The 71,247-nt window shown below is 47.8% G+C and overlaps 1 protein-coding gene across 1 annotated transcript; it reads left to right on the top strand.

The window, feature by feature from the left end:
- The first annotated feature begins 40,904 nt into the window (after positions 1 to 40,904).
- Positions 40,905 to 70,838, top strand: NAT8L (N-acetyltransferase 8 like). The gene is made up of 3 exons (XM_049834981.1): positions 40,905 to 41,257; positions 42,824 to 42,988; positions 68,927 to 70,838. Exons 1-3 carry the CDS (start codon positions 40,924 to 40,926, stop codon positions 69,292 to 69,294), a joined length of 867 nt encoding a protein of 288 aa, XP_049690938.1. The 5' UTR covers positions 40,905 to 40,923; the 3' UTR covers positions 69,295 to 70,838.
- The last annotated feature ends 409 nt before the right edge of the window (positions 70,839 to 71,247 follow it).

Below are 71,247 nucleotides of genomic sequence, written 5' to 3'. Positions count from 1 at the left end.
TGGGTGGCCTTGTGCTGGGAACGCCATATTAGCTCAATACATTGAGACAATATCAGAAGAGCGGAGGAAGAAAAATGAGGTAAAGAGGGGATTCTTCATTATCAAGTGCTTCTGATAAGAATTTTTAAATGGACATGTGGGGAGCGTTCTCAGCACCACATCAGCATCAGCTCTGACACCTGCCAGAAAAGGAGCTTAATATTTGTAAGATACTGTTATTTTCCCTGAAAATCTTCAGGCAGGTCTCCTAACCACCCCTCACCAGCTGACTTCTCACAAATGTATAAATTAAGTAGGTTCAAGAAGAGATTTTATTTTATTTTGTGCAAACACACACATGCGCACACACACACACACACGAGCATATCTACAAGTCTTAGGCATATACATTTTTAAATTGAGTAAAGCCAGGTCAATTGCTGTAGTAGTCCTTCCCCATTCATTCTCCACTTTTGTATACACTTTACAAAGTACCTTCATTCTTCTTTAATGCTGAATCATTGGCAAAATCCATGAGAACAAAGTCAAGAGAACTATTGTTTTCAGCATCCATAGGCTTAGGATGTCACTCCTATGTTTCTAAGCCTCATGCAAAAAGCTAGACAGTTTTGGGCAATGGAAATAATACCAAGTATAGAGAATTAGAAGAGCACATCTCCTTTAATCTGGATTTGACAAAATTTAGCATGACAGAACCCTACATGGTTTGCTTTTTAGTCCTCTTTTGCAATAGCAGTATTGCACAAGAGCATTGTGCTCTGTTCCTGTAACAGGGGTGGAGGTGAATGGTAGGACTATAATTTTTAAATGTGTTTATCTCATTACAAAGGGTCACCTATAGTGCAGAAGTGCAACAGTTTGCACATCAAACATCACTCCCGAGTTAACTGAAAGCTCATATTCTTGCTTATGCTGTCAAACACAAATCATCATGAGGGGGCACTAAAGAGCTGTCAATAGCAAAGTTATTTTGACGCAAGATTTGTGGGGAGAGGCAATGATCTTTTTTTAGATCATTAAATATTTTGACTGAGGTCTGAGATAGTCCGATTTCAAAATGTCGTCAAACTATGAGGAAGCCAAAGTTTTCCACGACCCTTTCAAGACCCTCTTCTAAAAACTGTAATATATTTGGTTTGTAAAGCTGTGAAGGGGTTTGTGAGAGATAGACAATCCCTTTTAATGATGAATTTAAAATACTTGCTGTTTTAAAAAATATTCTGTGTGGGAGTCTAGAGATATCACCAGGCCTTACAACACCTGGCAGCACAAATGGAAAATGAATGAATGAAATGCAAATTGAACATCTTGACTAGTAAAGATGGACTATTTCCTTCTGAAGACTGGGTTATGGATGGAGCGCCAAAGCTGGTGCAGTTGGATTCAGCAGAGTCAACCCTGACAAATCACAAAGAAAATCCCCTATCTCGTAGACAAAACAGGGGATTTTCAAAATTAAAATGGGCTGTTTCACAAGCGACTTGTGAGCATTCCTGTGGGGCTGTGCTGCTAACAGATGTCCTCAAAATTGTTCTCGCAGGCCCCCTTGAAATGGAATGCACATATGGCACAAACTGCAACCAGACACTCTCAGCGCAGTGCAGGCTGATCACTAATTTTGCACTCCCAGTTTAAATCTGAGCAACTGACTCAATGGAGCAAGGTCACTTGCCATGTCTCAAACTCTAGTGAAGTCAGTGAGAATGGAACTGGGTTTCAGATTAATCACAACAAAAATAATTAATACCTGCTTACTTGCAATTAATTTTCCTTCTTAGACATGTCTTTGCATAGAACATTTGAGGGAATAATAACAAGGTGTTTCCAGACCAGAGGCATACAAAGATGTGTCAGATTACAATCTAGACTCCGAATTTGTTGCTGATACAGCCAGAACTTTATGAACCTAGTCTTCTAGTCCAACACCTTCCCAGGAGTGGGATGTAAGCCTTCCCAGAGTCCTGTTCCAACAAAACTGTCTTCTTGAAAAAAATCTTAGTCTTGATTTAAAGACTTTAAAGATAAGAAGCGAAGAAAAATCCAATGTCATCTTTGGTAAACTGTCCCAGTTGCCAGTTTCCATCACTGATAGAAAATTCACACCCAACTCCTAGTACGCTGTTGTCTGACCTCATCTCTCTGTGGTTGGACTCTTGTACCTTTGTCCATCACACTGAGCTCTTTCAGTGTCAGACTTCTGGACAGTGATCAAACAACTCAGTCACCTTCCTTCTTTTCATATGCCACATAGATATTTTTACTTGTGGCTGTTTTACTAAGGCATGTTTACCAATCCTTCAGGCACGTGCTAGAGTCAACTATTCATGCCGTAGTTTATCAACACTTTCTTGAATTCTGGACCCTAAACAGGAAGATCCCAAGGCAATTGACACCCAACGCAGACATTCAGTCCCATTTAGCCTATCTAACCACTGCATCATCATGATAGGCCATGGCCAGCTAAATATCCACTACTGCTTGCTAGTGCTTTTCCAAGGTAGTTTTCCAGAGAATTGTGCCTTGGCCTGTGGGAGTGTCTTACAAACTTTGACTCTAAATATAGCATTTGTATTCAGTCATGATAAAAGTCATCTTGTCCCTCCAGGTTCATTTAACAATACAATCATGTTTGCTCAGTATCAGTGCTCTGCCTTCCTTCTGCTAACCTGCCTTTCAGTCTTTGTATCACATAACTTTGTGAGGACTTGGGTTGGTTTTTTCCATTGACAGGATCATAGAGTGATTTGGGTTGGAAGGGACCTTAAAGATCATCTACTTCCAATCCCACTGCTGTGGGCAGGGACATCTTTCAATAGATCAGGTTGGTCAAAGCCCCATCCAACCTGGCCTTGAACACTTCCAGGGATGGGGCATCCACAGCTTCTTTGGGCAACTTGTTCCAGTGCCTCACCACCTAATGCATAGCAGAAATGCATAATAGCATGGGGACAGTCCCTGTGCAGCCTTGGTAGAAGCTGACTTTGTTAATTATGATTCTTATAATTCTGAGCTTGGCTAGTTTAGCCAGTTTTCCTCCCTATTAATGTATGCCGAGTTGATTTTTTTATCTTTTGCTCAAAACTTCTAAAGTGTTCTTTCATTTCTATTGTCAATAGAAACTGTGTGTATATATTCGAACATGAATGCATGGATTATCAATTTTTTTTGCCTATTTTAATACAAATGCTCCAAAAATCTGAGCTAACAATCATATTTTCACATGCTTCTTTACAAGTTATTTGGGTCATAGTTGTTTCCGTTTGTAAAACACCTCTCTAAGATATTGAGTGTATGTATCAGTTCATTATAATAATCATCTGGACTTCATTTTGCCTGTACACAAGAAATCCAATTAAGTAAGACCATTTGTTTCAAAGCCATCACTAAAATTAATTCTGTGGTCAATTCTTCTTTGACTTTCAAGATGAGGTTTAATACTAAATTTCCTGCATTAGAATGAACATTTTTTAGTAAGGAAATAAACTTCTATAATTTTTAGAAATTCTAAGGGCATTTAGTTTTGGCAGTGTAACACCTCCAGCATATATTAGAGTGAGGATACCCTCTCGCTTCCACCCACCTAGCTTTTCTTCTTGTGAATTCTGTCTATCTACAAACAGATAACTGTAGTATGAATGGGTAGTGTGTAGAAGATACCAACTGGTATCTGCTTTACTGGTTAGGATGCTAATCACTGACTGTCAAATTATTTGCTTCTGAGCTGTCAAACAGATCCCAGCAGTTCTGATAATGTGATTGCCTCTCCTTCTTTGGCAACTTGATCCTTTTTCAATATAATTCTTCCCTTTGTATCTTTGATAATTTGATTAATTCCATTCTCCATATTTTGATTTTGTACTAAATGACTGCTGACTGTTTCCTCACTTCACCCTCTGGTTTTGAATTTGAGTTTAACTGTTAGTGAAGTCAGATCAGTTCTTGGAAAACAGCTTGTCTTCCTCCTCCTGTGGGGCACAGTCTGCTCCTTGGATGAGGGACTCACTGCTACAGCTCGGCCCTTGGCTTTCTACTGTCAACCTGGCCACTGACTCACTGCCAATGCTTTTCCATCTTGCATTGTTTGCAGGAGCGAGATGTTTTATGATATCTTCAGGTGTTCCTCTCCGTTAAGACCCTTTCAAGTTCCCTAAAATCTTGGGAAATTTTCTCTGTATTCCATTTTGAGGACCTGGGATTTTGGGGGAGTTTTCAAATCCCACTGCTGCCACCTTTCTGCAGGCAGCTCTCTGGCTCCAGTTGTGTAGCACAACATCTGGTTCCTTTGCTTATGCTCACTGGAAACTGCTACACAGCCTTTTGCTCTGATCCCTCTGTTTCTTGATCCATTCTTTGTGGAGTCTGAGGTAGTGAAGCTTCTTGAATAGGGTTATCCAGGAGCTCCAACCTGTGATGTTCCCATCCCTGTCCCTCCAGCCCCAGAGCTGTTTCTTCTGTGTGCACCATATGTACTTGATGTCCTTTTCCTGAAGTCCCTCAGAGCACAAACCATGACCTGTTCCTTGCAGGTCACAGTGCTTGTTCTTTGTAGTGCTCAGACTAAAGCTGTACTTACAAACCATGTACTCAGAATTCTTCAACCAGGCCCTGAAACTCCATGAATACTGGTTCTGTTTGCCCACTGTTTAAATGAAAAGGTAGCTGAACCTGTTTTCTTCCAGCTGTCCATAAATAGCCTCCGTCGTCCTAAGAGCCCAAACCTACAGACAATGTGAAATTAAGGTTTAAAAATACAAGCTTGTTGCAACTGTAGCTATGCAGTAGTTGTTGTCCTCATTTCCATTTTCCTTCTGGTGGGGTGAAGAGCTGGGGGTCTACAGAGGGTGGCAATGTTAGAACCACCATGCTGGGGTCCACCAGGCTCATCATCCAGTACTCTGGGTCTTTATGGAGGGAGTCCAAAACACAGGTGGGAAATGAGTGATCTACCACAAGGTTAGAAGCCTGTCCCTATAACCACAGCATAGAGGAGCAAAGTTCAGTTCTCCATTTTTCTGTCATCAGGAGGGCCCTCACTCAACATCCATGGACATTTCCTCTGCAGCATGCACATCTGTTGGTATTAGCTGAGCACCAAACCACCAAGGGCTTTGTTCTTTGGCTCTTTAGTCTTCTCATTCACAGAGCTTAAATTACACTTTTACTACTATGGAAAAGTCCCATGAGGCAGATTTCTCATGATTTATGGACAGCAAATGAGTGAATTCAAATGCCTTCACCAAAGCAGCCAAATCAGGTGTAGCCCTGAAGATACAATTCTGATTTCTCCAAATTTTCCAGCCTGCTTCCACGCACCCATGGTCCATGCTTACTTCACCCATCTAAGACTTGTCTGCTGCCATGTCCTACCTTAATAACTATCATGACCTCACTTTTCCTTATTCAGCCTTCCTGTTATTTCATAGGGATATAACCTAGAGCAGTTGCTCCCAAGGACATTCTGGTTTTTCTCTAACTCATTAGAAAATTATATTCGTCCTATTTTTTCTTCTTCTTCATACTTAATATAGAAACTAGTAGAAGAACCTTACAATTAGCAAGGTGAGATGGCTTGGTTGGTTAAGGCTACAATAACCTATTATTTTGGTGATGGTTGAGTGAAGCATTATTGTAGGTGAGGGATATAATATTTGTTCAAGCCAGGTGGAAGTAGTGGTTAAGCTCTTTTTGTAATGAACAAAGCAATACAGCCTTTGGGGAGTCACGCCCTAGAACTAAAGTCATCTGTCATTAAATTACAATGTGTTATATGTTTACAGGACTTTGACTCCAGATAGAAGGTAAATACAGAGAGCTTGGCCTTTTTTTTTGGTATGTGAGTGAATGAGGAAGACAACTAGTTATAAGCCACAAAAACTGATAGAAAAAGCAGCAAAAGGAAATTTTTATAATTTTTATGTTTTTTTTAAAAAGAACAGTCAGAGAGGCTTTAGGAGGAAATCTAAGAGATGTTAGTGGCAGACTCAAAATCACAGCTTGGTATAGTGGCAGCTGGTATCCTATGTCCAGGGTATTTTCTGTGTTCATGTGCATTAGCAAGAGTATATCAAACAAGGTCTAGGTTACCCTATGGAAAACACCACTCCCAATTATAAGGTAACTGCTCACATCAGTGGTGACATACTCAAGGAATAATATACTTTAAAATATTACCTGAAATTTTGCCTGGATAACTATTTTTTCCACTTGTCCTACATTGTTTCAGTTGTTAGTTGCTGTTTTCCAACCCAAATTACTCCAGTGTCATGGTGAATAATTCCCATGAGTAATATCTAAAGTGTGTTGGAAGCTTTCCAGACAGTGCTGCCCAACTCTTCCCAGGCATACATGGCTCCCAAGTTTCAGAGCAATATGCAGAAATGACTGAATGCATGCATACTGCTCCCATAGAGAAGTAACCCATATACAAAGTGTGCATTTGTCCAAATGTTTAGGTGACTCACATGTCAACTTATGTTTTCAGCATGCACTTCAAACTGCTTCATGAACCCCATGCAGGTCATGGACCCAGGGTAGTTCTCACCTGCTCCAGATTAAAAAAAACAACCACACTATAAACCAGAAGATTACTATTATTAGCAACAAGACTAATTAGTAACATATGTCATTTCCTTAGTGAGCCTTTCCAGGCAGGTTATAAATGTCCATAGAAGATGGCATACTATCAACCTACGTGGTTTCACATATTTTGTCTATACATATATGATTATCACCATGCCTTCAGCATGATGATGTTTCTAAAAATATCCAAGCATTAAGGGGTATAAGGCATGGTAAGATGCAATCAGAGGGAGCAGAGCAGGGGTAGTGGGAGAAGGGGCAGGCAAGGAGAGCAGAGAGCATACTTCACATATCAGCATTCGCTTGATCCAATTTAGGAACGAGCATCACCCTGCTGTGGTCATGGTCATGCAGTATTTATAGAATGCCATCTCCTGTCTCACAGACATCTAATGGCAACTAAGCATTTACTCCAAGAGTAAATCGGAACCAGCTGGCCTTTGGGACCAATGCAATATTTTATAGAAAATCAAACCAATTTGTTTACTTACGTGATTCCCCCCAAAACCAAGCGTTTAATCTTTCAGTGTGATTAATGGAAAACTCATCAAAATCAATATTCTTCCCTGGCCCTGGTCCAAAAAGGTACTTAAATGAATGCCAAACTTCACGCATGGATATAATCCCACTGATGAGTGTTCCTGATGAATTGGGACTTTCATTTTAAAATACTTACCACTTTTTCACTCTATGATGCTTGTCATAACATTATTTAAGTCTTAATTTAAACTCATGTATACATTAAAAATATTGCACTCTCTATTGCATCTACTCTCTATGATCTTTACAAAAAAGGAAATTATGATTGACACAGGTATTGCTGAAAAAAGGACTTGGTGTGCGTGTTAAAAATGAATCTTCACCAGCATTTGGAAACATAAGCCTGTGAGATCCACTAGGCAGCCTCAGGGGCCAAGGAGTACATTTTATTCTCAAGCATTGCATCACATTGTTTCTGAAGTGCCATTTTCTTAGACTTTTCAGTTTGTGAGAAGCTTCAGACAGTTATGGATTCAGTACACTTCAAACAACAATCAAATTTCAAACAAGAACAGCGAGGACATTTCTCATATTCTAGCAATTCTGCTTTCTCATGTGGGCTATTATTCCAGGAGCAGCCCAAGGTCTCTGTTAGAGGCAGAGACACCCAACACGGGACTAGGCATTTTTTGCACCTTCTACAGCTAGGTTTAGGTTTTGGGATCATATTCAGGCAACACCTTAGGTGGAATTAAGTGGGCAGTCTCAACAGCATTGCTGTGCTTCCGTAGGAGGTGAATACCCAGCCCTGTGCCATTCAATGGGGCGACCCAAGGCGCCTTGGCAGGACAGTGCCATTTGCCCATCAGCCGATCACTTCTAAGCTCTGTAGAGGAAGAGTAAGAAAAATCCCTCATTCTTCTGTCTTTGAAAGTCATCAGACGTTAATATAAATATTACATTAAATAACAACTTTTGTTCACAAACTGCTGTGCCCAAAGGCACTATGAAGATGCTGAGGATGCAGCTCTCGTGTTTGTGTATTCCTGTTTTACAGGTACACATCTTGTCTAGCCCAGCCATTCCCCTCCTGTCTTTCACCTCCCTCACTGCTGGTCTCCATTCCTCTCCCGTGAGGCACGAAGGCCGGCTGAAACGCAGCCCCCAGCCCGGTCCTCCCTTGCATTGGAGCTTTGTCTGTCCCTGAGCATGCCCCAGGAGCTGCTGTATGAATCAACACCAGCACAGACCTGAAAAATGGCTTCGTTCTGCCAAAGACCTGCATTTTCCAGCAGTGGCACTTCCCTGGGAAAGCTTTGGGACTTGCAGCATGGTTCCACACAGGCAACAAAGAACGCTTTTAGACAAATGCCTTTGGAAGGACTGGTTTTGGTCTGCAAAGGAAAACAGGAACTGAGGTCATATGGTCCTTGCACTTCAAAGAAGTTATCTCTGCCTTCTATTAATATCTGTTTTGTAGTTGTTGGATAAAAATATGTTGCACTGTAAATATGGTGTGATGCCTTCAACCAAAGCCACAAATTTACAGAATAATCATTATGGATATAAATATGATACTAGATTTGGACTCCACAGAGAGAAAAACAACAAAGCTACAAAACATAAAATAATAGAAATGCCTGTGAACCAGTGCAGAACATGCAGGGCAAATCAGGATGCCCAGTAATGCCTTTGAGTGAAAGAGGGAATCAATATGATGGGGTTTTTTTAAATCAGGTGGAATTACATTGTCTATGCAGTTTCTGTGTGTACTATTTAGGACGCTGGCTGGGAGGAGTATAAATATAAACACAGACTAAAGATTTCATACTGTCACATAAAATGTACAATATCTGCATAGCGTGACCCAAGCACTGAAATGTTCATGGTTACAGATTTCAAGATACAGCAGTGCCGATTTCAAATATTCTGAAATCATGAATCAGGCTCCTCTAAAGCTTGTCTCAGTGTGACACTGAACAATTTCTATGGAGGACATCACCCATAATTGCCATTTTACAAGATTTACAAGAGTCTACCATTTTAAGACTGACTTGAAAATAATGAGATACAGAAAGAAACACTCTTTCAATTTATCTTCTGGTCTGCAAGCCACTGGGATATTTCAGATCTGTGTTTTAAATTTGCTTTGTAACCCGGAGGACTAGAAACTTACTCTTTTAAATAAAATGTGACATTCTTATGTAATCAGTTGCCCTGAGAGCAAGATCTTTAAGATAAGCACCAAATTCTATGAACCTTCTGATAAGTTCCTAAGAATTGGAATCACTAAATCAAAGAACAAAAATGTAATGACAGAGTCATACTATAGGGCCTGTGAAAAAGAACTGAATGGTGTTAGGAAATCAAAGAAGCAACTTCATCTTGCAAAATTACAATTATGGGTGCTTTCATCCATATACATTGTTCAAATGTCATGCTGAGACAAGCTTTAGACATATTAAATGAGTACCTTGAAATGTCTTTCTCTAAAAATATTCTAGAGGAGCAATTCCCCCTTAGAAAGAGCGGGTTCAAGTGACTAGCTACAGAAAGCCATGAGGATTTTCAAGCCATTTGGGTGATTAAATTATGGATAATCATCATCCATACATTCATACTAAGGCTGTCCTTCAGTACAAGCACAGGAGTCCTTCTGCCATGCCATGGTCTACACCTTTATTGAGAATTGCACCACTGTTGGCTGATGTTTTGTGTAGCAAGTCTGGTGACTGTGTCATTCTCTGTTGTTCTGCCAAGAATGAGAAATCAAGATGGTGCAATAATTGGAGAGGTTTTCGGAAATCATTTCTGAAGTCTGAGGGTCTGGTGGCGTGAACAATGACTGGGTGAGCTACTATGTGTTTCGGTACCACTCACAAAGGAGTGTTGACTATTTCAATTTGCACCAGACAGACTTATTCTTCCTCCTAATGTATTTTCCAGGCTTCTTGAGGTTTGGCATGACTGGAGAGGCTAAATTCAGGCAGGCATTATTGAGAGGAAAATATATTCTGGTCAGGTACCACTTTCTTTCCCAGTTAGTTCCATACATACTTAGCTGGTTTCATCATTGCAGTGTGCTGACAGCTCCTCACAAGAGTGAAATCATTTGTCTGATATGGTGCCTGGACTGATTAATTCATTCACTATGCAAAAAGGCCCTACCAAGATCTAACTTTATTGTGTTGATTGCGAAAGAATAAGAGGCTCATTTTGTCCCTGTTTCTGCAGTGGCAGATTTCTGTAAACGCTATTTGGGGTGTTGGTAGAGAGATTCAGAATGGTTTTTGCATTATTCTTATTGGAACTATTTCCCTGGATGTTTCACGCACCAAAGTGAATCTGTGCAGCATATTGCTAGGGTCATCAACTCTGTATTTGTGTACTTCACTGTCTCTCGCATTATCCGCTCCCCTAGAATGGCAGTAATTGATCACTGCCTAATGTAGGCACTGCCTCAATGAGGTTTTAGACACTTGGCCTGGGAGGGCAAATCCAATCCATCTAATACTGAATTTCCCTTTGCAATCAGTTGAGTTTGGCAGTTCAGAAGACCTCTGAGGGGAGGCCAGTTCTCCCTAAAATAGTCTTTTCCTTTTTTATGTTTATTCAATAGGAAATCAGGCACCTCCAGAACATAATGTAGTCCATACGTATTAGACATACTCTTCTGTTTAGAGCAGGAGTGTCATAAAGATCAGTAGCTCTGAGAGTGCTCTCCTGAGGAGTTCCAAGGTGGATTGGAGCTGCAGATTCCCAGCAATATGCTGTGGAGACTTTCTGGTGCCAGTGCCACGGTCTTCTGGCTATCATTTACTGAGGAGGTTCTGGAGAGTTTGGAGAGACCAAAGCCCTGCTGATCTCCACAAGGTGAGCCCATCACACAGAGCTGGTGGAGGAGGGATTGTCTCTGTGAGATGAATTGAATGCCCTCAGGATCAAGGATAATTCAGTCTGAAAGGGACCTCAGGAGGTGTGTAGTCCAACCTCCTGCTCAAAGCAGGGCCAGCTTTGAGGTCAACCTGTTCCTGTGCTGTCCTCATGATGACAGAGTTTTCCCTTTTATATGGTCTGAACCTCTCTTATTTCAACTTGTACCTGATGCCTCTCGTCCTCCTTACATGCATGGCAAAAACCATGGATGTAGTTGTTTAGCTGAAGGCTGGCTTTTAAATGTACACAGAACATAAGGAGAACGAGTAAATGTAATGCCTAAGGAAGATATTCAGATATTCAATATTTCTACCACTGTTTGCACGTTACTAGTAATTGTTTTGTTGGCTAAGGAACGATAAGGTGCTCTCTGCCAGAGACTCATACTAGGCAGAGATGCAAACACAGAGCAAAAGAGGCATTTTCAAGAAAACTGAAACTATTTGCCAAATACAGAAATATGCAAAAGTCAAACTTGACATTTTAGAAACTATTATGAGTGTTGTTTGGAAGCAAAATGTGACTTTTAGAATTGTAAATAAGTGCTTTTCATAGAATCATATAATAGGTTGGGTTGGAAGGGACTTTAAAGGTCATCTAGTTCATCGTCCCCTGCCATAGGCAGGGACACCTTCCACTAGACCAGGTTGCTCAAAGCCCCATCCAGCCTGGCATTGAACACTTCCAGGGAGGGGGCATCCACAACTTCTCTGGGCAACCTGTTCCAGTATCTCACCACCCTCACGGTAAAGAACTTCTTCCTTATATCTAATCTAAATCTACCCTCTTTCAGTTTAAAAGAGTAACAGTGTCCTATTACTACACTCCCTGTTAAAGAGTCGCTCTCCGTCTTTCCTGTAGGCCCGCTTTAGGTACTGGAAGGCTGCTAGAAGGTCTCTCCAGAGCCTTCTCTTCTCCAGGCTCAAGAACCTATCTCAGCCTGTCTTCACAGGAGAGGTGGTCCAGGCCCCTGATCATCTTCATGGCCCTCCTCGAGCAGGTCCACATCTTTCTTATGTTGAGGACCCCAGAGCTGGATGCAGTACTCCAGGTGGGGTCTCATGAGAGCAGAGTAGAGGGGCAGAATCACCTCCCTCGACCTTCTGGTCACGCTTCTTTTGATGCAGCCCAGGATGTGATTGGCTTTCTGGGCTGTGAGTGCACATTGCTGGTTCATATTCACTTTTTCATCCACTAATACCCACAAGTCCTTCTCCACAGGGCTGCTGTCAATCCACTCATCGCCCAGACTGTATCTGTGCTTAGGATTGCCCTGACCCATGTGCAGGACCTTGCACTTGACCTTGCTGAACTTCATGAGGTTGGCACAGGCCCACCTCTCAAGCCTGTCAAGGTCTTTCTGGATGGCATCCCTTCCCTCCAGCATGTCAACTGCACCACACAGCTTCGTGTCATCAGCAAACTTGCTAAGGGTGCACTCAATCCCACCATCTGTGTCGCCAACAAAGATGTTAACCAGTGGTGGTCCCAATACCGACCCCTCAGGAATGCCACTTGTCACTGGTCTGCACTCAGACATCAAGCCATTGACCGCAACTCTGAGTGTGACCGTCCTTGTCCACTGAGTGGTCTATTCGTCAAATCCATGTCTCTCTAAATTAGAGATGAGGATGTTGCGTGGGACAGTGTCAAGTGCTTTGTACAAGTCCAGGTAGATAGCACCTGTTGCTCTTCCCTTATCCACCAATGCTGTAACCCCATCGTAGAAGGCCACCAAATTTGTCAGGCATGATTTGCCCTTAGTGAACTATGTTGGCTGTCACCAATCAGGCATACAGTTTCTAAGCACACAATTTTTTTTCCTACTTGAATGAAGTGTAATAACTATATGGAAGGATCTCAGACTGAGCTCATTACCTTGCCATGTCCAATGGTCACTGAGCTGTCAATGGGCCTACTCTCTCTTGCCAAATTTGTTCTGGTGAGTGATGTCCCTGCCTGGGTTGTGGTTGCTCTCTGCCCCTCATGTGGCAGCTCTGCTTTTGCTGCTCCCTAAAAGAATCTGAAATGGCAAAGTTTGGTTTTTATGTGCAAATATATATATTTTTTTAAAAAATCACCCGTTTGCATCTAGTGAACCCAACCTGACTGGTCCCATCCTGACCAAATGACATGGCGATCTTGGACAGAGTCCAGGCAGGTAGCCCTGTGCTGGGAATCCTTGGGATGGCCAAAGGTGTTTCCTTCAGCAGCTCCTGCCCTAGCCCAGGCACCAGCCAGAGCAGGGTGCCCTGTCCCCAGCTACAAGGAAGGCCAGGTAAATCATGCCAGCCCAGGCACTGCAGTCATGGAGGCACGCACCCTCCACAGACCTGGAGTACTTGTTTTTGGGAGAGGCACGGGGGAGACACCAAGTGCTCCAACAAGATGCAGTCATGCTTATATACCATGGCTCTGAAAGCCCAGGTGCATGGTGGTAGCACTGGGTGCATGGTGGTACCACAGATGCTGCTTCATCTCCCTGGCTTGAAGAATCTGTCCCCCAACTGCTGGGCAGGAAATCTTGGGTTAGACTTGGGGAGACTTAGACTGGATGTTTGAAAACAACTGTTTTCTCTAAAAATGGGAGCAGACCATCTGAAGATGAAATCTCCATCACTGGAGGGTTTAGGAGTGGGTTTGACAGTCAGCTGTCATGAACGAATTAGGTGGTTTTCGTCCTGGCTTTGGACAAAGGATGCTTCTGGCATGTTTCCTTTTGATTACTCAGTTACCATGAGGCAGTGCCTACTTCTCCTTTGACTACCAAGGGAGCCAAGGAGTGAGACTCCTAACTTGGGACCACAGTTCAGTGCCTGGAGTTAGACAGGATGAGGTCAGGCTTTAACTGCTCACCCTGAGCTCATTAGTTAGTGCGTTACTAAATCTGCCACTTGAATTATTCCTGATAGGAATGAGACAGCTGGTGTCTGGTGATGACCATTCATATTCAGCTCATGTTTGAACTTTTCTGGCTGCACCTTTGGATGATCCAGTTCACCAGCCTGTTTTATGTGTGCTGATCTTGCTCATCAGGATGCCCACATGGACCCCAGGCTGTAATTATTCAGCTTTATTATGTGAACATGTTGGAGAGTGGGTGAAGGCGGGGGAGGAAGAGGACATGATCAGCAGTCTTAGGTTCTGGTTTAACTTCATTCTCCTTTAATTCAATAGTTTTCCAATTGACCTCAAAGAGAGCAGAGAGAGACCGTGTTTAAGAAAAACTCCTTTTGCTGATGTTGATGGTAAAGTGGAACCTCTGGTGGTTAGTTTTACCCAAACTATGTAATTCATCTCTTCACTTCAGGGCAAGTCTCAGCCATTTGCAGAGGACATGTTCACCATTCCCTTGTGATACAGAAATGACAGGAAGGCTCCTGATTTATGCATCAGAAAGCAAGCCCAGCTCCTCTGACAATAACTGATTAATCTTCAGAACACCATATTGATGCTACTTGATTAATTATCATTGCTATTTATCAAATTTCTGCAGCTTGCATAATACAAACTGCTAGAAGACTTTAATACATGAGGAAATCCATCTGATCCAATAGGCAAGCAATTTGTCTGAGATTTCTTACAACAGGGAAGCTCTTAATTTTTGCCTCTTTGCATTCACCTAATTACCTGACTTTGTGCACTTAATTAACTTGCAATGCTGTCATCAAGGGAATCCATGATCTTTCCAAACAATTTTGTTGCAGCCGGAGATGAGCCCTCTGTAGGAAAGACACAATCTGTTTCTTATTGCTGTGTCCATTTTGCTCTATTCCCTTTCTGTATACCCTTTCAAAAGAATCACAAGTGAGAAGGAACAAAATTGAAGGAAGGGCAGAAGAAATACCATGTACTCCTGAGACAGCATTGTGTAACACTGAATCCTAAAGAGATCATCTGTAGATGAAATGTAGGTTGAAATTCCCTTCGCCTTTCAAGGCAACAAACAACTCCTGACTATTTAGTTTCCCTTTACATCTGATGGGTTTAACCAGGGTATATTCATTTCCACATCCTTTTTCCATCCTGCCAAGGGTGATTCTGTACTTGAGATTACATTTTCTTACCTGGCCAAGACATTTCAAGAATTTGTCCAAAGAACAAGCTCCACTTGGCATCTTCAAGTACACTTACGGGCTCTTGCACTTGAATATAACAGTGGGAGTTGGGAGTTTTGGGGACTGTTTCTGTCTCTGGCACTAATCACTAGAGGACAAACTCAACAAAAAGGCTCTGACCTTTTAAAAGATAGACTCAAGTATTCACCAAGATCTCCTCTGCTAAGAGATGGAAGAGAGAGCCACTTGTGGATGTGTCATTCCACACCAATAAATATAAGCAAAGTAACTCACCTCCAAGGTTAACACTGACTGAAGTAATGCCTCTGTACTGCAGTGATGCTCCATGTTAAATGGACACAATAAGGTTTATTAGGTATGATATGAGGGCAGCCATGAAATTTTAGCTGCTAATATATGTCAAGTGTTCTTAAATCTCTGTGCAGAAAGTAAAATTGAATTTGATGTCATTTTTATCCAATATCAGAAAAAGTAATGATCTCTACAAAACTTTTCTCCAATGAGAGAGATTTCCAGAAGGAAACTGTAACTGCATTAGTACCTCTTCTGAGTCCAGGCAGTGATTTTTCTTGTAGCAGGGAACAGGAAGATGGAGAGCTCTTGTAATTTATGTACAAATGTGTAGGCTGTTCATATTCACTTAAAGATCTCAGTCTTGCCTTGCTCCTATCCAGTCGTATGCATCAGGTTATGTTCGTGGTGATATGTAGTGTAGTTAATCAAAGTGCAGTGCCATGTGGTGCCCTCAGGACTTTCCTCTACCCATTTTCACTTTTTTAGCTTTTTAATTCTGGTGCATTAGTTATGCTGCCCATGACAAGGGGCTAATAAGTGTTTGTTCTGTCTTCTCAGCATTAGCCTGTATTTGCCTGTCTCAAGTATTTGCCTCTCAAGCCAACTTGCCTTTTTACTCTCTTCATATCTCTTAAGACATGCTGAGTGATACTAATTCCTGGCCTTACTGGACTCTTAAGTTAGATCTTCCTTGGGTTTGTATTAAATCTTCCTAGTCTTGGATATCCTGAATGTTTTGAGCCAACAGTACATTTTACCTCCTGGCTGGCCAGCGGTAAGTAAACACAGCACCAGTCTGCAATCCTGGCCTTGCAGCTACCCACAATTAATCTCTTTCCACACTAAGAATTGGCCATTTGTTCCTACTCTTTGCTCCTTATCTCTTCTCCAGTTTTTAATCCATGACAGGACTTTACCTTTCACCCCTGGATTGCCAAGTTTCTCAATAGCCTCTTGTGCCTGACTTTATCAAAAGCCTTTTGAGGGCCTGGAGTCCTCCCTGCTCTGCAGTTTCATTAACCCTTTCAAGGGATTCAAGCTGAAAATCAAGAGCACAAGAGGAGGAAGATTATCTCTCATGGCAAGCTTGCTGGTTGGCACATCTGTCATCATTTTTGTGTTTTCTTGGCCAAATGGCTTCCAGTTGCAGGAGTGATGTGTGGTTTATATTAACCCGCTTTTCTTGGGGGTGGTCTGGCTGTTTGCTGCTTCACCACAATTTGGGAGGGAGTGGGGAAGGCCACTCAAGTTCATATTTTAGGTCATGGACTTATTTTGGTCTCTAGGTCTTTATGTCAAACTCTGAAATGACTGCTCCAGACCCCCAACCTTGGAGACAAACTTACATGTATCCTGTCATGCCAATTGTCTGTCCAGTCTGACAGGCACAATTCAGTTGCTTGAAAGCAGGACCAGTGCCATTTAAGATGGCCATGACTATGTGGTTATGTGCAGTACGGCGTGGCTACGTAGGTAGGTACCACGTGGGCACTATGGGAAATCTGGGCTGTGCTGGATAGACAGCTGGAAGTGGGCATGTGGGTTGTGTCCAAAATCTAGAGTCGGCAGTAGACAGCTTGCAGCATGAGGTTGGGCAAGAGGCCTCCAGAGGTCCCTTCCAACTCCGGTTTCCTTGCATATGCTCTAATACAGCCTCAGCAACACTTGGCACTTACTGGCATTTTGCCTTCCCTCCAAATCCCACTGCAAGGAGTTAGGGTAGCAAGCTCTCGGGCGCTGCAGGGCACTTCTCATTGTGCAGCCTCAGCGGGTGACTGAGCAGGGCTGGCAAAAACCAGGCCCTTCACTCTGCTCGGAAACTTCTGTTTGCAATGACTAGCCTTTGCAATTTTGCATAATCATACCGAGCCCCCTCCTGAACTCTATTTCACCACTTTAGCATGTCTCCTTTATTGTCACCATGTCAGTTCTCCACTGATAATGTTCCATTTACTGTTGTCATTCCTTTGCTTCCCCTGAAGCAGCTCCCTGGTTGAAAGGTCCCAAACCCCACATGAGCTAAGCCTGAGCGCATCAGTGTCCTGTCCTCAGCAAGCCCTGAACAGGCTTCCCTTTCTGCATGGTTGTCCTGCCGACTTTGTCCGGGCCTTTTGAAGCCTCACCTTGCAAGATGTCTCTTAAACAGTGCTGAAGACCCTCAAATCTACAATGCTTTTACTTCAAAGTAAGCTGGGTGAATTCAGTATCTCTCAGGGCATACCTGACTGGTTTGTCTGGCTTTTGCTCTCCTTTTTACCTGCATTTTGCTTGTATTAACCTCATCATGGCTGGACTTCTGTTTTCACTTGCTATTGTTATCACTGTAAAACTGGCAGACAGAGGAGAGTACAGGCAGTAAGTGAACTCTGGTACATCTGCCTTTGCTCATGAGAACCATGACTATTTCCTTTTCCCCTGCAGCCCGGACTTTTTGCTGCACTTGCATCCCTCATCCATGTTCCTGGGGTCTTGGTCATACCTGCTTCACAACTACTTATTATGTAAAGAAAATACAACAATTGTAAGTGCATCTGGACAGGAGCTCTCTGGGTCCTTTGGGCAGGCAATGGGGATTTCATCGTTGGCTTCTTATTTTTGTATTTACCTATCCCTGGCTGAAATATATATATATAAATTATATACAAGTACTTCAGGCATAAATAAATATACAGTTTTGTTTTATGTAGCACAGTCACCATATAATGAATAGAGCAGGAATTGCAGAGTGTGGACTGAAATCTCTGGCTCTCACAAGGAATCCCAGAATTCCCAGAAGCAGTAAAAAATTTAAGAAGAAAGATAATAGTATATTTCAGTCACTACCTGTAATCCTCAGGGGCATCAAAAGACTCTGGAGGGATCTGTTATACATAGTAAAGAGTCTGAAGAAGTACCGTCGCCAAGAAATCAATTCCCCACTCATAAACAAGCTGTTAGCAGTTTACAAAAAAACACCTTCAAACAGGATATATGACAGTTGTACAAGTACAGCTAACTCTCCTGAGGCAGCTGCATTAAGAAGGCTTTAACCCTTCAGACAGTAATCAGAAAACCAGCCAGTTCTTGGAAATGTCTTGTTTAAACATTTTGCCTCCTTAGGAAGCAAACACCATAAATGTGTTTCCTGGGTGAGAGCCAAGGGCTTACTGAGGACAATGGTTTTATCCCAAAGCTCTTGTTCAAGAGTCAAAGCAATAGTGATGTTGTGTAAATACCATTAAAAGTTGCCAAAACAACAAACCTGACAACAATGGATAATATAATATAACCATTTGGAAAGGAGGAGAGACATTCAAATCAACAACATCACTGTTCATGCCAGGTAGAGACCCTCAAGAAGAGCAAATCTGTTATTGCCAGAGCACAAGAAAGTGCTCTCTACAAAGTGACCTCCTCATTTCTTCACCTTTTGCTGAGGTTTGACAGCTTTTCATTAAATTCTGCCATTTAGTTATATTAGTGTTCCAGCTGCCTTGTCTTTCTGAAATACTGCTCCTCACCAGGGGATACATCAGTTTATTTATTTCACAAAATACCTGTACTTTTTGTAGGACTTTTTCCAGGAAGTTTTCTGATAGCTGTAAAAACAAGTTGTTCTGCTTATGTTCCATTTGATCTTTTCTAACAGGATCAAAAGTGTTAATCTAAAGAAGAAAATTTGAAAGATTGGAAATTTAATTGCATATCCCACCTTCTTGCAGCCAAAAAGTATTGACCCACAAGGTATGAAACTTGGTGTAACTCATTACTACCCTGGCTGGTGGAGGATTAAGGAAAAAGTAGGTAACAGTTGCTGGAAAGGGAAAGGTTTTATACACAATGGGGAAACTGAACATCATTTCCTTAAATGTCAGCAGAATGAATAATCACATAAAATAAAAATTTAAAAAATCTTTTGTGCACCTGAAAAAATAGAATACTGCTGTGGGATTCCTGCAGGAAGCATATGACTTAGACTTAAATCTGAGTAAATCAGATTTTGCTCAGCTCAGCTTGAGAGCATCCAAAAAAAAAAAAACCCATGAGCTGCTCTTCTGTTCCATAAAAACACAGCTTTTCCTCTATTTAATTTTGGGACTAACAAAAGGGAAAGATTGTTATGAGTCAGATGTAAATTGCTTTAGTATGAAATAATTTTTATTAAACTCACTCACCTCAACTGTTTTAATTTAGCTTTCTTAAGTGCATTACAGAGAAACTTTATCCAACCTTGATGCTCTGGTGTCTCAGGGATTATATATCAAGCTCATTTTAAATCACAGATTTAACACATCATGTGTTAGCTTTCAGCACTTGATAAATGTTATGGGTTTCCTAATGCTCTTGCAGAATTGGAACCACCAGTCATTCGGCTCTCCAACTGTTGTTTGACTATGTGGCATTAAAGGCTGAATATTTTATTAACAAAAGGAAAACAACCCTTAAATTAAAATAAAATACTCCACCCAAAAGCCCAACTGCGTAATACTCAATCTCAGATCCAACTTGTGCTCTTAGCTCTCTCCAGAATACAGAAACTGGATAGTTTTGACAATTAAAAATGTTTTCTAGTAACATGCTGAAGGTGGATCAGATTCAATAATGTGCCAGAAGTCCCACCCGCTACAATCTAAGGATGTCTTTTTAAAAGGAAAATAATCGTAGCGAGAGAGTTTTGGGAGCTGAAATAATAAAATGCTGCAGTTTGCTAAGAGCAAGCAGCATCATTCTGGGCACTTTGCACAGCAAGACTGAATCAAACAAACTTTCAAGCATAAATGCTGAAACTGAGTGAAAATAGCCCCAGAATTGTAGACACGGTGGTCAGAAAGGACCTCTGGAGACCTCTTGCCCAGCCTTCTGCTCAAAGCCAGACTGCTGCCAACTCTAGATTAGGGTAGATGTGGCTTTGCTAGCCAAATTTTGAAAACCTCCAAAGGCAGAGGCTGAGCAGCCTCTGTACAACCTGTTCCAGTGCTGTGCTATGTTCCTCATGAAATTGTTTTCCCTGCTGTCCTTCCCAAGGTGCAGACTGGCCATTGCCCTCTCTTACACTGCCCTGCACTCCTGAAAAGAGTTTGGCTCCATCATGTTTATCATTGTTCGTCAATCAGTTGTAGTCATCTGTTCGACTTCTTCTTTAACTCTCTTTTGCCAGACTAAACAAGCCCAGCTACGCCAGCCTCCCTTTCTAGAAGTGTAGGAGGTCCTTGACGATGTTAGTAGAAATGTATTGCGAAGTTGAGGATCCAAAGAAGCCCAGGTGTGGTGTTCCCATACTGAATGCAGCAGGGAAATGCCATTTTGCATGGTCAGAAGAAGGTCCCACAGTCCTTTGGAGACCTGCCCAGTGATGGAAACCTCCAACTGGCTGAAATAAAGAGCACAGCCTTTACAGCAGAGCAGGGATGAGGTTGGTTCATGGAGAAGGGGAAGGGGAGTGTTTGACAGGGCCATCATCTCTGGAGAAACTGTCTTCTGCCAAAACTTTCATTCCCCTGAAAGCATCTCAACACAATTACTTTGTAATTTAATCTCCTGTGTTTCTTCTCAGGGTAATTCAGTTTGCTGTGGGTTTTATTTGCACATACGTGGTTTGTAGTTAGAGGGATACCAGCCCTCTATCTACAAGGACTAAGGGAACCACCTGAATGTTAGACTGGCGTAGGGAAGCACATGCTGCACAATAAATGCATCCCCTGCTTTTCTGTATCTCCCTCTTTCAAACCCTGCTCTTCCCTCTTCCCTCATTAGTTTTTCCCCATTTCTTAATTTTCTTTTTCTGGCTTTCTACTCCTCTTTTAAAAACAAACATGTCTTTTTCCCCATTCTTGGTTTCTTTCTCCATCCTCTCGGCTCTGTGCTCTTCACAGCTGTGCATAAGTCTTGATGCCAACCTTTGAGCCAAACTTGTGAACTCATGCAGCTCACATCCCAACTGCATTTATAAACTAAAGGAAAAACTCCCACTTTCTGTAGTGGGTCTGTTAAGCTGAGGTAGATTTGTAAGGGAGATATATTAGAGCTAATGACAGAAAGCACTTGCTACATGTTCACAAAACGTCACCAACGAGGGAAGGGCAGCCAGCTCTCTGTGTTTCTGGGGATGTGCTCTCTGTCTCCACCGTGGTGGTATTTGTAGTTTGTAGCACATTTGTCCATAATTTACAGATGTCAGGCAGCCCGACTGAGGCAGCCACTCTTACCGGGCGAGCAGATGTCCAGAAATCCTGACATATCCTCTGCACACGGGAACATCTGTGCTGTAGCATCGGATGGAGGCTCCCAGGAAGCCATGGGGGATCCTCAGTTGTGACAGTAACATCAGCTACTGCCTGACCCCAGCACGGAGGGTCTGGGGGGCACGTCTCTGTGCTCCTGCAGGCTTTTGCAGCCATAATGAGCAGACAGTGTCAGGGTAAAATAGGGGACTGAGGAGATTTTTATCTGTACCAGAGGCTTGCTATGCTGCTTCAGCACAGAGATTGTGTTCCCTTTCTGCTTTTCCACTCAGATCATCATCAGCAATGCTCAGAATTTCTTGGTGTCCCTTGAACCCAGCAGAGACCCGATCTTCAATTGCACATCCCCTGAACCATGAGGGAAACCTGCAGCACAGTATGGAAGAACGTGGCATTTCTCATTTTTTTCTGGGCTGAAAATAAGCAGGTTTATTCATATGGATCTGAGGCCTTTTTAACCGCTGTGGAGGAAGAGACGTGCCCTAAGCCCAAGTTTTACAAAGTCCCATGTAGGTGACACTCTGCCAATGGCACTCACTCCTCCTTCACTGGTGTCCAGGCAGCAGCAGCCCCTGTACGGCAGGATCCTCTCTGCCCTCTCAGTCCCTGCATGAAGCACTCTCCATCTCTAAAGCCACAGGACTAGGTCTGGAGAGGCTTTGGTCAGCAAGAAGTCCTCACCCCCATCCTGCAGGTCTGTTCTGAGTTTTGTCTGGAAACATAGTGCTTTCAGACATGGGGGCGCTGAGTATAAAAAACCCAGAGCCAATGCTGACACCACATTTACAGGACCTAAGGCAGGGCTAGTCTGTAAGGCATGGTGACACATTTACCTAATCGGGAAAGCAAAAGCAGGGAAATGAAAGCATTGCCCTGTAGCTTCCCCAGAAGAGGCATGGCATTGATGGTGATATCCTCGCCACCTGATATCACTTTCCCTGGGGAACCGGGCAGCCAGGAATAACACTTCACCATATAGCTGACAACCGAGAGGGAGCAATCACTGCCCCAAATTTCCTAAATAGCATCCAGCAGCCTTGATCCTTGCAATGACTGTCACTGGAGAAGGTGGGTGATAGACGATGGCAAGGGCTAGAAGACACTGTTTCAGCCATGCCAAGCGTTGTCACATGCATCTCGTGTTGTCAACAGGCCACAGACCCAGTGAGTTACAAGGTACAGGCTCTGGGTTAGACGCACGTCCAGGACAGAGAGAGACTGTGATCTGGTCATCTGATGCTGCTCCCTCTTCCATGATCTCATTGCTGGCATCTGTCAGCACCACCCTCTGGGGAAACCCCTCACTGATAAAAGGTCTCTACTCCCGTCAGGGAGACAGTGCTGCTCACACTGCCCTGGCCAGACATGGGGAAATCCAGCCTCCCCGGAGAGATTGGTTTCCATGTTTGGTCTTCTACAGCCGTAGAAGAGATAGTATCTCCATAAGGGAGCACTGAAGTAGGCCTGAGTGGCTCTCCTCATGTTGAGCAGCTCCCCAGCAGCTCCTAAATCAGGAACCACTGAAACAAATGGCATCTCCGGTTGGAGACGAGCATGATCCTGTTTCGTCACCTGGGCCTTGCAGCCCAGCAGGATGCTCTGCTCCTGGCATGTCCAGTCCAAAGTGTGATCCAGCTAAAACTCTCTTTTAACTAGCTTAAAGAAAAGGTTGTATCTATTCTAGATATAGATATAGCTATTTTTCCTGTAGATAAAAAGTTATATGCAACTTCACCAATGTGGAGAAATCTTTTGTACTGCTCAGAGCATGGAAAGTAAGCATGACTTTGCCCAAAATTTTCTCTCTGATTTTAATATTCTACATTTTTTATTCTCTCAAACGTCTGGAAAGGAAGCAGCCATCCCGCATTGCATCCCCAGGGTTTTGTGACAGCCTCTTCGACAGCACCCTTGGGACTCCTTAGAGGAGAAGTGTCATATGAGGGAAACCACCTCAACTGGGACTTTCAGAAAGATAGATATGCTGAAATTAAAGGCCACTCTTGACAATGTTATAGTAGCAAACTGTTCCTTCCCTTCCAAGTCCGAGGGAAGAGCTCTCTCCTAGATGGGAATGCAGCACTCCGTGTCACAAGCAGAACATCCGAAATTAGCTGAGGGGTTTGAAGTCTTGGCCAGCAGTGCTCAAACAGCATTACCTCCTGGCGGGGTGCCCAGGCCCTCTCTGTCCCTGCTCGGGAGCCACAGCTGGCGGTGGCTGTTAACCCTTGAGGCCATCACCCAATCGCCCAGCCGACACAGAAAATGATGGGGAACTTTGCAGACACCTTCGGTCAAAGCTGCCACTGCCCACAGAGCCTTGGGAAGAAACACACACAGGCTGAAGGCTGTGTGGAAGAGCTGACAGCTCCTGATGGGTTGGAGAGGAGCCCACAGGTCCCATGAGGCCACGCAAGAGCTACGTGTTCCTGCTGTGGTCAGAGAAACCCCAGAGGAGAAGTGGGTCTCTCCTGTGTTATGTGCTTTACAGATGCAGTGCATGCATATAGTCCGGGGAATTTGTCATCCCCAGAGAGTTTAGCATCCAGGAGGAACTTAAAAGTACTGCTGGGATCTCAGCTCCACTTGGCTTTTAACTTAAGGGTGATGACTCCCCACAAGCAGCATAACTGGAGTCATTGAATATGCCCTCAATGGCGACTAGAGATTGAAGGAGCAGCTGGAATACCTTTGTTTCTCCCCTTGCAGGGATCTGGTTGGGATCACTGCTCTCCAGCTGCCTTGGCTCGATGGCTGTGCCTGTCTGCCCCGAGGAACTACCCATCTGGGACTCTGTCCATGACTCTGGGGCTCAGCAGGAGGCAAAGTCTGACTGCCATGCGCAGCCTCCCTCCCTGCCTTCTCCCCCTGTTCCCTGTTCGATAATGCTAAATATTATCTCATCCCAGAACTGATTTCATCTCATGCTTGACTTCACATCTTGTGCCCAGGAGAAGCTTTGCGTGTCTCAGAGCTCATCAGAAACCCATGATCCTTTCGGATGCCTAATAACAAAACAAGCGCCTCCACCTCATTCCTGGACCAGATATTTCCTCATGCACAGAGGTGAAATTCTCCCTCCAAAATATGTCTTTATGAAATAAACTTGCAAGTGCCACTAGCTCCAAACTCCTCTATGCCACCGCTTCCCCCAGCCATGCTGTCCTCTGATTTCTCCTCCTTTCGCTGCCGCAGTTGGAGCAGGGTGGTGGAGGTCTTGGCCCGATGATGCCAGGTGGGCAGGTGGGGTGACATACACATTTCTTCACTCCACTCCTGGCTCTCTGTTTTCCACGCTTGTCTCAGTGACAGGTTGATACAGCATGGGTGGGCTGGGAGAGAGCAGCACAGACAGGAGACCCAGACAGCCCATTTGGGAACGCAGCAGTAGGGCGAGAAGCAAGGAGATTCCTGGAGAGCATCAGAGCTGCAGGGGAACAGCAACCACAACTGGGAAACACAAGTGAACTTGCATAAATCACTCCCCATGCCACATTTATTCCTCCAGTGCTCGTAGAAATGGCAGAGCCCAGCTACATCTTGGAGTTTATTGGATTGCTGCTGGGCTAACAAGATTCATGGGAAAATTAAAAATTGATCAGATGAGCTAAAAACAATGTGTTCTGCTGGGAAAAAAAGTTGGCTTCAAGTAATTTTGCAACTCAGAAAAGTATTTTTTTGAACCACACTTGACATCGCTGAACATGTATTGTTTTGCAGCTGGAGCACTGTGACAGGCAATCACTGCATGCTTGACATGGAAGTGAAACATTTCAGTTGCTCTCACTGGAATCTTTCTTTCAGGTTTACAGCTTGAAAAATACTTCTGTGATTGTGGCTTTTCATTGCAACGCATGACAGATTTATTATTTTTTTCTTTGATACCCTAACAAATTTCACAGGGAAAGAAAACCACGCTCTGCCCAGCTCTGGCTGCATGCGCTTTGGGGCCAGACATTCTTTTGCGGGGAAGGCTGTAGTGTGTACATTTAAAACAAGGGCTACCCCAAGCCCAGTTGTGCAACTGGCTGTTTAACCCAAACAGTAGTATTAACAGTCAACAAGTCAAAGCAACTGTAGCTGCTCGAGTCCCCAGCAATGACATCTTGCAGTCTGGATGCAAGCATCCCCAGCGGGCATTGCCTACCTGCACCAGGGTCTGGGTCTGCTTCTGGTTTTGCAAAGCAGAGCCAGCACGGGTCCCGTTCAGCTGCCAATGCAGAGGCACGTAGCACCATTTGGGGTCCTCTGCAGGCACTGGACCATCTGTATGGGGCTGGTGGCTGTGACAGGTGGCCTGGGGCAAATTCTTGCCCATACAGAGCAGCTGGACACCAGGTAGGCTGTGAAATGGCATCACCGCCTCTGTTTAGGCAACAACACTACACTGTCCCCATCTGCTCAAAGAGAAGACTCTTCTCTACCTGAGTATGACTGGGGGAGTGAGATTATGACTGTGTTCATACTCCTTCTTCCTACAGAGCTTCTCCCCACTGCTGAGGCAGGCAGGTTTGGTGGGTGGATCTCATCATTCCCCTGACCTCAAGCACCAAGATTAAACCAGACATTTAACGTAAGACCTCTAAATTCAGCCCAAAGTTCTTGCAGGGCCCCAGCACTTATTACCTCAGCTGCAAAGCTCTGGCGGGAGGTTTCAGTGACTGATAGCTTGCTCTCCCCCATCCAGTGAGCCAAGGCTGGCTAGGAGGAGAGGCAGACGTTTGCAAAGCGCCTTGGGGTGAGAAGCACCAGCAGCCTCAGGAGCATCCCTTGCAACAGCCGCCTGCCCCCCAGGATGAGGAGGTGGAGGTCCCCGCAGGAAGCTGTAGGACCTGTACCCAGCACAGTTTTTACAAGCATTTACAACCGGGATTGCCTCTGGTAGAAAAACTGAGCATTATTAGTGATAGAGTAAAAAATCCTGGTTGTCGATGAGCATCAGGGCTGGGCACAAAAGAGCCAGGGTACCAGGTCCTTTGAAAAGGTCCTTTCCTGTGGAGCCAGGTGCCATTTTAAAATGAGGGCACTGGCTCTTGTTTGCCTCTCACCTGGGTGACTTGCTCGGAGTCATTTTTGGTTTGATCTGCTGGAAGGGAGAGGCGTGTCAGGACTGCTCTGTTTAGTCTTACTCTTCTGGCATCTCGCTATCGCACTTCGCTCCTGGCTGCACCAGCTGTTCCCCACAATCAGTCCCACTGAGATAGCAAAACCAGCTAAATGTGCTGTTCCCAGTGTGTCCCTCCAGCCTACAAACAACATTACGCCTTCCACAAGTCACTGAGAGAGGCCCCTGTGCAGGACATGGACCCTGCTTCAGGGCCTCGGAAATGAGCAGGGGATTATCAAAAGGAGAAGAGAGGTTTGCAAAACTTGCACTCAGCACTGGGGACCCAAGAAGGCATCAGCGCAGACCCCGCCGTAGGGAAACCAAACCTCCCCATGGTATGGATGTGCTGTCTGGGTGCTGTGTTGCCTCTCCTCCTTCTCTAGTCCTCCCTTTCCCAGAAGGGGCAGGACCACACAAGGGGAAGGCGCAGGTGATGGCACACCAGTCACAGAAGATCCCATCCACAGAAAGAAAAGGAAACCTGTTGGGAAAACCCGAGGAAAGCAGATTTCCGTCTTCTCCCTACACATACATAACTTTTTTCATGCAGGAGGAGGGCGTCCGGGCAGGACTGTAATAGCCCATGGCATCTCTCAGAGACCTGCTGTAGCACAGAGGGATCCGGGTGAGGATGCACAAGGCATGGGCTGGGCATCCCTCTGGTGAGATGGACAACCAGCTTGGGCTGCCTTGCTCCAGGAGCATTGCACAGGCTTTTGCACGCAGCAAAGACAAAGCAAGAGCCTTGCAGGACAGATTCTGCTCCACTTCCTACCCCATCCACAGCACCAGAAACAGCCCACAGCACAAGGAAACTCAAAGCCAAAGGCACAGGTTGTGTCCTTTCCTGGGAAGTCTCCTGGAGAAGTTAGGCAGTGGCAATGCCACTGGGAACTGAGGCAGAAACGTGCTGCAAACCACCGTGGTTGCAACGAAGAGATGCACCTCTGAGTTTCAGCTCAGTGTTGGCTAGAAAACTCCTGCAGAAGGGCTGAACTGAATCAGCTTCCCTGTGGTGCTGCAACCACAAGCAGCACCAACAAAGGCCATATAATGTATGTAGCTGCATCTGCTTTGATGATTTTGCCGGCACAACTGAAGCGATGAGGAAAGGGAGTTTTTTGCTCACAGTCTTAACCTAGGCACACCAGCCAAGTCTCATGCTCTAAATTAAGTCCAAATGGCTGGAAAAAAAAGTTTGTGGCTAAAGTTGAAGGAATTAGCCTTGTTTAGTCTACAAAAGGAGGCTAAAAAGCCATAAGATAATAGTCTTCCAACATGTAAAAGGTTGCTATAAAGCAGGAGGTGGTCAGTCGTTGTCCCTCAGCTCCTGGTGGGAGGACAAGAGGTAATTGGAATAATATCCAGCAAAAGCGACACAGGTTAGACATGAGGAGTAACTAAAAGGAGATTTAAACACCAGGCAATAAAATTGGAGATTAAGTTACTGAATGCAGCTGCAGACTCCCCATCTCCAAGGGGTTTTAACAACAGATGAGCCTAACTTTGACTGGGAATAATCTGAGAATACTTGCTCCTTACTTGAAAGAAATCTGGATACCTTCTGGCCCCACCTCAACCAGAGATTCTGTTTTAGTGGCTGAACATGTGCAAATAGACAGGCAAAACTAAAAGATAAAGGTACTTTGAGAAATCATGGCCTGCAAGAACAAGCCTCCATGAAATGTGGCACCCCAGCATTTTATTCTCTGCTTACTTCCCATCTCTTGTATTGCAGTTATGTGTATTGGTCAGTCCCTCACCCAGCCTTTCTGCCCTCTCCCCTTCCCCAAGCCCTGGCCATGCTTTCCCCTAGAGCGGGGCTGCTACATGATATTTAGTAGGTATTTTTAGCACGTGTATCACTATGGCATCTCCTCCTGCCTAAGAAAGCTGAAGTCAGGACCTGGTCCTGCTGTGATGTGAACCTGTGGTTCCCAAGAGCCAGGGCACAAGCCACTGAGCTGCGCTTTCCAGATTACACAGTTTACTGAAACTTCAGGGCCAGACTGATTTATTGATGCTGCCTGAAGCCTGCAGACACAGCAGTGACCTCGTGTTGGTGAGCAAGGGCCAGCTGATCTTCCAAGGTGCTCCTGCTCAAAACAGGTGGATGAAATCCCTCCTCACCCCAGCAAAATAGATGTAAGCATTGAGCCTGTGTCAAAGTCGCATCCAATGACCTCCTGGTAGCCAAGTACTGAACCAGCTGAAAAGGTCAATAGCATATCAGCCAGAACAGCTGGATCTAATAGAAAATGAGTCAAGATGATGTATAGTTGGCATTGCAGGAATAACAGATGTAGCCTGGGTTAGTTGTAGCAGCATGTTGATGTACTGAAGCAACTGAAGAGACTCACATGACCACAGAATATCACTCTCTTCCCATCCACTGAAACTGAGATGACCCACAGATGTTATACACAGATTTTCTGGTGACTGGGTTTCTGCACATGGCAGATACAAGGCAGATCTCGCAGCAAAACGTGATCTTGGGAAGGGCCATTTGCAATGAAGGATGTGGCGATGGAGCAGATTGCAAGGTAATGGATATAACCCACAGTTTCGATTTGTGTTAGGACTCTGCAGTCTTCAATCCCAGGCCCAGGAACATCACTGCTGCCACCCTGGACCAGGCATGCCGAAAACCCAGATTTGCCATTTCACCTTCTCTGCTGCTGTTGAATAGATGGTGATGTTTGCAGGTGGGGAAAAAAAACCCCAACAAACAACAAAAAAAGCGCAGCTGCTTAGCTCAGAGCATCTTTTATTGTCCAAATTAAAAGAGACACATGGGGGCAAGGTGAGGAAAGCAGCTCGCAGGGAGCAGGGCTGTGAAGCCAGTAAGTTTTCCTGTGGGTGCTGCGATGCTGCACTGGCAGTACCTTGGTCTCAGAGCTGTAAAAGGGGTTAACTTAACAAATTTAAAAAGAAAAAGAAGGCTAAAATAGGAGTCTAAAATAAGAATCAGAATCCCTCTGGTAAATTGCTGAGTTTGCTCCCTGCTGTGGAGAGCCAGTTGTGTCGGGGGGAGTGAGCTATTTTCTGGAGATGTGCTGGAAATAGCACGGAGTAGTTAGGGAACAGCAGCAGGTGAGCATCAGCAAGGGAGCCTGTGGTCCCCCAAAAGCTTTCCTGCTAGGTTGGGCGCTCCAGCGTATGCTGGGGGGATATAGCAGGATCCAGGCGGGTGTGGGATGGGGAAGGCGGTGGGCTCCCGGCTCCAACTCTCAGCAAAAACACCCTGTTTCTGGGCAAGGCACTGAGCCCCGAGCCTTGGTGCGCCACTCATGGAGACACAGTTGAGCGCAGAGGGGTGCCAGCCCAAAAGCATGGGGCTTCTTGCAGCCCCACGAGGCTGTGGCACCGTCCCGGCACCGCAGCCTAGCCAATCCAGCCCCCCAGCACACTGTCAGTGACGAGCAGCCGGTCATCTGGCAAAGCAATTACTGCCAGGCCCAACGTGCCGCTGCTAGTGCAGAAATTGAATTTCAAAGCAGTCGGCAGCAATTCCCCGGGGAGCACCGGAGGGTGGATGGGGGACAGCGGGAGGGAGGTTTTTCTTACCAGGCTTCAATCCTCACTCGGACATGCTGAAATTAGACGCTAAGCCTTGAACTCAAATCCTCTGATCTTCCCTTTTGCATTCAGCACTGCTCTTGGTTTTTCCCTTATAAAACCTGTTTGTCGAAGCCACACAAGGTACCTCCTTGCTCTAAAACATTTGTCCTGAGTTTTGAGATGACTCTGCCTCATGCAGAGGGCATGACAGGAAGGTGATGGACACTGGGGCAGTCAGAAGAAGCCATGCAATGCAGGAGACTGGGACTAAGAAACTATGCTAAGGAAAAACAGCTTTCCCATGCAGTGGAAAGGGGTCACAAAAGAAAGAAACATCAAACCTAATTCCCTGGTCATCGTTAAACCTGGGAAATCATCACCAAAAACCAGGGGTTTATTTTACTACATTTCTTTCCCCCCCAGCAGCAGCAGACTGGCATGTAGAGCACTACCTTGTAAATGAGTAACCATTTCTTATGGAGGTATTTACAATGGAGGCGCGTGAAGAAGTGCTGGTTGTTAGAAGGGTTTTGGTGAGATTACATGAAGCTGATTAGTCCAAGCCTTGTGCCTGTCTGGATGAGAACACCAGGAGGGAGGATGGTGTAGGAAAGCCTCTGTGTGTCTCAAAGAGGGAGGGAAGGAGGGGGGCACAGAGTTTCCTTACCACACTGCTTCCTGCGGGCAGTGGGTTGTGCGTGATGCTTATCCTGGCAATGCACTGTAATAATCCTTAAGCCAGACCTTTTCTGGCCCTCCAGTATATTTTCCGCTGAGCATTCCTGAGTGTTTGTCCCTTATTGTAAGAAAGTGTACGGTCAAGTTTGGGAAATGAAATCCCCGAATGTCTCACCTGCACTCAAGCTTGGTGTTGCAATGCCCAGTGGGGGCTGTAAGCAGCCGAGCTGAGCCCACACCAGGTCCCAGACCCACGTTAGGACTGTGAAGGTTTATCTATATTTCCAAAGACCTGTGGCTACGAGCACTGTCCTACGCAAGCTGCAGACTCTGGGCCCCAAAATCAGACCGAGCCCAGGAAAGGCAGCTCAGCATTGCCACGGGACAGCTTCGCTGCGTGGGCAACGTGCCGGCTGTCCTCCTCCCCGAGACCTGAAGCACAGCCTGCAGCCTCAGCCAACCTTACGCTTGAGGCACTGGCCACTGAAGCAGGGAGGAGAAGAGGATCTCTTCCATATCTCTTTGCTTTTCTGCAGGACGCCTCACTTTGTACGTGAGCTCTTGTTCACCCACTTACAAGGTCCCCATCCCTGGGGTGGCAGTGACAATGCAGTGTAGTACTCGGGAGGGCCACTGGAGGTCTGTGTGCATTTGCTTTCTCCTGTTCACTGTACAGCGCTGTACAGTGCAGGATAAACCCCGCTCGCCCTCCCCTAGCCCAGGCAGGACAGCACACCCACCTCCCCAGGTCAGCTCCAGACCCCATGGGGCTGCTCTGCTCCCCTCTAAGCATCCCAGGGCAGCCTCAGCGTTGACCCACCTTTGGCTCCACAGTGGGGTGAAAATCCAACAGCAAAATGTGAATATCGGATGTTAGCTCAGCTGGCTCCTCTCCACCCAGGAGGCACCTCCTGCAGCTGAAACTGCGCCGGCGGGAGATCCCCACTCTCTGTTTCCCAAGGAGCTGCTTGCAGCTTTCCCAAGTTTGGAGTGAATTCATTCTCAGTCCAGACCAGCACGAACCTGTATACCTTCAGGACGTGCAAACCTCCTTCCTTTCCCTGGCTGGCTGGGATCATGGACGGGACCGTGCTGGGGTTCTTACAAAAAGGCTCATTTTTGCCAGGGTTGCAGGTTCCTGCCTTCTGAAGACACTTGCTTTCATCCAGCTCCTGCAGCTCCAGTCCTGCACCTCTTGCCTGCATCCCCATCATTGCTTCTGTGGCCCCTGCTGCATCAGTTGCCCTGACTTTGTTTTTAATCAAGTTTAAACAGTTGCAAATAGCAGGATAATGGTGTGAGTGTGTGTTTGCACAGTGGTTTTCTTTCTGGGAGGGTGCTCACCCACTTTCCCAGCTCGACAAACAGGCGGGCAGAACACAGCAGCTGTCTGATATGGGGGTGGCAGATTAGTGCCGGCACAGAGGATGCAGGATCACATTGGTGGCTCAAGGGTGGCTCACACTGGCTGTGTTTCAGCCCAAGTTTATCCAGCCATGACTGCAGGATGGCTTCTTCCCTGCCCTGGCCTCTGTAGGGTGCCAGGCTGTGCTTATTGCTCTGGGCTATGATGCCATGGGATATCACTATGCGTTTTGTGAAATGTGCAATGAATATAGCAACTTCACCATCATGAAAATGCCACTGGGTCTTTTAAACTTCACAAGCTGTTAGGACTTCAATTTTAAAGAAAATATGGCACCCCAGGATCACAGCGACCCCCACTAGCATGTAGTAGTCCTGGTCAGAGCAGAAAGTCAAACCTCTCCTTTCAGTTTCAGAACAGAAGGAAAACTAAAAGGACCAATCATTCATTTTTCAGAGCCTGGCCATTCTGAGGCAGCTATCTTTGGGGCTTGGCAGCTGCCAGGGTTGTTGCTTCTGGGCACTGCCACCACCCTTTCACATCTGACCTGCGCTCGGATCCCAAGCTTTTCCACTCAGATGTTTTTGGGCTGAAGGTCTCACTTGGGACATACCCCTGTGACTCTCCCTACCTGTAACCCTATCATATGCACCGCCCTTCTCTGGCTCAGAGCTCCAGATGATGGTGGTGGACCTCACCATGAGGAGAGAGCAGAAAGCAGAGGTAAAGCAAGCAACAGCCGTCAGAACCTCACTGTCTGCTTTGCAAGGGGTCAAGCAAAACCTTAAACATGGCTTTTTATTAACTGACCTTCGGATACTTGCTGTCATGTTACAGATCCACAAAACATCACCCAAATAGCTTTCAGTTCAGGTGGGACAAAAGGTAACCAAAATTCAGCTGGGCTGTGGTGGGCTGCATGCTCTGGAGGGAGGGAAAGGCAGCAGCAAACCCACCGCAGGAGCTGAGAGGGCCCAGAGGTACAGGATGTTTTCTTGGTGCATAAGGATGCAGGGCTGGGCTGGGGAGGAAGGAGGCACAAGGATGGCGTAGGGAAAAGGATGGTCAGGCCCAGGAATAGAGGAGCGCTGCCATTTTTCACAAACATTGCAGCTTGGAAGAGCAAGGAGGTATTAAATGATGGGCTTTTTCAAGTGACAGTGATAGAAAATGCAGATGGCTTTCCCAAAAATGTGAACCCCACCGTTCTTGGCTTAGGAAGAAGAAACACACTGCACTTGCCATGTTTCCAGCAAAATCAGAGCAGCGCACACAGAGAAAACCAAAGCAGGCTTCAGAGCAGACTCCAGACTGAAGCTGCTCCAGCTTTGTCTACCCTAGGAAAATGAGGACTCCTCGTTATGCAGGCAGGTCTTCATCTGCCACAGAAAACCAATGATGTGTGACCACGTCCTGCTCCAGCGGGGCTGTCCTCCTGCCCCAGCTGTTTGCTTCAGGGATGAAACCTTTCGTAAGGACATGCCCAGCGTGCCCTTTGCAAGGAGCACATCTATGTGCTGCTGTCTGTGGCCAGCTCAGAGCCTGCCCCTGCATCCCCCAAAACCCCTTTGCAGACCCTAGTTGGTGATGCCCAACACCTCTTCCTCGTGCCTGCGCTGGTCCCAAGGAGGATGCTGGGCTCAATGGTGCCTGGATCTCTGTGGAGAAAAGGAGCGAGCATCAGGCAGCTGTGGGAAGTGTGATTTTAAGAGCTTGAGGCCCCCCAGGCAGCAAAGGGTTGATAAGGCAGATGCCTCTCTCTGCCATAGGTTTTGCTTCTCCAGGAGGAGCCCAGGTCTCTGCAGCACCCAGAGCAAGTGTCCCCCCACCCCATGTGCAGAGGGAGGGGGACCTAGGGCCCGCACCCTGCAGCATTGGAGCCTGGAGGCATCACTGAGCAGGAAAACTGGAAATACCTGAAAATTTGCCTCAGCTCCTTGCTGAAAGGCATTATGCAAGGAAAGGAAAATCCCAGCCTGGATCAAGTGCTGGAAAAACCAGTGTAGAATCAGCTCTGACATGAGCCCAACCCATATAGGGGATGATATATATTGCCTCCCCCGAGGCAACACGCACATTGCTGCTGGAGGAGTTCAAGGCTCTCGCTGGCCCATGCAAGCAGTTACAGCGCAGCCTCGCAGGCCAAGATGAAAATGCGACTTTCCTTTGCTCAGCAGCAGGACCAGCTCCCAAATGTAGCCAAAAAAACCCAAAATAACCTTCTCACATTTTTTCCTGCCTTATCATTGAGGAGCTCATCTTGGGCCAGGGCATTTGTTAGTCATGTTTTGAGATATTTTTCCACCTGTGGTTGGTTTGACATCTAATTTCCCTCTCCTTGCTACAGAATATCTCTGCTGCAATTTTCTGTCCGTTTTCCTCTTTTTACTTCCCCTGGGTCCTTTTCAGACTCCTTCTTCCCTGCCTCCTCTCAGGCTGCAGCACCTGCCATGTAGAGGGGTAAATAAGATGCCACTTGTCCAAGTCCCATCAGTGTCCTTAGAAGATCGTAAGGCTACAGCTGTACTTTGGCGATCATTAGTTGAAACAATTGCCGTTAAAAATGCCAGCAAAATAGCTGTTGGTCAAAAGTACAGTCATTAACCTTATGTTCTTCTCTTCTTCCTGAGCAAAGATGAATACACATTGACAGAGTTGTTCATGATACAGCAAATTTTGTAGTAGCGTTACCCTGCTGACCCAAGCAGGTAGCCAAAATTCAGGTGGCTGGAGGTTATTTACAGCAAGAGAAGGAACTAACTGTGGAGGCAGGTATTTTTCCAAAGCGGTGTTGCTAATTTACAAAGAAGGTGCAAAGTTCTGCACTGAAAACCCCAAGAAATGAGCATTTCCTGGCTCACACAACCTGTGTTATTCCCACGTGTGTCAGAGCTCTCGTGCTCTCAGCTTTTCTCAGGCCACACATAGACCTGGTCCCTTCTTCACGGCACTGTGCTCCCCACACAACCCCCGCACAGCCTCTCCCGTGGTCGTGGAGCCTTGCTCTGCGTGCACAGCTCTGCCTCCTACAGCTAATTGAAGTGAAAGTCTCTGGTTAAATAGGGCCAAAAAATCAAATTTTTTTTTCATCTGAGCTTGCAGCAATAATACTATCAGGAGGAAAGCTGTGTTGTCTCCCAAAGCCATTACACCCAGTGTCAGGAAACACTACTCTTTAACTGAAGATGCTTTAAATCTCTACAGAACCTCTCCTTTTTTGAAAGTATTCCTCATGGTTGCACCGAAATGCTCTAAATAAATCTCTGAATAATTGCTGCATAGCTCAGATTTTAATGTTGCTGTGATCTAGAGCGGTGTTTCTTCACTATAGATGGTACTGTACATTAAATGTACATGCAAGTGCCAAAGTACCCGTTCGGAAGAGGATAAAGCCAGCTGTGGGTACGCACACTGTTTGGGAAACATTTGTATTTTATTTACAACCCACAAAATTCTTTCAACCCAAAAAAGTTGTAGGAAGAGATTCATCTTCAGATATCCCCCGGGGAGACTTCCACAGATAATCTAGTCACACTGCACTCTGTTCATAGACAAACCCAACTGCTTTTAGCACATGATTCATCCGATCTATTTTAGAAGTCCACATTGGGTCGGGAGCCTTTGTGCCTCCAAAGAGGCTGGTTTTCCCCCTTTTCTGTGCCCAGAGTGGAAGGCAGCCAACTCTGACACCAAGGTCCACCTGGCAGAGGTCTATGTCTGCCAGCGGATCCCACCTCTGGCGCTTGGTTACCAATTCACAGAGTTTTACAAGCTGGAAATAATATGGCACATCAGGTTTTATAGTGACTTATTATTCGTGGCACCCAGACAGCCACAGAAGGAAGGAGCCTGAATCGCTGCTGCAACGGGTCACGGCGTACAGCAAGACTGTGGAAACTGGGATGTGTGAGCGGCTACTGCCAACCTCTCGCACGGCACGGGTACTGCTACCGGTGACGGCTCCTGAGCAAAAGTCTTGCGAATCCCTGGGCTCAGGGGTCTATGCATCGGGAAAAGGGCCAGCAACGTGCTCTCAGTGGAAACTAAGTGCCCCTAAGAGAAGCTGCTGCAGAGCCGCTGCCGTCAGAGGGAGTGCAGTGAGAGCAAATCTTGGGATGTTAATTAATCCCCCTTTAGGAAGATATTTATTAGGCAAATGCCTCACATTCATATGCACATCTGCAGTCAACAGAGAGGCTTTTACTTTTTTTCCAGCCCGTTAGAGCAGGAGGGTAGGAGGCTGCTGTGGCTGAACAGCCGGTGGTGCTGGGGGGGGCTCAGCCTGCTCCGGGCGTCTCGGGTCAAGCATGAAAAAACCAGTTGAAATGACCAAGGTCCAGGCTGAAGGAGAACCTGGGGGTAGTTGAGAAGAAGAGCTTTGAACCTGGATACCTTTCTTCCTCGCTTGCTGATGGAGCCATTGCAAAGGACAGGGTGGGAGCCATCCCTGCCAGACAGCCTCATCCTACCGGGATGAGCAGTTCTGGAATCGCTGCATTAACATAACCTGGGGCAGTTTTTGCTGTCAACCAGTTAATTGCTGAGGTTGACTGATACAGCCCCTGATGAGCAAAGGATTGTGGCTGCTTGTAGCTTTTGCAGAAGAAAGATAGAGCCAGCAGCACCTCTCTCCTTGCCCAGCAGATACTGAGCAGTGGGTCAAGGAGGCCTGCCTTGGCGTTCCCTGCTCCTCAAGTACAGATGCTCCGCAAGAGTAACTGCTCATCCCAAATCGTTTGCTTCATTTGCAATCACACAGATCTCCTTGCTTCAAGAGTTAAAGCAAAATCTAGTTGGAAGAAGACGTTTCAAGTCATTCGCAGCCCGGGGTTGGATAGAAACCCTAAAATTTCAGACTGAGAGCAGGGTGTGAGCTTCCCAGCAGGGGAAGCGGTAATTCTGTTGTATGTCTGCTGGGTGCTTCCTACAACCTGAAAAGGGGAGTGACTCCCGTCGACCCAAGGTGAGAGCTGCAGTTTTGGGAAGGATAAATAATGACACTTCCAAGGCTTCCTGGTTTGATGTGCTAATGCAAAGCAAAGTCAGCCTAAAGCAGACCTGCTGAAGGCAAAACCTGTTTCTTACCAAAATACTCAAATGCCCTCAGCCCCCAGAACTGCGCAATCTGCCCTGGTTATCCGAGGTTTTTTCCCCCAGATGAACCAATGGCTCAAACATCTATACAAGCTCCTTCTTTAAACTGAGCAGTGAGAGCTGCTGAGAGCACTGGCACGACATTCAAACTCTAAACTGTCCATCTTAATTAAATTAGTTCTACCCATGAGGTTCAGCGGTCGGTCATGGCATGTGGGAGATTTACCCTCAGGTCCTGGAGGAGCGGGAGTAAACCCGAGAGCAAAATCCTCAGTGACTTGGGATGACAACTGCTTTCTTAAAGACTGAAAGCTCCTGGCAGAGCAGTTGCCTTGCCAGCAAGCTGCTGTTAACAATATCCTTTTTATTCCAGGGGCCCAAATCTGCCGTCTGCGAACCTGACTGGCTTTTGCAATTGATTTCAGCGAGGCCCTTGATTTGCACTGACATTTGCTTCGGTCAGTCACGGCTGCCTGCTCCTTCCCTATCCCTCCTCCCCACCGTGCAGCGGCACCCCCAGAGCCTCCCCTTTACCCCTGTTTACAGAGAAAGCTGAAATCTTGGCTTTGCAGTAAGAAAGGCAAAGTTTGGCATTCAGACAGTGAGGACTTGGGAAATCTGGTCCGGTGCCTGTGTCTTCTTCGAGTTACTGCATGATGGTGCATAAATCACTGCGTTCCTCTGTGCCTCAGTTCCCTCGCTGAGGTGGAGGATGACGGTACCCCTCACCTCAGGGGAATAGGGGATATTAATTACTGTACATAAGATGCTCAAATGTGGCAGCATAAATAGTAAACAAGTATTTAGTGCCTTTCTAAAGATAACTCACCCGCAAACACTCAGGTCCATAGCCTGGGACTGGAACTGGGAGCTCCCCTGGCTGTTATATAACTGCAGTGGGGTGGGTTTTTTTTTTTTTTAAGGAATGGGTTGTTTTTATTACTGTAGTTATTTCATAAATAAGCAACGCATCTGACTAGAAAGGATCAAACAAAAATAAATGCCTGCTTAACCCAGGCATATGGAAACTAAGTGTTATTTTAATCATATTTTTGAAACAGCAACCTCCTATCTTTGGCCTGAAGCTATCAGAATTCAAAGGCAAACACTGCCCCGATTTTTTTTTTCTTCTCCCCATTCACAGACTCTTTGCCTTTGCATTAGTGAATTTGGGGCTGCCAGGTATCTCCTGAGTGCAGGAGTCCAACTGATCCTTGCTGAGGTAAGACATGACGGGGGGGACGGGGGGATGCTGTATGTCTTGCCTCTCCCCATGAAGGAGGCTCCACTCTCGAGCAGGAGATGTTGCTCTTTTGGCTAATGCATCCGCCGAGCAGCAAGGCCGCCGTCGTACCTGCGCCGTGCCATCTTTTATAATTGTACGTTTTGATCTCTGGTTCAGACAGTCGCAGGCTTTGGGAACTGGGGGTTGCTCTGGCTGCAGTTGCAGAAGATGCTCGTTAGAAATGGGAACTCTGCGGGCACTTGCGCCTGCTGCTAGCAAGACCGTGCCGTGCCAGCCCCTCCGAGCAGGCTGGCAGCACTGCAGGGTCTGACCACGAGTGGGTCCCACAGCCGCCTGAGAAGCGTCCGAGCAGGGACACCCGATGCACCGCGAGCCTGCGGGGTGCTGGCACCACTCCTCTGGGTGGGAAGGTTTCCAAGCCCTTACCTAATCCTTCCCCCTCTCCCCTCTCTCATGTCTCTTAACTCCTGAACAATTTTTAATAGAAAAGTGAAGCAATGAAACCACAATGAAATCATCACAGTGATGCTTTAGTTTGAAGCAAAGATCCAGTCACCCTGCATCTTCCCGAGGACCAAAACGTACCCTGGGGGCTCCCGGGGCAGCAAATCTTTCAGGGTGCCAGCAACACAGCCAGTGCACCTCCCGGGGGGATGCAGGGATGAAGCTTGTAGGGGGGTGCATGGGTGCACCTCGCAGGGGGATGCAGGGATAAAACTCAAAGAGGGGTGTGCGGGTGCAAGGGTGCCTCCTGGCAGGGGGATGCACAGGTGCACCTTGCAGGAGGAAGAGACACAGTTGAAACTTTTTTTTTTAGGGGGGGTGCAGCTTGCAGGCAGAGGCACAGCTGAATCTTGCGGGGGGGTACATGTCCCAGGGGGATGCACCTCCCGGGGGGGGGGGGGGGGGGGGGGAATGATGCACCTCCCGGAGGGATGCACAGGTGAAGCTTGTGAGGAGGCAGAGCTGCACCCCGCAGGGGGGGATACACGGGTGTCACCTGGCGGGGGGGTTGGGGGGGAGGCACCTCGCCAGAAGGGGGGGTCCGGGGCACCCCGGCTCCCCGCCCAGCATCCTCCCGCCTCCGCCCCGTCCCTGCACCGGCCGTGCACGGCGCATGCCTCGGGCAGATGCCGGCCGGTTCCAACCGGGAGAGGCCGAAGCTTTTCGGGTCCTGCGAAGAGGAGGAGCCCGTCCTCCTCCCTGCGCACCCCCCCCACCCGCTCCCTTCTCTCCGCCCCACGGAGGCGGCGGGGCCGGCCGCGCTCCCGCACCGCGCAGCGGCGTGGGCACGGGAAGAAAAGTTACCGACCGGGGCGGGGGGGGGGGGACACGCTGATATATGGGGAGGGGGATTTATTTGGGCTCGGGAGGCGCTGGCGGCTGCACACCCCCCCACCCCCCCCCCCCCCCCGCAGAGCATTCCCGTTCCCGCACCCCCCCTCCGCGCCCCGCGGAGCGGCGCAGGGACGCCCCGCCGGGGTGAATGACTCACCACGGAGCAGCCCGCGCCGCAGCCCGCCGGGACGCGGTGCGACCGATACCGACCCCCCCTCACCCCCCCCCCCACCGTGTCTTCGGTGTCGTCCCCCCCCCACACACACACACCCGGTCCCCCGCGGCTCCGCAGGCTCCCGCAGCGCCGCGCACCCGCAGCGACTATTCCAGAAAGCTGCTGCCGGGACTATGGTGCTTTCGCTGTAAATAAATAAATAACGTGCGTGTCCGTGTCCGTCCCCCGCCCCATGCACCGGTGGATGCGGGTAGAGATGTGCGAACCCCCCCGGCAGGAAGCCGACCCGCCGCCGCCCCCCGCGCAGGGACGCGCCGTAGTAATTTGCAAGGGGCGGTGCAGGGATAGGGATAGGGATGGGGATAGGGATGGGGATTGGGGGGGGGGGGGGGGGGGGGGGCGCGTCCCGCCTCCCCCACCCCCCGATCACATGGCGACCCTGCGCAGCCAATGCGGGGGGCGCTAGGACCCCGGGGACCCGCGGCCCCCCCCCGCCCTATAAATGCTTCCCCAAAATGCAGTGGAGGTCCTTTCTCCCGTCCCGCCCGGCCGCGCCGCTCCGCGCCCCGCGCAGCCGCCGCCGCCGCTGCCTGGCGGGTCTCCGTCCCTGCTCCGCGCCCCGCTCCTTCCCCCTCCCCTTTTCCTTTTTTTTTTTTTTTTTTTTTTTATTTTAAATTTTTTTTATTTTTTTTTAATATATATATATATCCTTCCCCCCCCCCCTCCCCTCCCGTTTTTCTCCTCCGCCCCTTCCCCGCGGCCGGTTTGCATGCATTGTCTGTCTCCCAAGATGGTTTGTGAGACCAAGATTGTGGCGGAAGATCATGAATCAATCCCGGGATCCAAAAAAGATACGATCATTGTTTCTTCCTCCCAGATGTGGCCCTCCTTGGCGGGCTCCCCTTCTTCCCCCCCGCCACCCCTCAGCTCCCCAAAAGAGGACCCCAGACGCGACAATGTCTATATCCGCGAATTCCACCCCTCCGAGCAGGAGGTGGTGCGCCGCATATTTTACGAGGGTATCATGGAGCGGATCCCCAACACGGCGTTCAGGGGGCTGAAGCAGCAGCCCCTCACTCAGCTGCTCTACGGGCTGCTGGCCGGTGAGTATCCGCTCCCTTTTGGGGGAGGGGGTGGCGGCTTTTTTTTTTTTTTTTTGCTTTTTTTTTTTTTTTTTTTCCCCCTTCTCCTACACACCCCCCCCCCCACCCCCGCCTGGGTCTTCACAAAATGGTCGGAGAGGCGGGAGGAGCCGGGGACCCGCCGCCCCGGGCGCGCTGCGGTGTGCGCGGCCGGGGGAACGCCGCAGCATCGTGCGGAGCGGCCGCGGAGCCGCAGCGCTGCGGCGGGGGGGGGCAGGGGGGCTTGGAGGGGAGGGGAGGGGGGGGGATGATGATGATGATGATGATGATGATGATGATGATGGTGATGGGATGGGGGGAGTCTTGCTGGGGGATGCGCGACCCTGCGCGGGTTTTAAGGGAGGGGAGTTGGGGGGGGGGGGGGTGTCGCCGCGTAGGTTGCGCGGGGGTGAGGGTAGAGTCGTCCTTTTAGTTATTCCAGGCCTTTTTTTTTGGGGGTGGGGGGGCTTGCACCGCGCACTGCACCGCCCCCGCGCAGCCCAGCGCGGAGGGGAGGGGGGGGGGGGGGCGCCGCGTGCCGACGTTGCCTGGAGACAGGCGGGCCCGCCAGTGGAGCCCCCCCACCCCCCCCCCCCCAGTTTGGGGAGGGGGGTAACCCCCTGCAGCAGGGCCGAGCCGGAGGGGGGGGGGGGGGGGGGTGTCACCTCCCAGAGTGCCTGCAAGGTGCCCCACTCCCCTGTGCAAATAATAACATGCCCCCCCCCACCCCCCGTGTATATAATTGCACGGAAGCGGGGGTCACATTATTAATAATGTGTGCCCTCCCCCCCCTTGCAAATGTGCCCCCCCCTCCCCTTAGCAAGCTTTGGGCTGGTTTCTCATGCCCTTGGGGGTTGCAGGCAGGTTGTACCCCCCCCCCCCCCCGCCCATGCCCCAGCCAGGGGGGAGGACAGGGCCCTGGGCTGGAGGGGGACCCCCAGCAGAAACTTGGGGCATAGGGGGGGCTCAGCCCGCGGCTCTGGGAGGCCGGGGTCACACCGGGGGGAAGCCGCCATCTCGGGGGTGTCCGCAGAAGCCCCCCCAGGTCTTCGGCAGCATCCCCGGCATCGAGGCGAGCAGGGTGTCTTCCCCGGGAGTCGGTGCTTCCCGTGATGGAAATAGTAATGCCGCAGTGACAAACACATGGCTGCGGAGCGGGGCGCCTGCAGCGTGGCTTTTCCGCCCCGGCCACGTTTCGGCCTCACCGGGGAAAGCCAAGAGGGGCCTGGGGTGTGCCTGGCCCTCGGCGTCCTCTCTGCCGGGGGGGTGTTCGGTGGGACCTGCCGTGGCATGGCGGCATCCTCCCCACCGGCTCTCTCCAGGCACCCCCATAAACTTCTCGGGGTTTATCTCGGCGTGATGCGCCGTCACGTAACACGATAATCTCGAGAGCGTGAATTGTGCGTGTACTGCAAATGTGTATTTTGTCTGTGCTTGTTTTTTGTTGTTTTTTTTTTTTTTTTTTGAATAATGAGTTTGTATTCCGAAATCAACACTAAATTCTCTTTTCTGACAGGTATCGTTTATTTCTCTTCCTTATCTCCATAGTAATATGCTTTGTTGTGACCAAGTCCTTCCTGCTGACCTGCTGTTTGCCCATCTTTCTGATGGGCATGAGGTACTACTTCAGTAGAAAAGTTATCCTCCACTATCTCGATTGTGCGCTGCATACGGACATGTCTGATATTGAGCAATATTACATGAAACCGCCAGGTGAGTATGAATTCCCCGGAGGGAGCCTTCCCCCAGCCCTGCTCGGGGAACATGGCTGCTCCCTGCTGCTGGCGCCTTTTCCTCCTGTCAGCAGCACTGAGCAAGCTCAAAAGCCGCCAGAACGCAGCTCTTTAGCCACACCAGGCACAAAGCCATCTCTGGTTTAGTTTTGGTTTGGGGTTTTGGGGTTGTGGGGTTGTTTTGGTTTTTTTTTTTTTTCCTTCCCCCCTCCCAAGTTGTCTAGTCATCCAAGGCAGCTTCCGTCTATCCCCTCCCTGCCCAGAGCACAGCGCTCCTGGGTCCCACGGCTGGTCTGGGGACGGGGGCTTGGGGGCTCGGGGACACTGAGGCTGGATGATGCGGGTTATTTACTGCAGGCTAGGTCCACCCCAGCCCTTACTTCTTGAGCTCGGTATTTCTTTGCTCCTTGCACTTGGTATTAGCTCTGAGGGCGGGAGGAGGGGGACATGAAAGGCTTTTTAGCCTAAATGCATAGAGGGACCCGTTTTAGTTATTGCGCCTGTTTTCCCATATTATTCAAGAAGAACGTTCCTTAATGCAAGTGTTTTGGAAGAGGCACAGATCAGGTATGTAAAGGGATGCTGCCTGGGTTTGACGTAATGAGTTCATCCATTTGTTACATATATGCATGTAATTAAAAATATAGTATGTAATGATATTTGCTTGTTAAGCTGTAAAGGATTTCTTATGTGATTATTTAAAAAAGAAAAAAAGTCCCATTAGAACTTGTCAGGTGCTATTTCCCTTTTTGTAGGCATACATCCACGTTGAGGGGCAAAGCAAGGGGATGGATGGCTGGGCGGTCACTTGGGGTTTGGGGTTTGCTTTTGGTGGTCGCATAGTACTGGTGGTGAGCCGGGAGAGCAAGGTGATGGCAGTATCCCACCTTAGTTCCATCTTCTCAGAGTACCTACTGTGGTTTTTTCCATGTGACCATGTTTTTGCTGTATCATTGCTGTTCCCCAGGTGTGACAAAACCTCTTCCTGGTCACTTTTAGAGGACTCATGGGAAGTACCATAGCCACAAACTTTCCTTCACTTCTGATGTGCAATACTACATTTTGCTAAAATGATGCTCCTCCTCTAATGAAAATCCCTAAATATCTTAGATGTGCTTGCTTTAGATTTCATTTCCCATCATAGCACGTATCTTATACAGATCTTCTCCCACTTTGCACACGGGTTGTATTTCATGTGCAGTGCTTGTTTCTGTAAAAATTAAGTGATGTGTGACTTGTATTTAAAAAGCTCAAGCTTCATTAAAGGTGGTGTCACAAAAATAAAAGGGCTTGCACCAAAACACTTCTGAACCTCTATACTGAGGTTCAACAACATATTATGCTGGAGAAAGTAGCAGGGGACTGCAGGAGAGTAAGAACATGTAATACGGAGTTACTAAGTGTTTGAGCTGCATCACTCATTAATCCTTGGGACTTGTATGTTCACAATTCAGGGCATGGATCCAAGTGCCTGTATTTACAACACTAGCATATATAGAAAATAAAGGAAAGGGACTCAGAGGAAGAGTAAGGAATGCCCTCAATTTGTTTAGGGTCAGTAATGTAATCCGGTTCAGCTGTGTTGCCAGCATGTCTTTGAAATGTTAGCATTGCTTTTATTTGGTACTTAAAGGGCTGATTTCAATTGTACAGCAAGAGTGTGGGCTTTAATTTTTGACAGAATTTAATCATGTGTAATTAGGCTTCTGCCGTGCGACAAAAAAGCAGGCTTATGGGATCGCTGGTGCTTGTTAAAGGTTCTTGATGATAGTGGTGTTAAGCAAGTTGGCTGGAGTCGTAATCGGGTAAAGCCCAAAGAGGCTTTGGCGACTGGGGAGGAGAAGGGTGTGCGTGGGTCGGGACTGGCACCATCGGTGATGCTTGTCCATGTGCCATGAAGCTGTGTGCTGCTATTTGGTAGAGCTGTGCACGAGGCATGAATCTAGTCTTTTGCTCCTGTTTCCTTGCAAAATACAGTTGCTGGATTTCTTCCTGTAATATAGCAGTATAAATACAATTGTCTTGGAAAAGCCCAGAGTTTTGCATGCTTCGGAGGCTGTCTGTCTGAATGTACAGAGAAAGACAGCTATGTGCCACGTCAGTGCTGCCCATCCTGCCCAAAGGACAGAAAAATGACAATAAAACAACTTCCAGCCCCAAGTTTGTCTTCTGTTTGGCTAGTTTACAAATTAGCACACAGGCAGAAACGATTGCAGTGGGAGTGAGGAAGGGCTCGTTGTCCTCTGTATTGCTCCAGCTGAGATGTTAGTGAGAGCTTTCTCAATGAGGTGTTAGAGAAGAAATGGTCACAGCGAGGGTAATCGGGTGCGGGAACAGGGGCCCAGAGAGGCAGGAGATGGGCAGAGCTTGTCTAGACGAGTTAAAAAAAAACCAACCTGATGTAACTGCAGGTTGGCCTGGCTTTGTCTGGGAGTATGACCAGGCAACTTCTTGCTCCTTCTTTGGAGAATCCTTGTTTACCAGCTTGAATATTTTTTTCCAACATGGGGAATGGAGAAAGGGAGCATTTCTGTGATGGGTTTATGAATTCTTGTTTCTTAGGGTGATGAATGCAAAGGTAGAATTGGGACGTGGTCTTAAGGTCTTACATCATGATGTTGGTTATGGCTTTGCTGAGGTTTTGCTCTTGGCATTCATGGTACCCAGGCACAAAAACCTGTTGTTTGCAGTGGGCTCCTTGTGGTACCCAGGGCTGGGGAACCGTTGTACAGAGCATCTACAGCAAATAGCCTCTGGTGAGGCAGGCGTCTACAGAGAGGGAATATTTTAACTATTAAAACGGGTCATTCTTGGTGGTTTTGCCACAGCATCCGCAAAAACTGTGGGTCAGTTTTAAAACTGAACCAAAAGGATCCGGTTTGCAATGGGATACTGTAAGCACCCAGCTTAATGATTAGTGTTGAGCAGTCCCATGAGTTACATCGTATTATGGTTTTTCTTCTGCAGTTTTTCTGAACTGCTCTCCTCCAAGTTAGTTATTGTTTTAAATTTCCTCCACTGGATTTTGTATGAACTGAAAAATATGTGCTGACAGTGATTTTGCAGAAGTGCACTAGCCAAAATTTAAATCTTTGTTTTCTCTTGCCCTCCTACGCTTACGCCAAGGATCTGGCAGAACATTTGGGCCAGTGCTTAACTTTGAGCTCATACGCAGCGGGGTGACTTCAAATTGCTGTTGATTTGAAAGGAATTGTTTGTGTTGAGTCCTCTGCTGGGGTCTTAAAACAGAAGGTTGAATGGTCCAAACACCTTCCTGAGTTCTTTGTAAACTTGCATTTTTCGTTTTAAAATAGCAGTTGTTGGAATTTTCCTTTTTTTTTTTTTCTTCATAGGCTATGAAAAATGGCACTGGGGTGCTAGAAAAGAAAGAAGTGGGATAATGGGCTTAATTGTCAACCAGAGTAACTTAGGCTCTAGTAAACAAAAAACAACAACAAAAAAAAAAAAAAACAAAAAAAAAAGAAGGAATTAATTCTAAATAGAGCCCTGCCTCTTGCATTTCTCTATGCAAATAAGAGGAGCACAGCTGGAGCTTCTTTTATGGTCTGATGATTTTGACGACTAATCAATTTTACAATGCCTCTTCAAGCTTCTGTCCCAGTTGGTTGTGTTGTATATTTTTTGCAGTGGTTGGTGTGTTAGAGCGATCCTGGCGAGGCTGAGGTCTCCGCTGGAGAGCTGATGGAAACCAGGACTCCTTGCCTCCCATGCAAAACCGCTGCTCTCCAAGACGAGCGGAGCTGGGGCTTTGGCTGACGAGCTATCATGTCTTTCTGCGGTGGTTTGAAGTGTTATCTCCTGCTGCTGGCTGTCCCGGCAGGGTCTGCTGGGGGGTGTGCGTACGTGTCATGGTGGTGCAAAGACCTGGTGGTGGTGGGTGCTGGCCTTTGGCAGTGGTTTTGGGCACCGGCGACGAGCTGGGTGGCTGCGTTGCAATGCCCAGTGCCGCAGGGCCAGACGGACAGACAGCAGGGACGGACGGGCAACCTGGAGAGCTGTGGCTGCAGGACCTGGTGGAGCCTTGAGGGCATCTGCCTTGCGCAATGCAGCAGATGAAGCTGAAGTGGTTGCTGCGGGAGGTGTCGGCTCACATTAACCACGCCACGCTGAGAGCTGCGGTTTTCGGCAGTGGCTGCGCATCCGCGGTTCTTGCTCTTGGGGCTGGGGGGGGGGGGGGGATGCCTCTGGTTGCCTCGTGCTGGGAGGGGACGCGTCTTTCTGCTCTTCTGCCTCCGTCCAGGGGTGAGCCAGAGCCTCCCCGTCCCTTTGTCCCGTCGTACGTGAGGGCACAGATGAAGAGCCTGCACTGATACCCCAGCCTCCCTGGGGGACAGTGCCCTAAGGAAGAGGGGCTACAGAAGGATGGCTCATTAGGGTTCAATTCCTGCCGCTCTTGGGTGGCACATTCCTCGGCTGAGCCCAAAGGAGGGATGTCCTGCCCTTCGTGGCAGAGGTTTTGGGATCACAGTCTTCTGCCAGAAGGACACCCGTTGAGGTGGGGCCAGAGCTGGGTTGTGAGGAGGTGAGATCCTGTTTGCTGCTTGTTCCTTTTGAGGTGTTCCTCACCTTTGGCGAGATGTTTATCTGGGTAACGGGCAAGTATTTTAGCCGTGCTCTTGGATTGGGCCCGTTCGCCGTGGGTTTGATGCCAGAAGGACAGAGCTGAGACCAGAGGAGTTGAACCTAGGTGTCTGCAAGAAGGTGAGCAGCTGGATGTGAATCGTGCGGCTCCTGCTAACCCTGCTCAGCGGGCGCTGAGCCCCGGGGGGGGTTGCGGGGTCAGCAGCACTGAGTTTTGAGGTGTAGGGAGAATACAGGGGCCACCCTGGGAGGAGATCCTCAGCCTGGGAGCTGCAGTTGCTCTGCCATGCCCAGACCCTTTGCAAGCTGGGGTCGGGGCAGGGGGGCTGGTGGTAGTTTCTCCCCACCACAGAGCCCCCCGGGCAGAGGGGCAGCCGTGGAGCCCTGTTCTTCCACATTCTGGGTAATGCTCAAGCTGCCAGATAAGCAGGAGCGCCGCTGCCAAATGATAACATTGTTTGGAAAGAATAGAGCAGCCCTTGCTTTGCAAAGAAAGGGCTTAGTTACCTGATGCCGGGAGAGGGCTCAGGGCTGCTGCTTCCCACTGGAGGAATGTGTTTTCGGAGAGCCCTGCCCCACGCTCGGTGCCCGAGAGGCAGCTGGAATCTGAAGCATCCCTATCTTCAGCATTTCTTGCCGGCTTAGGCAGTGCCCTGACCTCACGTATCTGCCAAACCCCTGAGCTAGCTGTCGTGTATCAGGATTTTCACGCGTGCCTCTCCTCACGCACCGCATAGGGCATTGAGGATTCCGGCGTGGGGCTCGGAGCTGGAAAACCCAGGGGAGAGGCTGTGTCCTTATCTCTACCTCGGTGGTTCCCGGCTGTGCTCCCCACCACTGCCGGGAACTGAGGTCAGGTCTCGTCCTCGGGCGGCGGAGGGTCTGTCTTTGTGAGCATTTCACGTGCTGGCATCTCTCTGCAATTCAGTGAGGGTGCTTCAAGGGACACGATCTCCATATCAGAGAGATCCTACAAGATTAGGATTAGAGACCTTTAATGTATTTTATAGTGGGAAGTATTATGTCTGAAAGTGTTTCCGAGGCTGGTCTCCTGCGAGGGGGATGGTCAGGGGTGCTGCTGCTCAGCAATTCCCATTGTTGCTTTGGGGTTTCTACAGTCCAGCAGCACTGGAACTGCCTGGTTTGGCATTTCTCATTTCCAGTGTGGAGTTTGTTGGGAAGCAATAGGAAAAACAACTCATGTTTCCAAGTGTTAAGCATGTGCTTTGTCCAGCATTAGTAATGGACTGAAATATTTTGGTTTTATTTGAATCATGTAAAATGTCTTTAAAGTTAGGTTGCCTCTCCCAAACCTCACCTCTTCTGATATGGCTTTCACTCCATCACGCGTGGCTGCTTCGTTTCCCTGCAGAGGAGCCTTGGCTTTTGCATCTGGAGGCAGCCCCATCCTGCAGTCGCTTAGCATGGGCACAGCGACCAAGGCACAGCGCTGCCAGGGCCAGCACCAGCCTGCACCAGAGCTTCTAACCTCCACCCCGCATTCCCAGAGCTGACTGAGGGCTTTCCCCGGTCCTGGCAGCGAGGGCGAGCTGAAGGCAGCTCTGCCGGGTCCCAGCTCAACCCTGCGCCTCTGCCGATAAGCGTCAGTGTTGTCGAAACCAGGACAGCCGGGTAGGTCTGGAGGTGATGCAGCCAGCATCCCTCGTGGTGCCGAGCCACGCGGGTCAGCTCTGCTCAACCCACTCGGGGGCCTGCAGGGTCTTTCTGCCCCACAAAATCTTTATCATTCAAGGTTTTTTTCCACTTTTGGGGGCTTCAGGTAGTGCCAAGTAGAAGAGCGGTGCTGTCAGCCAAGGGCTGGCACATCAGAAAACTGAAGTTGCCTGATGAGCGGACGAGCCTGCGGATTCATGGCTACGTCGTCCACGCAAATGGGATAAGCGTGTTCATGGGCAGCCACTGCAGCCTTTTCCCCCCTCCTATTCCAGTGATAAATAAGTAGGAACATATGCACAAACCCATTCCTCAACGTGTGTATCTAAGACAAAAATAGCTCTCCCTTCAGATTCATGAGCTTTGGCACGGTCCCATGTCAAAATTAGACTAAAATAGACTTCATAGTAAATTTTGCAGAGCAATATATCTTTTTCTTTTCTCAATGTGTTCAAAAATTCTCTCTAAAGGTAGTCCCTAATGGACATGACAGTCAGTTAATGCACTGGTGTTTGAGTTGTAGCCATGACTGGGTGGATGTGATGCTTCTGAACGTAAGCTCTGCCTGCAGGTGTTTAAAAATTCCAGTACATGCAAGTGCTGTTCATTAGTCTTCAATACAAGAAGTAATAAGTTGTGTAGATTGAACATCCGTAGTATTGTAGGCACAGTTAACTTCTCAAGACTAGCAAACACAAGCCGTACTGGGACTTAAGAACATGAAGAGGTCAGGAACATCAGGTGTTCTAGGTTTTTTTCTGGCTTTGAGTAATTTTTTAAAATGTTTTCTCTGGTGTTGGATGTTTTCTAGCATGGTTGTGTGCAGTTCCTCACTACTGTCTTAGTGAATAAGCCTAAAAAGGACTACAGAATTTCCTCCACAAGCTTAAATGCAAATTGATTACTCTTATAAAGGGTTTTCAGAGGCTTTTCTTCTTTCTCTTGCTTTCTTAGGAATGACCAAGATTTAAAACAATTACCCCGAAGTCTGTTTCAGGTTAAGATTTTCATAATAGCCTAAATCTAGGCTCCATGTCAGGTATCTAACTAGTGGCAAGGGTTTTTAGAGTACAAAGCTTTGAGCCCCTCTTGATAATGAATTTTGGATGTAGGAACATGAACTGAAAAATCTTATTCCCAAGCACATTATTATATTTATTTATTATATTAACCTCTTAGGATTATCCAAGAGTGTCTGTGGTCAGGTTGGTTCCTCCCAGTGTGCACGACAAGGGGGCCCAAATACTTCAGAAATTATTGTTAGGCATTGCTCTCTATCTTTAAAGACCTCTAAATATATTGAAAAAGCAGTTTTTGTGTAAAAGCCTAAATGAACGGCCTGATTTACAAGACGACCGACTGTTCCAAATCTCTCCAAATTTCAGAGTGGATTTCTGAAATTCCTTCTGTAGGCTTAAATCTTTATTCAGGCAGGTTATATTTAATTACCCGGGATGGGAATGGCTGGCAGGGCTCAGGCTGGCCACGAGCCCCTTGTGGGCTCCAGGAGCTCACGGTGTTGTTTACTGGTGTATTGCAGAGCACAGGCTTTTGTTTTGGTAATACAGTGCTGGAGATCTGTTACAAATAATCACATGTTTGATGCTATTCCCTTCCAGACTAAAGCAAAAAGACAAACTTAAGAGTGTTTTGACGGTACCTGGTTCTGCGAGGAGCCGAGGGATGTATGGGCCTTTGTTGCTGCTTTCTGCATCGGCAAAACAGGGAGCTTCAAACTGTATTTTTAGATAATTTTTTTTTCTTTTTACTTTCCCCCCTCCTTGTAAGAAGCTGAGGAATTGTTTCTTTTTCCTGACAGGTGGCTAATGAAAGCAGTCTTAAAGGGAATCCAAAGATAGCAGCGTGTCTTACCTAGTTTCTATTTACAATTCTATTTCTTGTAACCAAATAATAAGGTTTGGTTTGGTTGGGTTTTTTTCTTTTGTTTTGGTTTTTTTTTTTTGCTAAGGGCCAAGTGGAATCACCAAGAAGCCTCATGCCTTTTATTAAGGATGCATCAAAAATTAGCTTGGAGTGATCTGGTTAGAGCCAGGTACGAGCTGTGGTATCTGTTACAGATGGCTTTGAGCCATTCTCTTAAGTCATCTATTGACCTGTTGGACCCCAGCAATCAATTAACTATTTATGAAAGCATATACAGTAATGTTTATAGTCTTCTATAACTGCTTGATGAGTGTTTCTTTCATGAATTGAAAATTTTATTTCTTACAGGATCTAAAATTTAGACCTGGGACTCCCATGGTTTAGTGCCAAGCAGGGATTGTGCTTTAAAATGGGATCCTGTGAGTGAAAGGAGACTTTTCAGAATAGATAGCGGGAAACACATATTACAGGTGTATTTTTAAGTGGCTACATGAGATATTGCTATGTAAAATTGGATTTGCAACAGTGTAAACGCTAATAGAAAAAAATGCAACGCATTAGTCGCACGTTGGTGTGTACTGTTTGAAGTGATACCTTGCAAGTAATATTTGTCGGATAAACCCTAGAAGCAGCACATGAATTTTAAGTAAGTGGCAAAACTGAAAACCAGGGGTTTTTATGAGAAAATGATTTTTCAGTTCAGGAACTAGAAAATAAAAGGGAAGATAGTTTTGATCCAAATTAAGCTGATTTACTGTTCTCTCTCTATTTTTTAACTATGAAGAAGCACAAATTTGTGTTTAGTGATGGATGTAATACTTCTTTCAGCCTGAAACAAAATTGTTGGTTCTGTTACAGGCTTCCTTAAGAAGCAAAGGTCAGACCCAAGTATATATTTCCTGACTTGGAAACGGGCATCGGAGATGCAAGTTTATTTGCTTTTTACAGTCGCAGCTCTTGGTCTCTGTGCTAACGCTGCTAATTGAAATGGGGGATGATGTCCGGCCATGAATGGCTCCTCAGTGCACCTCGCATACAACTCTCATTTCAACAGCCATCAGATAATAACATATACTATTGGGAGCCGATAGTGGTTCCTTGAATTATTTTTTTCCATTTTTCCCCCCCTCTTCCTTCCCCTGCCACATCAGTTCTATATCCCACTTTTCCAGTCTTGTGTCAAGCTGCAATATTTGCATTTTTTTATCCTTTGAATTCTGCTTGGCTCTCTTGTCCATCCCTGTGTTGAATTCTCTGGTGGGTTTTTCTGGTCTGGTTCTTGCTTCATTCATCACTTATGGCATTTCCCAACAGCGATGGCCGCACACCCAGCATCCATCTTTGTATCTGATCTTCCCCTTCCTTCCATTATGCTTTTAAATTTATGTCCCTTTGCTTAAGTTCATTCTTCTCCTTCTTAGTTTGTTGTTCAGATATTTTGCATGGTGAACACAAGTTGGTTTGGGTTTTTTTTTGTAGAATACTCAGAATAACAAAGATGAGAAAATAAATAGAAGTCAGCAGCACGAGGATATTGTGTCTGCTAAGCTGAAAACAGAGTGCGTCAGTGCACAAACCCACGTGTCAGCGATGGTGGGGAGAGGACATTTTGCCTAAAGGCAAATGAACTGCCAACAACAGGAGTTCTTACACCTTCTTTAGAGCATCTGACCCACATCACTCCCAGATGAATCTGGGCACGGCCTGTTGATCTTTTTGCTATGATTTTTCCTATAAACCCCATTCTTCCTGTTTTAATAGGATATATAAAATCATTATTGTAGCCAGAGTACAGGAAAAAATCCATTTCATTTGCTGAGATCAGGGCTTTTTGTTCTTTTTTTGGAGGTGCCAAATCTGTTCATCTTCCCTGGAACTAGATAACAGCATCAGAAACACTGTGTAACACTTCTAGTGGGAATCCAGGGAAGACCTAAATCTGTAGTCTTTCAATTTAAAGTAATGTTAAATAGTAGAACTGCAAAGAGAAGGTTTTGAAAATAGCCTGGTTTGGAGCACCTGCCATTTGTAAGTGCTAAGCAATTTTAGATGATGGTTAGTTAGAGACAGAGCAATAAAAGCATGGCAGATACCCGGCTGCTTAACAGCAGTGAGTGTCTTGGTAAAGTCCTCGTTATTGGAATTACGTTGTTAGTGGTGGGATTTGTTAAAAAAGAGAAGGTGAGCAGGGGGCGGGGGGAAGTTACTGTACGAAAGGGATGCTAATGAGAGATTTTCTAAAAATCCAAACTGTTTAAAAGGGGTATTTGTAAAATGCCTTTTCAAGCTTTTGCTGCCTGTAAAGTCAATTAGATTCACTTAATGGCTATGAAAATATACGTCTAGTGTGATTTCAGAACCTGCAAATGTTCAGAGGATAACATCAAGCTGTGCCTCTCGGGCAGCGATTTTCATTTGGGAGTAAGCCATCATCAGGTTTTACGGGGCTTTTTTTTGAGCCATCAGTAGTCTGAAAAGCATCAAAACATCTGCAAGGATTCTTGAGAAGTGGGAACATTTTTCATGGATAACTCAAAACAGCTAAAGAGGATTTCAGTGAAATTCTAAAACCCACCCCACCCCCCACCCCCATCCACTAAGAGTGAACTCTAGTACAGTTTGGCTTAAAGATTCAGTGGAGCATTTGCTTTAACTTAATCATGGGCTTAAATCCCTTGTCTCTTGTTGGGAGTTTAGCATATGCTGAGGGCCATCCTTCAGTACAGGTCCAAGTGCTCTTTTGATATTTACAGGAGACCTGCGACATAAATGGGAAATGTAATGATGGAGTAAACTTTGAGTTTGCTCTGTGTATGCTGTCAGCTGCCTGCAAGATGAATTTATGATGTTTTAGGGAAAACTGGTACATCAGAAGGAGGAGTTGTTGCAGGTGTGAACCTGCTCTTAGTTATATTCCTTCTGCCCTGTCTTACATCAGGTATGGGGGTTTAGTGTTATTCAGTGTTGACTTTCTAGTTGGGAAAATCCAATGGATCCTCAAAATAATGCATTTCTACCCAGGGGTTTGTGTGGATTTGTATCTGTCCTGGCTCTGGTTGCTGTAGGTGCTGTTCATATTAATAAGTTGATACCCTTTCTGCAGATACTTGGTGAATGAGAGCATCACAGGCTGATGGTACACGGCATGAATGTACCTGCTTTCACTAGCCCTGAGCAGACTGCCCTTCATTTCCCACCTGTCTCCCCAACAGAGTGAGACGTGGCCCGTTACCTACTCACTCCACTGATTTATTTTGCAAATCTCTTTCAAATCCCCGGTTCTCATGATTCGTATTGAGGCTGGGGCTCAAAGGAACCCCACTCACGTGGATGTGGGGTGTAAGATGGTGATAGATGGTCATCACAGGAGATCTGAGAATAACCGGATTAGGCTTTTGTAGGGACGTTTTGGCCTGATTGGTCTGGCGTAGTAGTTTGAATATGTGGCAAAGGGCTTTTTTCTTTTTTAATTTTAGAGATGTAGAGATTTACACATGTAATTTTCATTTTCTGTTAATGCATCATCCACAACAGGTCCATTGTCTTTGCCCAGCCCGACAGATGTTCATGTATTTATGGATGTAGAATTTTCTTATGCTGCCACATTAAATAAATGTGCTAGTTTCAGTCTGCAGTAGTGGAGTTCAGTAGAATTACACCTAAGGCGCATTGGCCTTGATGTACCGGAAGAGGGATGTAGAAACACGTTGGTTTTAACAACAGTGAGCATCCAGGTGTGTGTTTTTCTGCATCGTGGCAGTGCACTGGCTTTACATGGGGCATTGGCACTGGTTTGCTGAGAGTTAAAAATTGATGTGTGGTGATGGAGGCTTGCACTTCTCAGGAGGTTTTGCTGCGATCTGCAGCGTGGTGGGTGGAAGGAGACAATACTGAGGCTTTGTAGAGGACTTCCAGTTTTGTTAATTACGTGACAGAAGGAAGTGACGTCTTGACCCAGTGTTTGCCCTCTTTGCTCTGTAGGGCTCCAGCAGATTGGGTGGGGGGAGCCCTTTACATTAGCATAGAGAGGTGGGACACACCAGAGCAACCTTACTCTGGGGCTTAGTTTGGCTGAGTTAAGTATAAATATAGTGGCCCTCCAGGGATTAAATATTTACAGTAAATCTAAAAAAATAAGAGGGCTGCAGGCAAGAAAGGTGTTAATCTACAGTGGGAGCCAGCAGTGAGATGGCCATGGGGAGGTGGTTCCTGAAGGGCAGTAGGTTGCCTTCACAGGCTTCTCCTGCTGGAAGAAAGCCTGTGTTTATTTTCAAGGAGAGGGTGCCCATTGCAGTAGTGTCCCTGGGAGTCCTGGCCATCACAATGGCTCAGTTGCCTCGGAAGGGCTGAGGACCCCCAGACACCATCTCAGGAGGGGCTCAGCATCTCCCGCAGCCAGGCTTTACAAGTACAGCAGGATGGGAACGCAGCGGTACCCCGTCTGCTGACTCTACCTGACCACCGGAGCCACCACCCACTGTGTCAGTTGGTTGAGGGTTGGGTTGGAGGTGTGGGAAGGTGCAAACACCAGGAGGTGCCTGCAGCTCTCAATGGGTCAGGTTCAGCCCCACAGCAGCACAGCAAAACGCCTCGGGGTCTGGTCCCGTGTGGTGGGCTGAGTGCCTCCTTCCCTGCTCTTCCAGAAGAAGATGGGCTGGTTGGTACGTTGTAGGGTAAGAGTCATTGCTGGAGGAAGATCTCCAGTGTTTGAAGAGTGATGGTGTTAAAAGCTCTTAGGGAATACTTGGAAGGTTTGCTTCCAGAGAGGTTTGCTAGTTATTTATTCATTTATTTATATGGGTCAGGAGTTGCATTTGCTACAAACTGAAGCATTAGTCCTGTCACTACCTCTAGCCTCGGATGTCGGAAGTGCATGGCAGACCACCTTTCCAAGGGAAAGGCCTTGTTTCTTGGCATGCTGCAGGTGGAAATTGCTTTTTTTTCCCCATCACTTTCCATGCCAGGATGAGCGTCTCTGCAGACACTGTGCCGCCTTGATGGCAGCAGGGCAGAGAGGCTGTGGGTTTGGTTGGTTGACCCGAGCCTGATTTTCCTTACCAGCTTTATTGTCATTTCAGTTCCCCTGTTATTTAGTCATCTGTTCCTCACGCAGAGGTTAGGGGACTAGGTTTGACCCACTGGTTGGGAGGCTCATACTAACAGGTCAGACAGGACTGGTCCCGGTGAGAAGTGCCCAAAGGAGCACCCTTGGCAAGCGGCTGGGGAGGACAGTTAGTGAGCTGTGCTTCAGTGCCACCCTCACTCCTCGCCTCTTGAGCTCTTCCCAGTCCATTGCAATGGATTTGGGGGGCTCATCTTGGTGTGGCAGATGGTGACTATTCATGCGCTATGATATGATGGGGTGGGTTGGTCCCAACTGATTATAACTGGCGTCCTTGTTGGATGCCTGAGCTCTGCGAAAGGTGTGTGTGCGCAGCACCATTTCAAGCTGCTGTGCTAGAAATAGGAAGAAATATTTATTGCTTGCAATAGGCTCAAGGAGATCAAGCTTGTACTGTCTGACTTCAGCCTGTAGTTTGTACCAAATCTGTGCCCTGGACCTTTTCTTTTTTTCCTGATGCTTTCCTCCACGTTGAGTAATGAATTCTTCACTGTGGTTTCAGAGAAAATGTAACTCCTTGTGACTGCTGTTTCATTCCTGTAGATTATTAATACAATGGAAAGTTAAAGGTCGGGGAGGTTTGATTCATTGTGTTAGCAACAAGGTAGGATTCTTGTGAAACTCAAGTCATCTGCAGAAAGAAAGGCCTTGAGTGCAGCAGAGTCTGATTTATCATTAATATTAGTAGAATATCATGGTAGCTTCTCTTTGCCATGCAGCATATGGTGAAATGCTGTCCCTGTCTGCCAGTTCCTAGTATGCCCCAGGAAGGAAAGCAGAGGAGCTACCCTGGGGTCTCAGACTTTTCTGGTCGGTGTTTCTGCACCATAAATATTGCTAACTGCTACTCGTCATTATTGGTCATCAGCTGCTGTGGTAGTGAAGTCCTCATTCAGAGGCTTTTGAGGGCAGCAGGAATGTGCTAAGAGGGGAAAAACAACCAATGTTCAGAACTACTGAAACATGCCATACAGTGTGTTTTGGCTGAATGTATGCATCCTTTACATGACTTACAAATGAATGTTGTGCTGTTGCCCCTTTCTGTCACTTCTCTGACTTAACAGACATAGATTGGGGTGTGTTTGCAGAACCAGTCAGCATTTGCACCAGCACTTGGGGAACACCGTCCCATGTGTTGGGATTATATGCTGTAAAATGCAGTTGGTTACCTGCTAGGGTGACCTATTCCCAGCTCTGACATCCTTGATGCCTCCACAAGTAATGTAAGCAATGTAGTTCTGGTTTGGGGTGTGTTTTGGTTTGGGTCGTTTTGTCTGTCCTGTTTCAAATACACAAATGTTTTTCATCCTTCCCTTTTCACTATAGGTAGGTGATCTGGCTGTAAGGTAGGGGAGGCGCCTCTCAGCCTTGTTTTAGATTCTGATTTAAAGAGCTTGCATGCATAGATGGGTTATTTTGTCCTAACACATCACTATACCATACCTTAAGTTTGAACCTACATCTTGGGAGCAATTCATAAAATCCTAGAATGGTTTGGGTTGGAAGGGACCTTAAAGATCATCTAGTTCCAACCCCCCTGCCATGGGCAGGGACACCTTCCACTAGACCAGGTTGCTCAAAGCCCCATCCAGCCTGGCCTTGAACACTGCCAGGGAGGGGGCATCCACAACTTCTCTGGGCAACCTGTTCCAGTATCTCACCACCCTCACGGTAAAGAACTTCTTCCTTATATCTAATCTAAATCTACCCTCTTTCAGTTTTAAAGCCATTACCCCTTGTCTTATCATTATACTCCCTTGTAAAAAGTCCCTCCCCATCTTTCCTGTAGGCCCCCTTTAGGTACTGGAAGGCTGCTAGAAGGTCTCCCCAGAGCCTTCTCTTCTCCAGGCTGAACAACCCCAACCCTCTCAGCCTGTCCTCATAGAGGAGGTTCTCCAGCCCCCTGATCATCTTTGTGGCCCTCCTCTGGACTCACTCCAACAGGTCCATGTCCTTCTTATGTTGGGGCCCCCAGAGCTGAACGCAGTACTGCAGGTGGGGTCTCACAAGAGTACAGGGGCAGAATCGCCTCCCTCGACCTGCTGGTCACGCTTCTTTTAATGCAGCGCAGGATACGGTTGGCTTTCTGGCCTGCGAGTGCACATTGCCAGGTCGTGGTGAGCTTCTTGTCACCCAACACCCCCAAGTCCTTCTCCTCAGGGCTGCTCTCCATCCACTCATCACCCAGCCTGTGTTTGTTCTTGGGATTGCCCCAACCCATGTGCAGGACCTTGCACTTGGCCTTGTTGAACTTGATGAGTTTTTGTATGGGCCCACCTCTCAAGCCTGTCAAGGCCCCTCTGGATGGCATCCCTTACCTCCAGCATGTCAACTGCACCACACAGCTTGGTGTCGTCATTCATCTTGCCTACCTTATTCCTGGCTAAAAGTAGTTGTTTGCACTGAGCTGTGTAGGCTTTTGCTGTGGTCATTTGCAGAAGAGGGGCTGTCCTGGAGGGTGACTCACCTTAAAAGTTGTTGACCTTGGTTAGCGCAGCATAAAACTCCTTGGAAGTCCTTGTAGAGCTCAGAATTGCATTTATTATTTAACCTTAAATAAATGTAACATTAGTTTCTCTTTGCTGTGAAGCATTTGGCGCAATACCTGTGTAGATACAGGCGCTTCTGTTGAACTAAAGGGAGTTTTGGCTAAATTTAGACTGGAGGAGTAATGATGGATGGTGAAAATAAGATGGATTCTATTCGTTTTCCTTGTATGATTTATGGCTAGGCCAACTGCTAGGCTAAAAGGACGTCATTTGATGATTATTGCTCAGTGCCTTTTTACAGTAATGCATATGAAGTAAAAGTCATTCAGCAAATAATGAATTCTAAAACATCCAATAATTGTAGATTTTCCATTTTTTTTTTAGTATTTGGAAGTGGAAAGTGCTGTAATGTAAATTCAGTACCTTTCTGAAAGCAATAAAGCCATATAGTGAAAGACTGATGTAGAAGATGGAGACCGAGCCTTAACAATGTCCTGTGAAGGAGCTGGCTTAAAACACAACAGCAACACATTTAGTCTTGTAAACTAATTTAACTAATGGGGGGCTAATTGTCATGTCAGTCTTTTGGAGCAGTTGCTGGGAGGATGCAGGCTAACAAAGCTGGCTTGATTTCTTTTTTCCTTTAAAATTCTGACTAAAAACCACTCTAAATTCTAAAGCGTTGGTTGACTTAAGGTCTGACTCTGCAGTTGATAGGCTTAGTGTGGATTTTGGATGCATAGGGAATATCTAGTCTGAAAGTATTTTAAATACTTTTTTCTGGTTTTGTCCGTTTGTGCAGACCAGTCTGTTCTGCTGAGCCAGCTCCATTGAGCTGGGACTCATCATCCAGTTAGCCCTGAGGACAATGCCAGGCCAAAATCACACATTCTAGTCTTTATCCGCTCCTTTAAGCTATTTAATTCTTTGCTTATCGATGACAATTGCTCACATGCAAAAACCACAGACAATGCCTGGTTTCTCAAACTGTGCTTTCTCTTGATGACCCAGCAGGTAGACCCCAATCACTAACATGGGTGGTTTTGTCTCCCCTTTTTCTCTAGCGTGTCCGTCTTTTCAATAGGAGAGAGCAGAGCGATGGACCAGGCTAAATATGCCCTGATAACCAGGGTACTTCTAATCCCCCATAACTGCCTCTGCAGCTTTTTCTTGAACAGTTGTTATACGTTGGCTTTATTACAGTCTTTGCTTTTCAAGGTGCATCATGGCCAGCAAAAAGAGCCGGATACAAGATTTTAAAGTCCTGCTGTTGCACTTCTTAATATAGCACCCTCTGAAATGTGCTGGAAGGGCTGTCTTTACCCTGTCTGCAGCATTGCCTGGATTTCTAGCTGTCTCATCAAAAGCCTATTCCTGAGATGTGCCGAGCACTTCCCGGGGCTTTGCTGAGCCCCCCCGGTGCTGTCACACGTGGTGACACTCTGGGCCCCGCAGGACTGAAGCCTGTTTGAAAAAGCAGCCTGTGAAGCACTGACATGGGGTATGGCCACTAACGGCTTGGGTTGATCCAGATGTCCAGGTTGGGTCCTCCTGAAGCTTTAGAGGAGTAAGGTGCATGAGTAGGAGCTGTCATTTAGGTGTTTCAGAGGAACAGGGTGAGGTTTAAAGCAAAGGTTTTAAGAAGATTAGAAATGCCTGCTGGGTTACATCCCCAGCAGTGGCAGCAGGAGATGCTGTTAGGATCAAACCTGGCCACTTTCTGAAGTCCATTTGCTGCAGAATATGTTTTTCTTTTCTCCAGCCAAAATGTTAGAGTGGAAGTAAACTACAGCTAGCTGTCAACATTTTGGTGGTTTTCCAGCGGCTTTGACAGCCCCAAATGGAATACCTATGATAAAGTAGCTGGGTACTTTTGAGGATGGACCAGCTCCCATCAGGAAGCATGGTGCAGGCATTGATAAAAGTCAGTTCTCATACTGTTACTCTAAATTGCAACCCCATCACGCTTTCCATCCCCAGGTGAAGGTAAAGCTGGACTGCAGCAAAACCTCCTGGTGGGACCGTCACCTGTGCAGCGTGTGCTGCTGCTCCAGGTTTATCAGCGGTGGCACATTATGGCATATACCAGTCTGAATCCAAATATGCTTTCAGGTTTGCACAGATGTTCAGGCCAGCTGCTGCCTGCGGTCCAAAACCCCATTGCCCCCCGTGTTTCGTTTTATGCTCTGGCTTATCAGCTGCAGAGGCCACCTCTGAATTCCTGTCTCCTGGGGTGGTTTGAGACCCATTGCTGTTGTGGGTTGTGATTATGATGTTTCTGGTAGCGAATGTGTATGGAACCGAGCTGTGGCCATGTTGCAGATTGAATGCTGGATGTCACTGTCATCCCACCGATCCCCTGCTGATTGCTGCTCCGGAGGCTTTGCCTGAGCTTAGAGATGGTTGGAAGTAGCTTTAGCCCTTGGTAACAACAACAAAAGTGAAACGTAGCAAGGGTGGAAAAGAAGGTAGATGGAGAAGTAGCTGAGCTGTTGTTTGGGACCGAATCATCCACCTCTTTTCATGTCGTGCAGGTGATGTCATTGCCTGCTGCCCAGATGCCCCATGAATCAAGGGGTGTCACCCACCCCCTGCATATAGATGTGCTGCCCTGTGCTTTTCCAGCAGGCAATTATTTACAATGGGGCAATGAATCCTGCGGCGGTAGGTTATGTGGAGTTATTTATGGGAAGGAAGGGGTCCCACAGCATTTCTAATTTCATGCATGAATAATTCTTGTGAGTCCCTGACATTTTTCTGTTCCCTCATGCCTGGGCCTTGTCTGGTGTAGAGGAATGCTCGTGGGTGTCAGGAGCGTCAGAGCTGGGGTCTCTCACATCACACCCGGTTTCCGTGGCCATAAACTACTCTGAAATGCCATTATTTTGTAGGAGCCCTCCAGGAATACCTTTTAACTGAAGTCAAGTGTAGAGTTATTAGCAGAAGTTGTGGGAGCTGTTATGCAGCCCTGCTTGAAGCCAAGGGGAACTAGAAAGGTGGAAGGGAGAGAAACTCAAGACATGGGAAGGATGGAGGTAAGAAGAGATAATAGGATAATAATGTGCCTCATAAACACGGAAATAAATCCCTCCCCATCCTGGCTAGCTGAGCAGTTGCAGTCAGAAGCAGGTACAGCTGTTGCCTGTCCTTGGTTAGTCCCTGTGCCCAAGCCGCCCGTGTCTGTGGCCAGGCGGCAGCCGATGTGTCATGTCTGTGCCCCAAACTCCTCCCGCCAGCAGCATTCACATTACAGCAGCCGCACTCTCCCCAGAAGAGCATCGTTTCTCCCTTGACGTTGATGTAAATTGGCTGGTCTGCCCTGCATTTCACCGAGGACGGAAGAGAAGGAGGAGGGAGAGTTGCCTCAAGTGCTGAGCTCCTTTGGTCCCTCTTCAAAACCCAGACAGGGTAAAAGGGCAGGGATTTAAATGGCATCAGCAATACACGGCCATGGCACAGCCAGCTTTGGGCTGGGGACTCTGTCTGCTTGCTGCTGCGCATGGCCTGTCTTGCTTAAAGCGATGTGTATAAATAGTGCTGGCAGGAGGAGAGGCGAGACACTGAACTTTGGGGCTTTTTAACTGGTTATCTATAAATAAGTAATAACTGCACAGCACTGTGTCCAGTGCAAGACACCCCCTGGTTCCCTCTGTAATGCCTTGCTCAGACCACCCCTGCTTGGCAGAAAGGGCTGCTGCTCTGGCCAAAATCGCACCAGAAGATGGCACAGGAGGATGAACAAGCGACTACAAGGGCAAATATTTAAAGCTTCGTGATGTAACACTGTGTTGCGTTTCCTCTGTCCCGGTATTTCTGTGCATTGGTGTTGCACCGGGCTGTGCCGCAGTACATCAGCAGGGAGTACTTTGGGGGCATTCAGATCTCTAGGATCAGTAAGCCTGTCACTTTTGGCAAGCTTTTATGTAGGTATGTTAAAGGCAAGGGACACAGGCAATTGCAAGTCCTGCCCTATGGGAAGCGCAGGGATGATTTTTGGGTTTTTGGGGGTTGGTTTGTGGCGGTGGCTTTTTTTCCCCCTTTTGCCCCTTTGTAGCAGCCTGGGGGAAAACCTAGGATAGAGAGGGTTGTTTGCCCTGTGCAGGATGCTGATTCTCCCAGCAAAGCCCTGAAGACGCGCACCGAGCCTGTGGGCAGCCCCCGTCCCCTCCCAGAGCTCACACCTGCACATCACGCCTCTGTCAGGGATGGAGGTTCCTAATTTTTCATTTTGGGTGGTCTGGCCAGAGTTTCTCTTAATATCAGCTTCCTTTTCTCACGGTGGCCAGTCCTCAGATGCTTTCCTGGCTCTGCTGTAAGCTTGCAGAGGAGCTGGCGTTTGCCTGGCGGGTTCCCAGCAGTGGTGGTGGGAGCTGCTGAGTGGCTTTGCTGGTCCCCTCATCTGGATGATGCTCTGAGGATGTCACCCAGGACAGCTGTGAGCCGGGAGGAGAACTGCTTACATTTGCATCACTGTGACATGAACTGAAAATCACAGTCTGTGCTTGAAGGGACATTGCCTTGAGAAGTTGCATGTCTGTCTGGAAATTATGTTCCCCGAATAACCCTCAAAGAGTTAATAAGAGCTTGGCTGCAGGGATAGCAGTGCCACCCTTGAAGAAAGAGGGAAAAGACTGGCCTGCCTCTGGGCAAGGTTTCTATACTTGCCCTAAGCTGACCCTCCAAGGAAAACTTCTTCCTGCAGGTGTGCAACCCCACCGATGCAAAATGAGCACCAGCAGCCGGTGGTGGCCGCAGGAGCTGCTCTCTCCTCTCTCCAGCCCTGTGCAAAGCAGGAATAGGTTCTACCTGGCTCGGCCCCTCACCCCTCTGTGCCAGGGTGCTGGCACCGGGGAGGACCCAAGTGTGAGTTCAGGATGTTTTGGGGCGACAGAGCTTTGCTTGCTCCTGTGGAAATACTAGATTTTACTAGAAAACAATGGATTTTAAAAGTACCTGGCAGACAGAGCTTTGCTTTTTGAGAGCAACACACTGCTGTTAAATTCTGGTTTTCAGGGTAGCGGTCCTTGAACGTTGAGGGACTTAGCTGTGGGAACCTGCTATAGTCAATCGCGTAGGACTCATGGTGGTGGGGAAGGCTGATGTCTCATTTTCCCCCTCTCTTCTAGCAGTACTCTCTGCTATTGCTTTTGGCTCCAGTCTTTCCACCCATCCACCCACCGGCCTTTTATTCACCAAAGGGTGTAGAAGAATTTGCGGCAAAAATAAACGAATTTATTTTCACCCACCATCCTCGTCGGCTGTGTGGGGGAGAGCTGTGCAGCTCATGATGGTGGAGGAGAGCGGGGAGGAGGTTTGCAAGCACAGCTGGGGGATCGCAGGGCATGCCCTCCTTGAGCAGGAGCGGTGGGTGCTTTAGGTGGAGGATAAGCAGCCAGCGTGGTGCCACCGCTCTGGGGAAGTCCTCAGGGCTTGGGGCCGGCAGCGGTGTGTGGAGCCTGAGGGCAGCCTGCGCTGCAGGAGAGGGGTGGGCGGATTAGAAGAACGCTCTCTTTTGGTCCTCAGTAGCTAGGAATCATCCTTAAATTTAGAGCAGAAAGGCACTGCCATCGTGTGTGCTTTCAGGTGCTAAGTGCCATCAGGTGAGGAACCACGGCTGACCTTGCTGTGAAGCATGAACAACCCAAAATCATCTTCCTTGTTATGCACATCACAGCCATTTTGTGCCTTTTTCATAGATGCATGCATGCCAAGTTTTGGGTTTGGTTTGGTTTTTTTTTTCATAGAATGGTTTGGGTTGGAAGAGACCTTTAAAGATCATCTAGTTCCACCTTCCACTACACCAGGTTGCTCAAAGCCCCATCCAGCCTGGCCTTGAACACTGCCAGGGCTGGGGCATCCACAACTTCTCTGGGCAACCTGTGCCAGTGTCTCACCGCTCTCATCGTAAAAAATTTCTTCCCTTATTACAGCTTTCGCCTGTGAGTTCCCGAAGTGGAGACTCTGTGTGGTGAGGCAGCAGGCTGGGGGAGTGGAGAGAGCTAAGCAAGGTGGTGGTGGGCTTTCCATGGCTGCTTCTCCTCACCTTCGCATTTTGGTAGCCTGGAGGGGCCAGGTGGGATCAGGAGGCAAGGGACAGTCCTGCAAAGAGGTTTGGTGTTTGGGTGGAAACAGCTAATGCATCCAGTAGGTACCTCTGGTACTCCGGAGGGATGTTCATGGGGCAGCTGTAGTTAAATGCAAGACATGCAGGAAGAACAGACCTTGGAGTGAGCTGGAAGGGCTTTGGATGACCGTAGTGATGAGTTGACATCAGTGGGACCCCAGATGATGGAGGCAGATGACAGCAAAGGCAGAGATGCAGATGCTGCCACAAGATGAGTATCTGAAGGGCAGGGAGAGTTGTAGCCATCAGGGTTTGTGTTTATTTTTGCAGCAGTGATTATTTTCAGATAGCTGTGTGAGAGAGTAAAACATCAGCTCCTGCTATTAATAGCACTGCAAACAAGGCTGTTGCTCTTTACCGACAGGTGAGGTGAAGTTAATTTTATTTCATCCTAGGTATGAAAAAGTGCAAACCCAAGATAGGCTCCGAGTCAATCCCCTCGGTCCAGAAAAGATGGGGAAGAGACCCCCCCCAGCACTGGGGGGTGGCATTGTGGGGTGGTTTTCCCAGGGTGCTTTCACCTTGCTCCAGAGTAAGTGCTGCTGAAAAAGTGGATATGGTGAGGAACGGCAGCTGGGTAGGATTGCTGAAAACGTGTTAAGTTTAGGTAAAAAGCAAACTGCAGATCTTCAGGTTTCCTGCTCTGAAACTGGAGGGTTTGCCCAGAGGAGAGGAGGTCCCAGCCCAGGGTCAGCAGTACATGGTGGGACCCCAAAACAGCTTTTGCTAGCAAATCCCCATCTGAATGGGATGCAGCTTCCTGGAGGAGGGATTTGACAACGCCACAGTTGAAAGCTGCTCCTGGGCTTGTAGCCACCTTTGGAAATTTGAGGTGTCTTTAGCAGGCTGAAGGATCTAGCCACTAGTGATCTTCAGAGCAGACGCAAGGTGGGCAGCAGGGTAACAGTGTTGGGGAGTGATGGCACTGGTGTAAACAAGAGCCGAATACAACTTGCATTGTTTGAGCAGATGTGTCCTGTCTGCTGCTAATTATAAGCGTTGCGTGCACAACACACACTGGGAGATGTGCCAGATACTATTTCTTTTCACGTTGAACTCAAAATCATTATAATTAAGCTTTAAAGTTGTAAGTAAAAACGTAACAAGGAGTGCAGATTTGCCATCATGCTGCTTGCAGCCGTGGCAGTCCCACCGGGATGGATGGGTGCGAGGGTACGGCATCCATCCTGGAGGGCAGTCAGAGGGGGCTGGGGGTGTGAAGGGCCTTGTGGGCTCCTGCCGTGGCAGGCAGAGTTGGGTTTTAAATAGGCAGAAGACCCAAAAATACTAGAAACGTGCTGTTTCACAAATGTAGGAAGTGTTGCTGAGTGAGCTTTAGCAGCCTCTTGGGCTTGGTGGGCACAGAGGAGAGGTGCTTGCTGAGAAGGGAAAATCAGGAATAAAAGCGGGAAGCAATCGCATAACCGTGGGCTGAGAGGAACCTAGGCTGGTAGCTCTGGTTTGAGGAAAATGAGACAGACTTGCCGAAGCAGCAGCTCCAGGAGGAGTTGCTGCGCGTAGGGCTGGATGAGAGGGATGCGGTGGCTGTGCCACCGGCCGTGGCTCGGCGGGCACGGGCTGATGGCTGCTTTGCGGCACTTTTTGGGGCTGCCTCGGGACCGGGTGGGTGCTGGGGATGGCACCGTGTACCCCCAGGGGAGCATCCCACCTCTGCTCCCCCAAACATGGAGGGACTCATGAACCCCCTTTTTGGACGCCGCCGCAGGAGCTGAAATTGGTGGCTGTGCGTGTAGGGGTGAGGATTACTGCGGCCCCGTTTACGTGGTGTGCTTGCCATGTGGCCGGAGGCATGATGGATGGGCTGGGGGGGGGTGCGTTGAGCAGAGCCACCATGTGTTGAGCGGTTTAAAAACAGCGTTGAGGAGCGGAGAGCAGCCAGCTCTCAGCCCTGCGATTTGTATTCGGAGGGAAGGTGGCTCCTGGGATTCAGTGCTTCTAGGTCTTCGTCTGGGGTCGTGTCTGAATAAATTACGTTTTGAGATCCGGGTGAATGCAGGGGAACGAGCTGCACTGTCAGTGCAGCAGGCAGAGGAGAGACATCTTAACTGCTCATGATAAATGGGTCAAGATGGGTCCCGGTGTTTTAAAAATTAGCTGTTGACCTAGATAGCGACAGCGTAATGACTTGCAGTGGGAACAAAAGTGAGCGTCGCTGGAGCTGCGCATCGCTCTGAAGGTGGGGACGAGCCCGGTGTGCTGGGTTGGACCTGGGCCGGTTCCCTGCCCAGGCCCCCCTGCCCGGCTTTTCCTCAGCAGCTGGGCTGTGCCGAGGGGAAGCACGGGAGACCTCGGCCGTCTTTTTCTGACGGCTTCGCTGAGTCACAAGGTGCATTTGTCTCGCAGGCAGCAGCCAGGGATGCACCTCCCGCCGCCCCGTGATTTGCTCTCCTCCGGTAACGAAGGACTCTGAGCTGCCTTTTTCAGTTCCCCCCCACTCCCCCATTTTGCCCGGGGAGCAGTGCCGTGCACCCCTGAGCACCCACCTGGGCTGTTTAACGCCGGTCCTTATGGAGGTGCGTTTGGGTTGGGGCGGTTGGCAGGGTTGATGCTAAAGATGGAGCTGCTGCCCAAGTTCGGTTTTCTTCTGCTTAGCACTGGGGAAGAAGGCCACCGCCTGCGGCAGGTCATAACGTGTCAGGGGTTTCTCCCGTGATGGGGTCCGCTTCCTCTGGATCAAGCCATCTTCCTCCTGAGCACTGAAAGTCAGTGCTTTCCTTCTTGGTGAGAGAGCTGTCAGTGCCCCTCGTTAGCTGCCGTAATTGAATAGTGGCTTTCTTAGGTGTTAATTAAGCAATATCCAAGATAAGGTCACAGTTGCCCTGTGCTGACAACATGGGTCTTTTCACTTCAGTTGAAGACACTTTTCCTTCACCAGGACTTTCTGTAAAGATCTTTAGTTAAGACCTGAGTAATTAATTACTTGAATTTCAGTTGTGGTTGGTATTTTTGTTTGGTTTGGTTCTTTTTTTTTTTTTTTTTTTTTTAAGTCCTGTTGCTGGTGGGGCCAAGCAATGCTGTAATATTCCAGAGTTACAGCAGTTTCTAACTGCATCAGGTTTAATGTTTGTTGCCCGGTACAAGCAGTGGGATGGGATGGTATCGGTGCCTCTCTCCAGAGTGGTCCAATTTTATTCGAGCTTCATAACTGAGACTGTGGTTGGAGTGCTTGGGACCTCGGGGCACTTGCCCTGAGCCCAGCTGGGTGCTCTTCAGGCTGCCGGACTTTGATTAGAATGGTTTTTGCTTTGACCTCTTGAATGCAGCATTTGCCCTACCGAGCCTTCGGCCCCATGGCAGAGCAGCAGTGCTGACCCCCCTGCACCCCCAAAAGCACAGCCTGTTCATTAAGCCGCATCCTCGTTCCTGGAGCAGTGTGCCTGCTGACCGGTACCAGGGGGCAATTAAGGATGGGCCGGTTTTGCTCGCTGAAACTCTACATGGTTTTGGCCCAAGTTGCTTGAGCACCGTGTTTCCAGCTTGCGAGATGCTCTCGCCTGGCACACGCCAGCAGAGGAGGAGCAGCAGCTCCAAAGCAAGGGGGACCCGAGGTGGGATGCAGCAAGCAGCCAAAGATGGGTTGTGCTGTGCTGGGTGGGATCCGGGACTCACTGCGGTGAAGTTACTGGTAGGACAGGAGAGCGTGGCTGCATGCGGGTCAGAAGTTACCCATCGTGTGCCACCATGAGCTGAGGATCGTCACCCGTCTGTGATGGCAGCCAAATGCACTTCATAACGCTAGGTCCCTAGGAATCTTGTTTTGGTTTGTAGTGACTTTCCTGTGGACTTTCCTTGGGAGAACAAATTCCCTTCACAGTGTCAAGGGAAAAGAAAGTTTGGTCCTTATTTATGGAGGCCGTTAGTCCCCACACGTGACAGAGAGGTGATTTCTGACCCCAAGCCCGGCTCCCATTGGTGTGTTCTGTCAACGGGTGCTTTGCCTGCCTTGCCCATCCGGGGCGGCCGGTGGCTACATGTGCTCATGTGCTGCTTTATCTCCCACAGGCTCCTGCTTCTGGGTCGCCGTCCTGGACGGCAACGTGGTGGGAATCGTGGCAGCACGGGGCAACGAGGAAGATAACACGGTGGAGCTGCGCCGCATGTCCGTCGACTCCAACTACCGTGGGAAAGGGATCGCCAAGGCCCTGGGGCGCAAAGTGCTGGAGTTTGCCATGCTCAACAACTACTCCTCCGTCGTGCTGGGAACCACGGCCGTGAAGATGGCAGCCCACAAGCTCTACGAGTCCTTGGGGTTCAAGCACGTGGGTGTTGTCGAACATTACGCCCTGCCGGGGATGACGCGCTCCTTACTGGAGAGAATGTTTTTCCAGCTCCGCTACCACCGCTACCGCCTGCAGCTGCGGGAAGAATAAAAAAACCCAACCAACCAAACGAAAAAAAAAAAATTATCTTTTTTCCTCCTCTTCCCCCTTCAAAAATAATAAATTACCCTCCTATTTCTCGTCACTGTTGATTTGCCAATTTTGGGTTGAGTTTTTGTTCCCTCATGTCATCTTTTGGTTTGCTCCGTGCAGCTCGATCGTCCGGCCGAGGAGCGTTCCTTCCTCGCATGCTGTAGGTGGTGGTGCTGGGAGTCCTGCGACCCGGCGGGGCAGAGCGGAGCGGAGCGGCGGCCTCTCCTTCCCAGGTACCTCCGTAAAGCACAGAAACTTAACTGCAAAATAGTACCACTGCTCTGGTGTACATAGTCTTCTCCTTTTCCAAATGTAAGATAACATAGTGATGCATTCATAATAGCGCGGAAATATTACTTGAATGCAGTTTTCAGTATTTCATGCACCAGTAAGTAGAATATGCATTCGTCTTACCGTTATTTACTGGTTAATAGTTTTCAAAGAAACGGTGGGGGGTAAACCCCCCCCACCCCACCCCAACCCGCTTGCTACAATGCATGAAGAGGAAAGCGCGTGCACGCACTCAAACACATCGCACTGCCACCACGGCACTGGTGTTGCACTTTTTTTGGATGTGCCTCATTCTGCCAAATGTCTGAGAGACCCTGGGTGCATCCGGTAACCACGACTCCGCTCCATTCCCCCCCTCCTTCCTAAGCCAGCACAGACTCGGACCGGCTGAACTCTGAGCCCCATTGTACCATAGTGTGAAGTTAAGATCAAACCTAAATATCTCCTGCGCTGTTCTGTAGCCATGCGTAACCTGCAGTCCTGGGCCAGACTCCGCATGTGCGTTGGACTTTCTCTTTGCTGCCTTTTGGGGTTCTTCGTTTGTTTGTTTTTATTTTTATTTTTAAGGGGTTTTTTTTTGTTGTTGTTGTTATTACTTTTAGTTTTGGCTTTTGCTGAATGGTGTCATTGAGGCGTAATGGAGGCTGCAGTTCCTATGGCAACACATTTGCACATTAATGTGCGCACCGAATCTAACCACTTCAGAGAAGCAACGTGTGACAGATAATAGCATTTTGGGGAGCACCGGGGTGGCGGGGGGGAGAGTACTTATTATCTTATCCAGCTGCTTGTTTGATAAATGTAGATGGCCTCACTGCAGCCTTCCATCAAAGGTAATTAACTGCTTTAATGATGTCAGATTTGTGAATTGTACAATGCAAAAAGCAATGCAAAGCAGATTCGGCATGTGTCTGTACCCGGTATGTATGTACAGTGCCTGCCAACTAAAGAATAACCGAGACTACAGCTTCTTCTAGCCTGAGATATCAACTTTTATAACTTATTTAAACAAATAGCAACTTTGCATGAATTACGTCTGGGGGGAAAAAGAAGAGCGGTAGGTTTTAATTTTTAAAACGTGGTATCAGAAGTATACAGAAAACCATTTCTGGCTGCACTTAATTTGGGGTGGGTGGAGGGGTTCAGCTCTGTTAATACATTTAGAGGGAAAACCCCTTTAATTTAGTTCCTGGGCAAAAAAAAAGTTACTATTTTACGAAGTATTATGCGTGGGGGGGCGGGGGGGGGGGGGAACCACCACCTATCATGAAGAACCCGATGAAAGGGTAGAGCACGCGTTAACCACGCTTGCGCTTGCAAACACGATGGAAGCATCGGCGGGAGAGCCCCAGAAGGGAGCCGGCGTGGGGCTTGCGGACAGGAGAGGAGCCGTGGGGCGGACGGGGAGGGGGGCAGCGGCACGGACCCACGCGTGCTGGATGCTGCCCGGGTCTCGCTCGTACCGAGCCGTGCCCTTTCCTCTCCAGCCGAAAGCTTTCCCGGCACTGAGACGTGCCCGGCGATGCTGAATGAGAGCAGCGGGGAGGGGGGCTCGCCCCATCCCCGCTGGGGCCGTGGACTGGGCACCAGTGCCGGGGATGGAGGGGCCGTTTGGCACAA

The sequence above is a fragment of the Accipiter gentilis genome, chromosome 3, assembly GCF_929443795.1.
Source record: "Accipiter gentilis chromosome 3, bAccGen1.1, whole genome shotgun sequence".
Lineage (NCBI taxonomy): Eukaryota > Metazoa > Chordata > Aves > Accipitriformes > Accipitridae > Astur > Astur gentilis.
This window is presented reverse-complemented; position numbering and strand designations above follow the sequence as displayed.

Coding starts and splice junctions, on each gene's coding strand:
- NAT8L (XM_049834981.1), top strand. CDS start 40,924: ATGCATTGTCTGTCTCCCAAGATGGTTTGTGAGACCAAGATTGTGGCG. Junction 41,258..42,823: donor GCTCTACGGGCTGCTGGCCG/GTGAGTATCCGC, acceptor TTATCTCCATAG/TAATATGCTTTGTTGTGACC. Junction 42,989..68,926: donor ATATTACATGAAACCGCCAG/GTGAGTATGAAT, acceptor TATCTCCCACAG/GCTCCTGCTTCTGGGTCGCC.